At 40.3% G+C, this 70,929-nt stretch overlaps 8 protein-coding genes across 22 annotated transcripts; 1 reads left to right on the top strand and 7 right to left on the bottom strand.

Moving 5' to 3' along the window:
- Positions 1 to 1,196: 1,196 nt before the first annotated feature.
- LOC129470415 (keratin-associated protein 2-1) lies at positions 1,197 to 1,583 on the bottom strand. The gene has a single exon (XM_055258216.2). The coding sequence runs from the start codon at positions 1,581 to 1,583 to the stop codon at positions 1,197 to 1,199; it is 387 nt and encodes a 128-aa protein (XP_055114191.1).
- Positions 1,584 to 7,576: 5,993 nt separating this feature from the next.
- On the bottom strand, positions 7,577 to 7,963 carry LOC129470414 (keratin-associated protein 2-1-like). The gene has a single exon (XM_055258215.2). It carries the CDS (start codon positions 7,961 to 7,963, stop codon positions 7,577 to 7,579), a length of 387 nt encoding a protein of 128 aa, XP_055114190.2.
- Positions 7,964 to 12,002: 4,039 nt separating this feature from the next.
- On the bottom strand, positions 12,003 to 12,873 carry LOC129470382 (keratin-associated protein 2-1). The gene has a single exon (XM_055258157.2). It carries the CDS (start codon positions 12,807 to 12,809, stop codon positions 12,423 to 12,425), a length of 387 nt encoding a protein of 128 aa, XP_055114132.2. The 5' UTR covers positions 12,810 to 12,873; the 3' UTR covers positions 12,003 to 12,422.
- Positions 12,874 to 17,918: 5,045 nt separating this feature from the next.
- LOC129470329 (keratin-associated protein 2-1-like) lies at positions 17,919 to 18,682 on the bottom strand. The gene has a single exon (XM_055258039.2). The coding sequence runs from the start codon at positions 18,646 to 18,648 to the stop codon at positions 18,262 to 18,264; it is 387 nt and encodes a 128-aa protein (XP_055114014.1). The 5' UTR covers positions 18,649 to 18,682; the 3' UTR covers positions 17,919 to 18,261.
- Positions 18,683 to 35,907: 17,225 nt separating this feature from the next.
- LOC129469922 (keratin-associated protein 4-9) lies at positions 35,908 to 37,038 on the top strand. 4 transcript variants are annotated; one of them, XM_055257138.1, is made up of 2 exons: positions 35,908 to 36,260; positions 36,291 to 37,038. In XM_055257138.1, exons 1-2 carry the CDS (start codon positions 35,908 to 35,910, stop codon positions 36,568 to 36,570), a joined length of 633 nt encoding a protein of 210 aa, XP_055113113.1. In that variant the 3' UTR covers positions 36,571 to 37,038. The 4 variants fall into 4 exon arrangements, with proteins under 4 accessions (XP_055113113.1, XP_055113116.1, XP_055113114.1 ...); XM_055257141.1 differs by having other exon boundaries at positions 36,306 to 36,570; XM_055257139.1 differs by having other exon boundaries at positions 35,908 to 36,185; positions 36,231 to 36,570.
- Positions 37,039 to 43,020: 5,982 nt separating this feature from the next.
- On the bottom strand, positions 43,021 to 44,318 carry LOC129469707 (keratin-associated protein 4-11). Of its 10 annotated transcripts, none has more exons than XM_055256552.2 (2): positions 44,004 to 44,318; positions 43,021 to 43,898 (listed from the first exon to the last, which is right to left on the bottom strand). In XM_055256552.2, exons 1-2 carry the CDS (start codon positions 44,258 to 44,260, stop codon positions 43,568 to 43,570), a joined length of 588 nt encoding a protein of 195 aa, XP_055112527.1. In that variant the 5' UTR covers positions 44,261 to 44,318; the 3' UTR covers positions 43,021 to 43,567. The 10 variants fall into 10 exon arrangements, with proteins under 10 accessions (XP_055112527.1, XP_055112528.1, XP_055112525.1 ...); XM_055256553.2 differs by having other exon boundaries at positions 43,568 to 44,003; positions 44,124 to 44,260; XM_055256550.2 differs by having other exon boundaries at positions 43,568 to 43,967; positions 44,058 to 44,260.
- A 5,203-nt stretch (positions 44,319 to 49,521) lies between these two features.
- On the bottom strand, positions 49,522 to 49,992 carry LOC129469708 (keratin-associated protein 4-12-like). Its single transcript, XM_055256554.2, has one exon. It carries the CDS (start codon positions 49,990 to 49,992, stop codon positions 49,522 to 49,524), a length of 471 nt encoding a protein of 156 aa, XP_055112529.2.
- A 16,251-nt stretch (positions 49,993 to 66,243) lies between these two features.
- Positions 66,244 to 67,358, bottom strand: LOC129469711 (keratin-associated protein 4-6). Of its 3 annotated transcripts, XM_063629843.1 has the most exons (3): positions 67,115 to 67,301; positions 66,887 to 67,024; positions 66,681 to 66,811 (listed from the first exon to the last, which is right to left on the bottom strand). In XM_063629843.1, the coding sequence occupies exons 1-3, from the start codon at positions 67,299 to 67,301 to the stop codon at positions 66,681 to 66,683; spliced, it is 456 nt and encodes a 151-aa protein (XP_063485913.1). The 3 variants fall into 3 exon arrangements, with proteins under 3 accessions (XP_055112540.1, XP_063485913.1, XP_055112542.1); XM_055256567.1 differs by having other exon boundaries at positions 66,681 to 67,110; positions 67,156 to 67,301; XM_055256565.2 differs by having other exon boundaries at positions 66,244 to 67,358.
- Positions 67,359 to 70,929: the final 3,571 nt, after the last annotated feature.

Consider the following 70,929-nt stretch of genomic DNA (forward strand, 5'->3'; position numbering starts at 1 on the left):
ATCAAAACCGCAATGAGATACCATATCACCCCAATTAGAATGGCTATTATCAAAAATACAAAAAAAATAACAAATGCTGGTGTGGATGTGGAAAAAGGGAACTCATACAAGGTTGGAGGGAATGTAAAGTAGTATAGCCTTTATGGAAAACAGTATGGAGGGTCCCCTAAAAATTAAAAATAGAACTACCATATGATCCAGGAATCCCACTATGGAGTATATATCCAAAGGAAATGAAATCAGTATGTTGAGGAGATATCTGCACTTCCATGTTTATTGCAGCGCTATTCACAACAGCCAACATGTGAAAACAATCTAAGTGTCCATCAATGGATGAATGGATAAAGAAAATGTGACACACACTCACACACACACACACACACACACAATGAAATACTATCAGCCATGAAAAAGAATGAAATACTATCATGTGCAGCAACATGGATGAACCTGGAGGACGTTATGTTAAGTGAAATTAACCAGGCACGGAAAGACAAATAGCACATTCTCTCACTCCTATGTGAAATCTAAAGAAGTTGATCTCATAGAAGTAGAGAGTAGAATAGTGGCTAGCAGAGGCTGGGGAGGGTGAGAGGAGGGGAGGATAGGCAGAGATTGGTCTACAGGTACAAAGTTACAGGTAGATAGGAGGCATAAGATTTGGTATTCTAATGTACAGTAGGGTGACTATGGTTCGTAATTTCTTATCGTATATTTCAAAATAGCTATCAGAGAAGATTTTAAATGATCTTACCATGAAGAAATGATAAATGTATGAGGTGACAAATATGCTAAACACCCTGACTTGATTATTACAAAATGTATACATGTATGGAAACATCACACTGCACCCCATAAATATGTACAATTATGTGTCAGTTTTTTTAATTAAAAAATTAATTTAATACAAAATATTAGAATGAGTAAATAAAACCAAAGCTTTTTGCAAGGCCAAAGAACAGATATTTATTAGAAAATAAACATGCCACGAAATCTTAGATAGGAAGAAGGAAATTGCTTCTTTTACAAAGACTTCAGAATGGCCCAGGTCTTAATAGATGAGCCCGGTTCTCGGTTCCCAGCTTGGTTGATGTGGGGTCTTGTGGGCTCAGGGCAGGAGGTTTGTTAAGGTAGAGAAATGGGAGTGTGACTTTTTCAGAAGGTGAGTTACGTGTTCCGGGCAGTCAGTGCACTGCTCAGCAGGAGGAGGTCCTGCAGGTGGTGCTGCAGGGGGTCGGCTGGCCGCAGGGGGGCCGGCAGCAGGGGGACTGCACAGACACAGGCTGGCAGCAGGTGGTGGCCCAGCAGCAGGGCCTGCACACCACAGCCGTGCACGACGTGGGGCAGCAGGTGATGGGGCGGCAGCAGCCTTCCTGCAGGCAGCAGGGGTCGCAGCACACCGGGCGGCGGCAGGGCTCGCAGATGGGGCGCGTGCAGCGGGGCACGCATGTGACGGGGCGGCACACGGTGGTCTGGCAGGTCACGGGGCGGCAGCAGCAGGGGTCGCGGCAGCAGCAGGGCTGGCAGCAGCCTCCCCCATAGCTCAGGCAGGAGAAGGTGGAGCCGCAGCAGGAGCCGGTCATGGTAGTGTCTGAGGCTGGTGTGGGTTGGGCTGTTGAGAGGAGCTGGGTGTTCTCGGGTGTGAATGTCCTCGTTCCATTCTGGGCCCTTTATATACCTTGGCCGGGTGCAGGTGACCCTTTTCGTTTACCTTTTGGCCAATTAAGTAGAATTTTGTTTTGACTAATGGTTGCTTGTGACACACTCATTATCTCATTAAAGAGCTCTTGTTGCATCTCTAAGTATGGATGTACTCACACTGGGTGAAAATCTAAGAACTCATCGTCATTTGAGGTGATAGTAGCTCTTGATGCTTATTTTGAGTAGATAGCACTGGATCAAATCTGGACAAAACGGTCTAAAAAAACTTCAGTTTTTTAAAGAAATTAAAAACATAGAGAAGTACATAGAACACTGAGTAGAGCCTATCCTGACCCCAGTAGGGGACTCAAGTCCTTGGAAGCACCTACATGTGAAACGTGAATCACGTGAGTGTTAGACAAGCCCTCATGTGTAGTCTGCTTAGGAATGTGTTTGATTATCACTTGATATAGTGGGATACATAGGCCTTGAATAGGATAGCAGCTCATAGAGTTGTACAGGACACACAAAAATTTTTGCAAACCACTGAGTATTGGAATAAAACCTCCAAGACTGCCTTGCATGTTTTCTTTTCTCTAGTTCAGGTTGTGTGCAACTCTGGTCTTTCTGGTCATAAAATGATGATTTTTATCTCTGAAACATGTCATTTTTTAGCCTTGCCTTTCTTGTGCATGTAATGAAGAATTCTGTAATGGGAAATTTTTCTGAATATACCTTGTTGGCCAGGCGCAGTGGCTCACACCTGTAATCCCAACGCTTGGGGAGGCCAAGGCAGGTGGACCACCTGAGCTTGGGAGTTCAAGACCACCATGGGCAACATGGTGAAACCTCAACTCTAATAAAATACAAAAAATTAGCAGGGTGTGGTGGCAGGTGCCTGTAGTCCCAGCTATGCGGGAGGCTGGGGAATGAGAATCACTTGAGCCCCAGAGGCGGAGGTTGCAGTGAGCCGAGATCATGCCACTGCCCTCCAGCTTGGGCTACAGAGTGAGACTCCATCTCAAAAAAGAAATATGCATATATGCCTTGACATAGGTGCTCTGACTAGCAAGTGACAAGAAAGGGGTTTTCCACCAACATTGCACACATATCCAGAACACTGTTCAGGGGAGACACATTGGGAGGCTGCCCAGTGTTCTGCTGTGGCACTGCTAAAAGTGTGATGGACACGCTTCTTCAGGAAGTGTTGCCAGGGGCAGTTCAGGAACTGCATGGGGGAAACAGTCCCATTACTTTCCAGCTTTACTCCTCCTGTTAGTCACCAGACAGGGTTTTGAATCACTTCAGGATCATTTTCTTTATTTGAAAGAATGTGCCTTGGGCCCAGACATCTAAAGCTCCCCAAATGGAACTTCAAGCATAATTTCAAAACTTTAAAAGGAATGTAAATTGACTGAACCCATAGTCACAATTAGGGAAAAAGAAGAGGGAGACATCAGGCACAATCTCATTGCTAGAGACCTTTGAGTCTCCTGTTTTACATTCTTTTCTTTGTTTATGGACATGGGATTTTTGTTTTTCAAAGTGGTAACCAGAGGTAACTAGGTAAAAAGTTGTATATTCTGCTCTTTTCGAGACATATTATCTCATAATTTATTTTCATGCTGCTGTGGGGTCTTCATGATAATCACATTTTATGCAATGGGAGCCTCTTTGGAAGACTGAAATCATCACGTTAACAAGACTCATTTCTCTACTGCAGAAACTTTGAACCCAAGGTCATTCTAAAGAGATCTGTCTCTCCCCTTTATAAAGATTTGTCTCTCCCCTTTATAAGGATCTGTCTCTCCCCTTTATAAAGATCTGTCTCTCCCCTTTATAAAGATCCAAAAAGATAGTCTATGCATCACTCAGTAAACCTTTCTAGTGTTTATTCACTCTAAGGCACTTATCCACACCCCATAGCCAAACTTCATTTTCAGGCAGAGAAAATATGGGTGATGCTTCAGTTATTCATGCCCCAGAGTTGTGAGAGCACAGACAGCTCTGCAGTTTGACACTGGTGGCAAGTCACATCCTATTTTCTGACCCCACTTATTCTGAAACTGGACAATGCTCATTTAAAGCTCTGCCACTTACTGGCTGTGTGTCCTTGGGCCATAATAATAGTTCATATCAGCATTGTTGTAAGGATTACGTGAGCTAATATTTGTCAAGTGCTAAGAACAAACAGTGTCTGGCACTTAGTGTCTTGTATTTGTTAAATATATATATATTTAAATATATATAGTAAATATATATATATACGCACACATATATAGTAACATGACCTTTTACTATATATAGTAAAATATATGTAATATAGGTATATATACATATATTACATATATAGTAAAATATATGGTATATATACTATACATGTATACAGTATATATACTATACATGTATATACTATATATACTATACGTGTATATAGTATATATATTACATATATAGTAAAATACATAGTATATATATACTATACATGTATATAGTATATATATTACTATATATGGTAATATATATAGTATATATGTATATATACATATTTTATATAGTATATATGTATATATACATATATTATATAGTATATATGTATATATACTATATTATATATTATATATATTTTACTATATATAGTATATATATTTTCTATATGTATGTATATTTTCTATATATGTGACATATATATAGATATATATCTCTCTATATATAGAGAGAGATATGTATCTATATATAGAGAGATATATATCTATATATGTCATATATATAGAAAATATATATACTATATATATTTACTGTATGTATACTATATGTATATATAGTAAAAAGTCGTGTTACATTGGTACTTTCTAAATTCTAAACTTTAAGTTTAGAATGAAGACCAACGTATTTGTTATGGCAAATGGTCAGTTCTCCACTCAGTCACCAAATAACACACATGAGATAACATTGTTCAGTGGTAAGTTCCATTAATAGCATGAAATAAAAGCACCTGGAAGGAAGAAATAGAGCACCTTCTCACTGAGCACTTACTTCTGTTAAGGGAGTCAGGCTATTGTTGAACTGACAGAAGGCACATCTGTCAGGACTGTGTATAACAACAAGACCCCTACTGAGAACCCCACAGCCCATGCAATACAGAATGGGGTCTTAGAGAAGCATCCTTAAAAAAAAAAGCCTTCAATTTGATTTAGACGGATTTCTCGTGGTGATGGACAACAGATTTTGTGTAACATTATAAACAAATTTTTTTTCATTATTTCAACTTTTCCTTTAGATTCATGTGGTATGTTGTGTGATGTGCCAGTTTGTTATGTGGGTATATTGTGTGATGCTGAGGTTTGGGGTATGATTGATCCTGTCACCCAGGACTGAGTGTAGACCCAGTAGTTTTTCAGCCTGTGTCTCCCTCCCTCTCTCCCCGCTCTAGTAGTCCCCAGTGTCTACTGTTGCCATCATTATGTCAATGAGTACCTGATGTTTAACTCCCATTTGTCAGTGAGAACATGCGACATTTGGTTTTCTGTTCCTGGGTTAATTTGCTTAGGATAATGGCTCCCAGCTGCATCCACATTACTGTGAAGGACATGATTTCATTGTTTTTTTATGGCTGAGTAGTATTCCATGGTGTATGTGTACCATATTTTCTCTATCCAGTCCACCACTGACGGGAACCTAGGTCGATTCCATGTCTTTGCTATTGTGAATTGTACTGTGACAAACATGCAAGTGCATGTGTCTTTTTGGTAGAATGAGTTGTTTTCTTTTGGCTACAGACCAAGTAAAGGGATTGCTGGGTCAAATTATAGTTCTACTTTAAGTTGCTGAAAAATCTCCACACTGCTTTCCATGGTGGCTGAACTAATTTACATTCCCATCAACAGCATATAAGCATTCTCTCCTCTCGACAGCCTTGTCAGCATCTGTTGTTTTTTTACTATTTTTTTCTTTATTCTGAAAGTATGGGGCTTCAATTACTGAGCTTTTTAATAATAGCCATTCTGACTGGCGTAAGATGGTATCTCATTGTGGTTTTGATTTTGCATTTCTTTGATGAATAATGATGTTTGTTGGCTGCTTGTATGTCTTGTTTTGAGAAGTGATTGTTCAAGTCCTTTGCCCACTTTTTAATGGGGTTATTTGTTTTTGCTTTTTCAATTGTTTAAGTTCCTTATAGATTCTGGATTTTAGGCCTTTGTTGGATGCACAGTTTGTGAATATTTTCTCTCATTCTGTAGGTTGTCTGTTTACTGTGTTCATAGTTTCATTTACTGTGCAGAAGCTCTTTAGTTTAATTAGGTCCCACTTGTCAATTTTTGTGTTTGTTGCAATTGCTTTTGAGGACTTAGTCATAAATTCTTTCCCAAGGTTGATGTTCAGAATGATGTTTTCCAGATTTTCTCCTAGGGTTTTTATAGTTTGAGGTCTTACATTTAAATCTTTAATCCATCTTGAGTTAATTTTTCTATATGGTGAAAGGTCAGGGTCTAGTTTCAATCATCTACATAGAGCTAGCCAGCTATCCCAGCACCACTTATTGAATAGGGAATCCTATCCTCATTGCTTATTTTTGTTAATGTTATCAAAGATTAGATTGTTGTATGAGCATGGCTTTATTTCTGGGTTCTCTATTCTGTTCCTTTTGTCTATGCCACTTTATATTTTACAACTTTCTGTTTTTGTACCAGTACCATGCTGTTTTGTTTACTGTAGTCTTATAGCATAGTTTGAAGTCAGGTAATGTGATGCCTTCAGTTTTCTTTTTATTTAGGATTGCTTTGGCTATTTGGGCTCTTTTTGGTTCCATATGAATTTCAGAATAGTTTTTTTCTAGTTCTGTGAAAAATGATATTGGTAGCTTGATAGAAATAGCATTGAATCTGTAGATTGCTTTGGGCAGTGTGGTCATTTTAATGATACTGATTCTTCCAGTCCATTGGCATGGGATGTTTTTCCCTTCATTTGTGTCACTTATCATTTCTTTAAGTCATGTTCTGTAGTTTTCTCTGTAGAGATTTTTCACTTCCTTGGTTAGATGTATTCCTAGGGAGTGTGTGTGTGGCTATTGAAGTGTAAAATAAAGTTGTAAAATGTACAACCGTTTTGTGATTAACATGTCTCTCACCATACTAAGAAGTGTTTGACTTGAGGTCTAAATGCAGGAAACTTGTATTCTCCAGGGTCTTTTCTGAACTTTTGGGATTATAATTACATTAGTGAGTAACTTATTTACTCTTACATTACCCATGTTTCTTTAACTTCAAAAACAGAGGTAATTGGCCAGAGTTTGCCTAAGGCTTCTTCCACCTCTAACACCCTGGGCGTTCTATGATGTTCTAACAGGTGTCGGATCAGTAAACACGCTATTAGGCTGGGAATATAAGTTTCAACCCAGATGCAGCCTCCTAGCCTGTTTCTTGTTGCAGAACATTTCTCAGGTGTTCAATGCATGCCTGGAATTCTGGGCACAAGTGACTCTGTACATATGATAAAGACATAGTTGTACCCATCTTCCTGACTCAGCTGTGCTCCATAAATGTCATTTACAATGATTATAAGAAAACTACTCAGACTTAAGTTATGAGAACGATATAAGAGGATTATTCTGCATCTTGCTTTGAGTATCTCTAGATAAAATAGAGAGACAATCTCCCAGAAGGAAATATCACAAAGACCATGACTTCTATGCTAGGAGTATTGAGTTTATTAGAAAGCAGACAACATGATATAGGAGTTAGACTGGAGTCCTAGGAAAAGTATTTTTCATCTGTGTTTGGTCTGAAAAAGTGTCTTCAATGCATAGTGTGAGCTAGTATGAAGAGATCAGAAATGGGCTTCTCAAGGAAACGTGTATTGCTCTGTGGCGAAGCCCTGAGGGGCAGTGGGATGGACCTGGCCATCTTCTGAGGGGCCTTTCGTGATAACGGGCTGCTCAGCAGGAGGAGGTCCTGCAGGTGGTGCTGCAAGGGGTCGGCTGGCCGCAGGGGGGCCGGCAGCAGGGGGACTGCACAGACACAGGCTGGCAGCAGGTGGTGGCCCAGCAGCAGGGCCTGCACACCACAGCCGTGCACGACGTAGGGCAGCAGGTGATGGGGCGGCAGCAGCCTTCCTGCAGGCAGCAGGGGTCGCAGCACACCGGGCGGCGGCAGGGCTCGCAGATGGGGCGCGTGCAGCGGGGCACGCAGGTGACGGGGCGGCACACGGTGGTCTGGCAGGTCACGGGGCGGCAGCAGCAGGGGTCGCAGCAGCAGCAGGGCTGGCAGCAGCCTCTCCCGTAGCTCAGGGAGGAGAAGGTGGAGCCGCAGCAGGAGCCGGTCATGGTGGTGTCTGAGGCTGGTGTGGGTTGGGCTGTTGAGAGGAGCTGGGTGTTCTCAGGTGTGAATGTCCTCCTCCCTCTCTGGGCACTTTATATACGCTGGCTGGGAGCTGATGACCCCCAGGACACGAGGTCATTTCCTTGTTTTCACTTATCCTTCCTGAAATAACACAAGCAGATCAGTAAGTTTTCTAGGCATTGTTTAGATGCTCAGGTACACATAAAAGTCTATTTTCCTTATTTAGTGTAGACCCATTATATTTTGCTATTTATGGTTCAAATATGAATTTAATGACCCTAACTTCAAAGTCTCCAATTATCGTTATAATTCAATGATGCTTTTGCTAGTTGCTGTTTTGATAGCACAAAGTAGCTGTTGTGCTCTGCATGCTCTGAGGGTTATTACTTGCTAGCAGTTGAAGTGAAGTGATCACCTCAAGTTGTTAGCATTCTTTGCCTCTGCTAAGCTTCCTGGGCAAAACAAGTTGAGGATAATACTACAGGGATAGTTTAAAAGTCAGGATTTCTCAGTAAAAGAAGAATTTTCCCGTCCCCTTTTTGGAGGTACAAGAATGTGTTTTAGTAGGTTTCCATCATCCAGTGGTTTTTGTCTTAGAGATATGTTCATTGATTTCTATGGTTGTATCTTTCCAGACCAAGGTAAATTTCACTGTAATCTTCATGATAGCCAGTATCATTAAGTGCTAACTATGCTCCAGGCATCATATTAAAAAATACATGCATTAATCTAATCTTCATAACATTCTTAGGATGTGGATAGTGTTTATTTCTCATTTCACACATACGGAACCAGATAAGTGACTTGCCCAAGGTCATGTACCTAGTAAGTGTTGGAGCCAATACTCATTCCAGAAATATCTGTGGGAGCATTATTTATCAGCCCAAAAAGCTGAAGAACTCACTGTAGCTAAAGAATGGATTGTAGGTACCACATTCCTAGGTATTAAGGAATGTCTATTTTGTTTAGGAGCTTTTACAGTGTATTTACTTTGAAAACAGTTGTTATTTGTGATATGTCTAATTTTTAGAGTCGGTTGAAAGGACTCTATGTCTTACCAATAGCCTCAGGAATGGGAAGAATTACCTTGTATTCAGCCTTCTGAAAATGTCGAAACATACCCTAAGGAGATAGTGTCATAGTTGGGCATAACTGAATGATCATGGGGTATTGTGAACAAAGCCACCAATATGGTGAGGAAGTCAAACAAGTCTATGTAGATGAAGGTTGCAGTCTTGCGGTGTGACAAAACCCTTCAGTAGTGATCCCAGTTGAACGTGTTCTCGGGCATCATCTGGCCCATACCTCAGTGTCTTCAACATCTCCCCGTGTGCTATGCTGGGGCTCATTTCTGCTTATGGAACCAACTGTCATTTTTAATTGTTTCAAACTGTCATGACTTGTAGGCAAAATATGCCACTCAATCACTTTTGAGTCTTTGCCTCTTAATTTACTTTGTCTTGACCTTTTCCTTTACAACTAAGTCTGTTCTATTAGGTTGGTGCAAAAAGTAATTGCGGTTTTTGGCATTACTTTCAATGGCAAAAGCTGCAATTATTTTTGCACCAACCTAATAGATCTGAAGTTGAAGGTTCAAGTGTAAGCCTTCTTATTGATCACACCACTTGCATGGTTTCTTACAGGCTTACCCAGATCTGCACCAGCCACTCCAGCCAACCAGAGAATGGGGTGACTCTGGGAATAAGTGAGATCCAATAATAATGATAGGTTTGGGGGCAAACAAGGCATTGTCCATTTGAGAAAACACTTTTAAATAAGGAAGTCTCTAGAAGGCTAACAAGAAAAACTCTAAGGGGAGAAAAACAGATATACTTAACGAATTTTGAAAACAGTGATCAAGAATATGTAGAAAGAAATTAGGCTTGTGAGCCTATCTATTGGTTAATTATCAAACCGTTTACAAAGATAAGACTCCATTGTGCATGTACTGAAAATGTAAAGGTTTTGAATATAACAGTCTTCTTATTGAGAAACTTTTACCACATTTCCAGAAAAAAGATCTTTCTTCATGATTGGTTTATTGTTTTATTTTAAGAATATGCATATCCAGCATGAGTTGAGAGTTGGGATGGAATGATGATGTCTTTCTCTCTTCTAACCAATCCCCTTAGAACTTATTCATTTATCATTCAACACATCATTTCTGATTATACTCAATGTGCCAAATATTGTGCAGGTCAGTGGGAATCTAGTAGTGAACAAAGTTAGTTGAGGTCCTGGCCCTCAATGTAAATTAGCTCAGCCATTGTGGAAAGCAGTCTGGCAATTTCTGAAAGTATTTAAAATAGAATTACCATTTGATCCAGCAATCCTATTATTGGGTATGGACCCAGAGGGACAGAAATCATTCTACCATAAAGACATATACATGCATATGTTTATTGCAGCACTGTTCAAAGTAGCAAAGATATGGAATCAACCTAAATACCCATCAAGGGTGGACTGGATAAAGAAAATGTGGTACACATACACCATGGAATACTATACAGCCATAAAAAAGGAAATTATGTCCTTTGTAGCAATGTGAATGAAGCTGGAGGCCATTATCCTAAGCAAACTAACACAGATACAGAAAACCAAATACGGCATGTTCTCACTTATAAGTGGTAGCTAAACATTGAGTACATATAGACACAAATAAGGAAACAACAGATACTGAAGCCTACTTGAGGGGAGATGGTGGGAAGAGGGTGAGGATAAAAAAACCACCTATCTGTTACTATGCTTTTGTTTAATTAAATTAATTAATTAATTTTTTGAGACGGAGTCTCACTCTGTCATCCAGGCAGGAGTGCAATGGTGCAATCTTGTCTCACCAAAGCCTCTGTCTCCCAGGCTCAAGCGATTCTCCTGATTCAGCCTCCTGAGTAGCTTGGATTACAGGTGCATGCCACCATGCCCAGCTAATTTTTGTATTTTTAGTAGAGACAGGGTTTCGCCATGTTGGCCAGGCTGGTCTTGAATTCCTGGCCTCAAGTGACCTACCCATCTCAGCCTCCTAAAGTGCTGGGATTACAGGCATGAGCCACTGCACCTGGCCATCTGCTACTATGCTTATTACCTGGGTGATGAAATAATCTGTATACCAAAACCCTGTGACACACAATTTACCTGTATAACAAACCTGCACATGTACCCCTGAACTTGAAATAAATTTAAATTAAAAAGAATAAAGACCCCTGCCCTCACAAAGTTTCCCTTGCCTCATTTCTCTCAATGGGCAGGTAGATATGCCCAGGAATACATGCTGAACAATCAAAGAAACCTCTTTTCTATCACATGCTAGGAACTAAAAAGATATTTCTCAGGGAAACGATAGTGGTTAGCCTTCCTTACCAACCTACAAGTATTTAACAATATCAAAAATATATGCAGTATGGATTAATGTTATCGGCATTTCAACCGCATTGGAGTTGTTTAAATGGTAAGATGTATGCGGAGCTCAAAACTAGGATGATTACAACCAAGGCTTCATCTCTCCCTGTCTTCTCAGCAGCAGCCACTCCACTGGAAGTAGAACTGGCCGTGGTGGTGCTGACGGGAACCATGAAGAAGACGGGATAGGATGGGATAGTGGTTCGTCCAGCATAGGATGTTCAGTGGCTAGGGATTCCCGGGTCCTGTTTGACATCAATTACCGCACAGTTTTCTACATTGGTGAGCAAATAGGGCTATAACTTAACTTAGACTTCCTCCCCCTTATCATGTGTGTGAGTTATTCGTAAGTCAAGTTTATGTTTACAGAGACCTACTGTAGTCTCACCATTTCCTCAGCATCACCATAAAACCTGCGACTCGAAATATGAAGGTGAATCACATGAGATGATCAGATTTATTTGAAATGCTGTTAAAATTATAGACCTTCCACCTGAGTTATTCCTATTCTAAAGCTCAAAAATGGCCCTTAGAAAATCCCTCCTTTCGTTCTTCTGATTCTGCATGCTGTAATGTAAGCTAAATATGAGCTTTTGAAGAGTGATAAACAATAAATAAAAAGAAATGTTTGCTTCCCCAGAAATATAATTTTATTTTTTTACAGTGCAAAAATACAGCATACAAATATTATCCTGGAAGAAAAAATCTCATCTGAGAACCTTGAAATAGTAGAAAAAAGGGTGATGAGTCAGTGGGACAGAGTTCTATTCAAGAGGAGCTTTGATTTTTATTTACTCGGTTTTTTTTTTTCAAGCTGGGAATTCAAATGATGAAAGCTGGAATTTTTCTCAAGATTGTCAGAGAGGGCCAGGATTAGCTGCATAATTATGTGGGGAAATAGATAGGATGTTATTGTTGAATTCGTGCTTGAGGATCAGCTAGGCTGCAAAGGTGGAGTCTCTCATCTGATCCAGAAGGGGTAGAAGAGTCTGCACAAGCTTCTGTGCACCTGGGAATATTTCGTGCCTTGAGGGGAGAGGTGAGGTCTCAGCAGGAGGAGGTCCTGCAGGTGGTGCTGCAAGGGGTCGGCTGGCCGCAGGGGGGCCGGCAGCAGGGGGACTGCACAGACACAGGCTGGCAGCAGGTGGTGGCCCAGCAGCAGGGCCTGCACACCACAGCCATGCACGACGTAGGGCAGCAGGTGATGGGGCGGCAGCAGCCTTCCTGCAGGCAGCAGGGGTCGCAGCACACCGGGCGGCGGCAGGGCTCGCAGATGGGGCGCGTGCAGCGGGGCACGCAGGTGACGGGGCGGCACACGGTGGTCTGGCAGGTCACGGGGCGGCAGCAGCAGGGGTCGCGGCAGCAGCAGGGCTGGCAGCAGCCTCCCCCATAGCTCAGGCAGGAGAAGGTGGAGCCGCAGCAGGAGCCGGTCATGGTGGTGTCTGAGGCTGATGTGGGTTGGGCTGTTGAGAAAAGCTGGGTGTTCTCAGGTGTGAATGTTCTCGTTCCATTCTGGGCCCTTTATATACCCTGGCTGGGTGCTGATGACCCCCAGGACATGAGGTCATTTCCTGGAGTTGTAGCTGCCCGTTGAAATGAGAATTCTGGATTTAACTGCTGAGGCACCGATCCCTAAATAACTAAAGGATGCTTTGTTTTCTATCTGTCTGCCTTTTCCCTAGAACTGAATACCTGGTCATGTATATCATCAGAACAATTGCTCATGTATCAGCTAGTCCTTCCAGGCCATGCAATGTGAGAGTGTGCAAGTTTGAAGAATCCAGCCACCATCACACTATCGTGTTGTTCGCTGCCATCCATGACTTAAGCATGAGACTGGAATGTTCATGAGTCACAGGCCGGGTTTCTGATTGGCATTGAGATCAAGCAAGAATTTCTAAAAAACCAAAATGGCTCATAAGAGCAGATGTGTATTGATTCTGCTATGGAAAGAATGGCCCAGTGTTTAATGACACAGTGCCTAACCTTGTTTATAAGAAAATCATCACCAAAGCTGCTAGACTGATTTTATTTTAGTAATCTGAGTTGGTTTATAACTCATTAACACTTATGAGATGCTTATTATGTAGACGATACTGTACTATTTGGGGGTGGAGAGGGAAAGGAGGGAAAGGAAAGGAAAATAATTTTCAAATAGTTTCCTATCACATAGCAATCACAAATTTTAGTAAGGCAAGACAAAGATAAATCAAGCAATTAAAGGGAAAGAACTTTCCTGGGAACAATAAGGTCAAACTAAATGGGGATTTCATTCATTCTGTGCCTTTCTGAATGCCCTTCCTTGATTATTGTCCCAGAAATAAAATTGAAATTGGGCTATTTCTTACTTTCTTGCTTTGACATATGCACTTTGTATTACATACTTCAAAATCTATGGACAATATCTACAAAGGAATCAATTATCTTTCTGTCACAGCTGCTTTAGTTTGTTGGCTGAGGGTTTTGTTTGCTTATGAGGTGGGAAGGTGGCATTATGAAAAAGACAAGGGGAATTAGTTCAGCTGGTGACCAATAAAATAGCTTTGTCTTTTCCAGCCATAGCGAAGGCGAATAGGAATACAGAAAATAAATTTAGAGTTGGAAGGTAGATTAAAGATAACATTGTCCAAGGAATGCTGATGGTCTTCAGTGCGAATTTACCTCTGAGGTGTGTTTTGTTTTGTTTTCTCTTTTTAAAAATACATGCTTTGGTCTATCATATCCCTGATCTTTGAAGGCCTTTGAGCCTATGATCCATCATAGTCCATCACAGTTTTTGGAAGACCAGATTTACACAATGAGTTCCTCCAAAGTCGTACGGATCGAAGAGTGGCAAATATTTGACAACACCACTGGTCTTCTGTGGAGTAGAAACACTGGTGATGTCTCCTAGTCTTTTTCCAACTCAAGTCACTCAAAATACATAACATGTAGCAGTAGTTATTAAAAAGTTTTATTCTCTTTAGTGAAATAAAATAAGTACTCACTTGATACATGATTTAGCATACCGTTCTTTGTTTTGGAAATGTATACAGAGATGCCAAACTAAAAAGAGAATATGTCTTTAAACCCACTGCTTTTGTTAACAAAAGAACACAGTACTAAGAAATACTGTTTTCTAAAATTATAGGCTGTCAGAACAGAAACCTTGCTCTTCCAAGCCACATCAGTAAGAAGGAAACATTCCACTCTTGCCTAGACAGGACCTAAGTCATTTGGACAGAGAAGCAACCTCAGTACACAACCCAGGTACAGAATTTCAGACAAGTGACTTTCAGACACAACATTCCCCATTTGTCTTAACTATACAGTTTCCAGTGAAAGAGGACCATAAGTCTGTTTCACAGCTCAGGTCTGGTGTTAATTATTTTTTATACACAGCCCTGTTTTTCCTTAAGCCTATGAAAACACTATGTCATGTAATTTTACCCCACCATTCCTCAACATTTTATAATAACATTTCTCCTCCTTTGTTTGGGAGGATGCCCCATGGTCCTCAGCCATGTGGTCTCCCTTGCTGTAGCACATTAATAGTCCTAAGCTATTAGACAAGAGGTGTATCCCTGGTCTTTACCACATGGACTTTTTTAGTCATATTATTCAAGTTCCACACATTCTTCAAGTGCATAATCACCGGATGGAAATAAGTAAATCTGAAGCACAGTGAAAATAACTTGTGAGATTTTTGTAGTTGGATAGATAAAGAACGTAGTGTTGGTGACCCTTTGTGATGGTGGGCCATGCCCTCTTCTTAATAGTTTTATGAATTATATTTTGTTAGGAACTAGTCTGGAAGCCACTAGATGTTAGGAAATTTATTAAAATTCTGAAATTAGAATATACATTGCTTAAGGACTTCGTTCTCAGAAACAATCTTAAAAATATCCTCCAATCATAAGAGTCAGGGATGGGATGGGGAAGATTGACGGGCAAAGGGCAGGAGGAAAATGGAGAAGATAAAGAAGGATTCCAATCCTTTCTCCACCTCTTTGCAGTTGTCTAACTTAGAGTAAATGACTTACCCTTAGCCAGGTTTCCTCATCTGTAAAATGGGCGGAGTCTTCAGTGCCTGGTGTTCTTCAGAGGCTGGCTTATCATAAAATCCATACAAACATGGAAGACAGAGAAAAGTTTATAATTAATTAGATATAATTAGAAAAGAGAAAATAGTTTAGTTGGGAGAGACAGAAAAACTAAATGATCAGGGGACTGGTGGAATTTGTTGCTAGAATTTTTTTTTAAATTTCATCAGTTTTTTAGATATTCATTTGCCTAAAGTCAGGGACGGCAAAGAAATCTTTTGAGGTCTATTACAGCTTTGAGTTGTTTAATTCCCTTGGATGGTTCAATGTGAAAGAGCCTAACCATCAGATACTTACATTTTGCTCAATCCTTCTTTTACCTGATGCTGCACTCCCATTCATAAATCCTGTAATCTAGGACTCATTCCTGTGGACTTGTAGAATGAATTTTTAAAGATCATTTTCATTCTGAGACAGCCTTAATCTGATGCCAAGTTGTTGTGGGTTTTTTTTTTTTGCCTTCTTCATTATATTTATTAGAAAATCTATTCCTGCCAGTAGATGTGGACTATCCTGAAAAAAAAATTACAATTTTTTTGGTTAGTTTGGTTAGTAAAGCCCTCCCCTGAATTTGTTCCCATTCCCAATGAGTTAATATGTAGTAGATAGCACATCTTTGAGCCTCTTCTATAGAGTGATGTTCAAATGCACCACAAGGAGTATAAATGAATGGTACTGGGCATTTAACTATGTGCCAGGCATCTTGCATACATAAAAAGTTATAAAAGTTATTTAACTTCCCCAGCAATCTACATTGGTAAATGTTGCTTTTCCCATTTCGCAGATGAGAAAACTCAAGAGTCAGAGAGATTAAGTTACACTAATGCCAAAATTTTTGCTTTAAATAATACCTTCTAAAATTCTTGTGGTAAAGATAATTTCCTTGTATTTTGACAACTAAACAAACAGAAATTAAGTACCAGCTACGTATTAAACGTTGGGCTCAGCATTGGAAGCCAAAAATAAACTGTGGTCCCCTCCTTGGAGGCAAAAAAAAACATATAATCTCAATACAATGCCTTATGGGGAGGGAGGTAAGCTACTGGAACTTGTTGAGAGCTCCTAACCTTTGTGTATGTGTGTGTGTGTGTGTGTGTGTGTGCGCGCGCGTGCACATGCGCACACAGATGTATATGCATTTGCACATGTGTTTGTGTGATACAGGGGTTGGGACAGGACTACTGGAGAAGACTGAATTGAATCTTGGAAATGAATCAGAGTTAAGTAGGTGATGAAGGTGAAGAGAAAGAGTGTGTGAAAGAAGAGATAAGTGAAAGAACATGAGGAAAAGCAAAACATTTGGAACTGCAAATGTTTAACACCTACAAGGTCAGTGTTGCTTGAAGTGAATCTTAGTGGGGAGCGGTGAGACATGGATCTGTAGAGATGGGCAAAGGACAGGCAGCAGACCACCTGATGTGCACACACTTCCTAGCCAAGTGGGTAATCTGAGGACTAGTCTAGCTCTCCTGTAACATCTTCAAATACTTGTACCAGGAATCCTAGTGCCTGTCTCTTGTCCTCTTCTGTCTTCCTCATCATTTCCATCATCTTCCTCTTCACTCTTCTTCCTATTCATTGCCTTGCCTCCCCTCTTCACTTTTTATTCATCCCTTATCTCTTATTTTTTGTCTCTCTTTTTTGTTGTTGTTGTCATTTTATTCCACCTATGACAAACTCAAGATACTGTTTTTTTGCATGTTCATTTACATTCATTTCTCTGCCAAATTGATTCTTCTGATTACAGTTTAGCAGGTGCTGTTTCATACTTATTATTATATTACCCTTTTTTCTTAACTTCGGGTGTCTTCATTGTGGCTTGTCCTGGTGACTATTCTTGGAAGGCTTCCAGGCCATGCTTGTTAAGCCCTCAAGGAGCTCAAATCCTGGTCTTCCTCTGAAATAATGGTCCTGAAATTCTAATGAATTACATGGAAGTGATAGAAAATAAACAGTCTTAGGCCCCACTCCCAGAGATTTTGATTCATTAGGTTTGGTTTGGGGCCTAAGAATGTGCATTTTAATAGGTAATTGCAAGAGATTCTATTATGTATGATGCATGGGCCACACTTTGAAAAACGCTACTCTAGGAACTGTGGTAAGAAGATGAGATGTGCTGTGCTGGTCAGTGTACTGCTGGTGGTCATTCTGGGCTTAGCATATGCTATTCCCACTTCTACCCCTCTTCATGAACATTGTGGTTCCTTTTGACTATTCCATTAGCCCATAAGCTCCTTGGATACAAGGCATGTAGCTTGTTCATCACTAATCAGGCAGCACCTGTCAACTGGAGGTCCCTTGATAAACAATTCCTGAATGACTGAATGGATGAGATTTCTATGGATAAGGTTTTGCTTAGGTCGAGCTTTGGTTCCCTTGTGCAGTTTCCAAAATCTTGCTTATCTGTGTACACTAATAAACATGCACTAACAAACAAATCAGGGAGCAGGGCAGGTTGCTATGCCAGGAAAAATTAGTTTATTGTCAACAGTGAGCAACACATCGCAAAAGATGATGGTGACAGTTTGAGCAGTAAAAACCATCAGATTGTAGAATGTGTTTTCAAAGTCCATCCCAGGAATTCTTAAAGGTCAGTTTACTATCCATAATGACTAAGGCTGATGTAGACACCTGAAAATGTGGGTGAGGTTGGTAATGGGCGTCTGCTTACACCAGGCTGTATCCAGATGGTAAAAATCACTATTGTCACCTTGTGAAAAAATATCTATTTTTCTTTTAATTTTTTAAAAACACCAGATAGATGTTTAGGCTTCAGTGTATTGCTCTGTGGGGGCAGTGGGGTCTCAGCAGGAGGAGGTCCTGCAGGTGGTGCTGCAAGGGGTAGGTTGGCCGCAGGGTGGCCGGCAGCAGGGGGACTGCACAGACACAGGCTGGCAGCAGGTGGTGGCCCAGCAGCAGGGCCTGCACACCACAGCCATGCACGACGTGGGGCAGCAGGTGATGGGGCGGCAGCAGCCTTCCTGCAGGCAGCAGGGGTCGCAGCACACCGGGCGGCGGCAGGGCTCGCAGATGGGGCGCGTGCAGCGGGGCACGCAGGTGACGGGGCGGCACACGGTGGTCTGGCAGGTCACGGGGCGGCAGCAGCAGGGGTCGCGGCAGCAGCAGGGCTGGCAGCAGCCTCCCCCGTAGCTTAGGGAGGAGAAGGTGGAGCCGCAGCAGGAGCCGGTCATGGTGGTGTCTGAGGCTGGTGTGGGTTGGGCTGTTGAGAGGAGCTGGGTGTTCTCAGGTGTGAATGTCCTCCTCCTGCTCTGGGCCCTTTATATACCCTGGCTGGGAGCTGATGACCCCTCGACACATGATCATTTTCTTGTACATCTTCTGGCCAATTAAGTGAAGATTTAGCATTGACTAATGGTATTTTGGTCACTCTTCACCTCATACATATTCATGTACATACACCACAAATATTCGCTCATTTTCTTGTATTGTTTATCCTTACCAAATTTAGACATTGGATTCACTTCTGATTAATTTTCATTTGAAATATTCTTAACCCATAAGAGAGAAAAGAATGTGTTTTCTAAACTAGTTAGTGTCTAATCGCTCTGCCCTTTGGCGCTAAAATTAGCATGTTATTCCTTGTCTTCAAAGGCTCCCATCGCCAGCACCCAAGCAGTGACTTGCCTTATTAATGCACATGGGCATGATGGTAGCAGGTTAATTGCATCATCCTAGTGCAGACCAGTAGTCATCTGCTTCACAGATAGCTCCTTCCACGACTCACTTAAAGATAGGCTTGTGGTTTTTCATGTGAGCGGGGACCACACGCAATGCGGATCCCTGCCCACTGGTGTGGTCACTCTCCCCTGACTAGGACCTGGGCTTTCCTGCCTTGGTTTTGATGTGTCATCATTCACCTGGAATGCCCTCCTCATCCTTCCAATCCAAACTCAACTTCTACCTTGATTGTAAGACCCTCTTCAATGATCCATTGCAATTATTATATTTGTAATTTGCTTGGAATTAGTCATTGTATCTGTAGAGTCTGGGAAGGGACTGTGGAGAATATGCAGGCCTATGCCCTCACTCTACAGCTGAGGTCCTGAGAGTGTACCAAGGTCACACAATGAGGTCACCATATGAGGTCTGAGGTCCAGGTCTCCTCAATCTTCAGTAAGTAGCCTCTACTATGGGTTTTATGCTCATTGGAGTCAGTAAACCATGGTCTTTAGACAGGAAAGAAAACATATATTAAAGGAGAAGCCCAGACTTCATGCCACTATGCAATATATCCATGTAACAATGCTGCATTTGAAACTCTTACATTTATACATATTAAACACAGATTAAAAAAATAAGTAATGAACTTTCCTTTGAGCAGCAAGGTTAGAAGTGGTACTTGAAGAGAATTAGGGAAATGTTTTGCCCAGATGACACATTGTCATCCTGGACCCCCATTGACTCCAATAAGGATGACAATGTGTCCGAGAGGCTAGAGAAGGGACCCGGAGAAAGCTAACATGACACAGGGTTTATTAGGGGAACTTACATACAAGGGTGGTCCAGTGGCGGTATCTGGACAGGAGAACTGCTATTATTTGTAAAAAGCATGCAGTTCACATAGTATTTTCATTAGAACCCTCCACCTAACAACCTCCATTTAATCCAAAACAAAGGACCTCAATCCCCAGTATGACCTGTGTTCTAATGGATGAGGTGGGGATTCAAACGTCCTTCATAGATAAGGAGTGGATCTCCAGGTTGGCCACTCCCAGATCCTTAGCTCAGAACTCCAAGTGTATATTCTTCTTTGATTGTAGGATCATTCTCAGGGTATGCTTAAGTTAAGTTATTGCTGCCAGGTGTGTCTGCCATACCCTCCACCTCAGCATACCCTTGAATAGCCCTTACATTCTAATCACACCATTCTTCTGAGATTTCCCTGGGGCCAGGGTATGCAGAGGAGCATTGCAACCAGATGTTTCAGAAGCAATGCAAACTACTACAACAAAAAAGAATAATGAATGTAACAAAAATCGTACTGTATAGAAAGTTTTTCCAAGTGCTCAAGAGTTGATTAAACCATGTGGCTATAGGGTCGTAAGATAGAGATTCTATAGCAGAAATATGGGTATCAAGGGCCCGCATGGCCTGTGTTACATTGTGAGAGTAATCAGGGATATATACACAAATTTCAGTTTTAATTAATACACAGATTCTGCCCTGATAAGCGGTTAAGATGTCCTGGGCCATGCAATTTTGCAAAGTAACACACATAATTTGGGCAGTTTCTTCAGTGAGAAGAGTAATATCACGGCAGGTGTCATTAAAGACTGCAGCCCTATGTTAAGCCAGGGCCTCAACTTGCAGCTGTATGTCTATTGTCACCACTTGGGTGGTGAGTGGTGGCGGTGGGGGAAGGGGAGGCGTGTGGCAAAAGTGGCCAACGGGTAAAACCACCGGGATGCATGCCTCCAGCAGAGCCTGGCTTTTACAATTTCCCAGTTAGTAAGAATGGCGTCTAAACTGGGCACGATGTATCCCAGCAAATGAGGATGTCCCCAGGTGCATCTACCAGTACAATTATAGGGTAAGTAAGGCCAACTGTGGATGCCACATGCCCACAGCCATCCTAAGGGGTGTGGTAGCCCCCCACGTGGAGAGTCACTCTGTCATTGCAGTCACGTATCACTGGTTACCTGAAGAGATTGGTTTCATTGCTGTCACATTCCATGTCTATTACCTGAAGAAATAGATTACATTACACTGTGGGGGTAGCCATCCCATATTACCGGTTTTAGCTTGTGGCATGCTATTATCATGTCTTTTAATACATGTGGGTGCACAGCCCACAAGCTGTATCTATACTGCTGTTGTCCACCCCGGCCCATCATCTACAGAATACCCCACAGTGACTTTAACCTGCTCCTATACTAGGTGGAAAATATGTTGTCTCATCTCTGATGGTGGAAAACTTATCACATGGAGTGTGGTTATTGCTAAAGGGAAATGGGTGAGGGTCATTATACTAAGTATAGAAATGGCTCCAGATACTGAGGTTAGCTGCTTGGATGCACCACGGCAGGCTGATGCTGGAGGAGAAGGGCAGCTCCCTGCAGATGCAACAGTCTGTTTTGTTTTGGGGAAAAGTCGCCATTTGCAACCAGTTGGTGAAGAGGTACACCACCTATGGGCGACAGGTAAGATACCTAGTGGTAGAAGAAAGGGCAACTTGGCCAGGCACGGTGGCTCACGCCTATAATCCCAACACTTTTGGAGGCCAAGGCGGGTGGAATACCTGAGGTCTGGAGTTCGAGACCAGCTGACCAACATGGTGAAACCCCATCTCTACTAAAAATATAAAAAATCAGCCGGGTGTGGTGGTGCATGCCTGTAATCCCAGCTACTTGGGAGGCTGAGGTAGGAGAATCACTTGAACCCAGGAGGCAGAGTTAGCAGTGAGCTGAGATCATGCCACTGCACTCTAGCCTGGGCAACAAGAGTGAAACTCCGTCTCAAAAAAAAAAAAAAAAGAAAGAAAGAAAGAAAGGGCAAGTCAGGCCATCTAACAAGACAGGAAGTTGTGTTGTTCTGAGAGAGTACCACCCCAGCAGCAGCCTGTGCCTGGTTTGCAATACCACATGGATTGGCCACTTCTGCAACATGTTGCAGCCAGAGTAAGACAGTGGGGATATTGTAATGTCCCATAATGAGAGGACAGTCACCCCCTTGCACAAGTGGGGATCAGGATTGATTATTTAGAAGTACAAGGAGGAATAGGATGTAAAATAGGTGTGATCTGTATATCATGTTCTATGCCCTTGCCCCATGGAGTGAAAAAAATGTATCATCTGGGTCTAGTTTGTGATTTCCGGGCCCGCGTAATGATGTGCTCTCCAGTGGGTAGGTCCTGTGGCAAGGGCATAGCCCCAGGTTGAGTCCCAGGTTGAGGCAAAGGAGTATGGGACCATCCCTTACCCTGTCAACCTGTATCATGACTGTGGTATGAGGTCCTTGAGCCAGAAAAGTGTGTGCACTGGGGAGATGAGAACACACATGTTAATTCAGGGGTATCTTGGGCCTGCATGGCCTGAGTTACATTGTGAGAGTAATCAGGGATACATATACACAACATTCAGTTTTAATTAATGCAGAAGATCCACACTAAGCGTCCAGGGCATGTGATTTTGCAAAGTGACACATCTAATTTGGGTAGTTTCATTCAGGACGCAGATGGGTGCTGGTAAGCAGTGTGTCCACAGAGCCAGAGAGGGCGTCTCCTGCCAGAGTTGTTTCTTCATGGTTATTTCATCCATTCAATCAGCCCCGCTGCTATAGGGTTGTACAGCAGGTAGAAATGCCAATGGATATCCAGGGTCTCCACCGATTCTTGCACTTTGTATATGGTAAAGTGAGAGCCCTGGGCACTGTTGATATCAGTGGGGACGCCACAGGCCACACACAACTCTTCTTTTTATGGTGGTTTTCTGGGTGACGTACTTGCTGTGATATGCCTACAGTAGCCCCATGCAGGTGTCTGCACAAGTCAAGGCATAGCGGAAGCCATCAGATAGGGGCAAAGGTCCTTGGGATTCTGGGACCTTGGCCTTCATCCTAGTATAAAGGGGCTGGCACCTGCCATTCCTCTGTGGGAGGGCAGGGGGCTGAGCCTGAGGCTCCTTAGTGAAGCACTGTTCCAGCTTGAGCTTCTGCCATAGCCTGACCAAGAAGAGTCCAAGGCCATGACCTTCTCATCAACTCCTTGCTGAGTGCAATTCCATCCATAAGACTGTGGCCTAAATTCAAATACAACTGTGACTTTGTATTCTCAAGAACATGAATCAGGAGTAGGGCTCTGTGAAGTATGGCATAAAGAGCCAAGCTTTTTTACAAGGCGGGAAAGACCAAAGACTTAGTGACTTGAGAGGATATCAGTATTTCTGGTGGAGTTTATGTGGGTCAAAGACCATTCATCTTGTTGCTTGATGAGGGTGGCTATGTCCCTGAACCACATGGAGACACATTGTACGGGAAGAAGTGCCTCCTTCTGCTCATCATCTGCAATTCTCGTCTGATACCATGGTCAGCTTCTGTTGTGGCTCTGTCTGCTCTGAACAGAGCTGTGGCCAAGGCCTCTGCCAGACCTGCTGCTGCCCCAGCTGCTGCCAGACCACCTGCTGCAGAACCACCCACTATCATCCCAGCTGCTGTGTGTCCAGGTGCTGCAGGCCCCAGTGCTGCCAGTCCCTGTGCTGCCAGCCCACCTGCTGCTGCCCCAGCTGTGGCATTTCTAGCTGCTGCCGCCCCAGCTGCCGTGTGGCCAGCTGCTCCAGGCCCAGCTGTTATAAACCCCAGTGCTGCCAGCCTTCCTGCTGCCACCCTTCTGCTGCACTTCTAGCTGCTGCCACCCCGGCTGCTATGTTTCCAGCTGCTACCGTCCAGTCTGCTCCCAGACCACCTGCTGTGGCCCAGTCTCCTATGAATCCTCTTGCTATTGAACTTCATTCCTGACCACCAGCCCTGGTTCAACCACCATGTTGTCAGTGTACCAGTCATTCTCATTCCCCTTCTCCACTGGACCTGGCCTTGCTCTGATCCACCACTACATTTATATAGCTCATTGTTCATTCCATCAAGCAACTATTTTAAAAGCAACAATTTAAATGAATATCTTACAAAACCTCCAACTTCTATGCTTGGTGTGCAGTCAGATGACCAGATATCTCACACTATTTCATTGGAACAGGCTTCTAAGCTTACAATTGCTGAGTGTGGTCTGGACTTTGCAATGAATTACGTCTGGTAGAGTAACTATATCTCAATAAATACTCTCTTGGTATCAAAAACATTTGTGACCTTTCAGTTCTTCTTAGTGTTGATTATTTATTTGGAAAATGGTTTGGGTTCCTATTGTATGGGCAATAACAAAAAAATTGATGTTATATGTATCAGCCAAAGCCTGTATTAGAGAAAATGCCAAATAATTCATTTTTTTTAATCCAAAACAGATTGCTCACTTTACCTGCCATCAAGTTTATTGAGACAAAACAAGAAGTCAATTTTTACTGTAATTAAATTAAGACCCAATTAGCAAGCTGTTGGGCTCTGGGAATTGCATAAAATGAATGAGACCCACTTCTCATCCCTCAGGCAACTCACAATAAAATCGTGGATTTTTTGGGGGGTGGGGGGATGGGGTTTTTGAGATGGGGTTTCTCTCTTCTTTCCCAGGCTGGAGTGCAGTGGCATGATCTCAGCTCATGGCAACCTCTGCCTCCTAGGTTCAAGTGATTCTCTTGCCTCAGCCTCCCAAGTAGCTGGGATTACAGACATGAACCACCATGCCCGGGTAATTTTGTATTTTTAGTAGAGACGGGGTTTCTCCATGTTCATCAGGCTGGTCTCGAACTCCTGACCTGAGGTGATCTGCCTGTCTTGGCCTCCCAAAGTGCTGGTATTATAGGCATGAGCCACCACGCCTGGACTGAAAGTTATTTTTCTTTCCTTTCCCTCTCCACTCAATTAATTCAATTAATCATGGATTTAATTTAAATGCATATGTCAAGGAGAGTATGTTGGTAATATTAGTGAGAAAAAGGACTCTTTTCTATTGGAGAAAAGTAATACATACGGAAGGATTGATTCATAGAAATAAAATGTGTCAATTCTGAAAATTCAGGGTAACATGCACAGGTCTCAAACACATAAGATTATGTGAAAGAGAATCAAATCACAGCAGACTGTTTATATCTTTATGAAGGGTAGTATTATTAAAAAGACATTTAAAAAATTATAGTCCTTTTAAGGAGGAGGGATATGTCAAGATTAATTCATGGTGAGTTCTATGGAAAAATAAGAGGCATAATTTTAGGCTGAAGCCATAGAGTCAGTGGGAAAATCAGCGAGCATGAGTGATGAAACACGTCACTATGGGAAAGAAAGTGATGGAAACCAAATTGGAATTGCAGTTGAGTTCTATTTTTGAGATGCTTCATTGACCCATTAATGATATTCATCCACTCATGCTCCGTTAAAGCTCCAGTTGCAGAGTTTGCATGCAGGTCTAACTATGAGACGTGGAAAGTTTAGGGCTCACTACACATGACCTGGATCAAGTCACCCAGCTGCCTGTGTTTCCTTTATAACTTTGAGATTCCCTTTTGCATTGGGAGTTCAGCTCATATTGTATTTCCTGTGTCTTTTCAAGCCATTTCCTTCCATTTCAAAATGATATCAATCAAAATGATATCAGTAGGCTCAAGAGCTCTAGGCAAAACTTTTAGCTGAAGAGGAAAATAAAAAAGTAAAGCCAGCACAAAACTCAAAACAACATATTCAGAAATTGATATGGTAATGTGACATGAGAATCATATCTTTGGGCTCAGGCATCCTTTTCAATTTATTCCAGGACCATAAATGGTCTATACAAGCTGTTTCTCGTTTCAGTATTGCTTAAGTACCTAGGCCTGAGAAATCTATCAGAGCCTCAAAGTAGTAATGATGCCTATTCTGTCATATCTGTATATTGCAAAACTGTATTTGTTTTGTTCATTTCTATGATCTCTTCTCTGGCACATACACATTTATAAATATGTTATCTTCATTTTTGAATTTTTTAAAAGACAGGATCTGGCTCTGTCACCTAAGCTGGAGTGCAGTGGCACCATGTCAGCTCATTGCAAACTTCAACTCCACGGCTCAAGCCAACCTCCCCTAGCTACTTCAGCCTCCCAAGTAGCTAGGACCACAGGCATGCACCACCATGTCTAGCTAATTTTTGTATTTTTTATAGAGGCAGGGTCTCACTATGTTGCCCAGGTTGGTCTCGAACTCCTGAGCTCAAGCAATCCACCCACCTCGGTCTCCCAAAGTGCTGGGATTACAGGTGCAAGCCACCATGCCCACTTTATTACCAGAAAATATAGGTATTGTTACCCCATTTTTTATTTGCCTACCACTTGTGTATTCTTTGCTATTTTTTATCCCCTACTACTTTTAGAATATATTTGAATCTTTTTGAATTTTATCAGCTTCATCTCTCAGAACCGTTATTTTATGCATGACATCTATACTGTAATGGAATTCTTTATTTTGACTTATATTTCAGTCAATGGGAATATTTCTTAAAGGAATTTTAAAGGGAAGTTATATATCCCGAGTCCTTGAATCTATGAGGAAATCTTTCCATTGCCTTCACACATGACCAATAGCTTGTGTGGATCAAAATAAGAGGATCTGGTTCTGTCACCTAAGCTGGAGTGTGGTGGCACCATTTCAGTTCAACTGCAAGCTCCAACTCCTGGACTGAAGCCGTCCTCCTGCCTCAGCCTCCCAAGTAGCTGGGACCACAGGCATGCCACAGTTTTTTTTGCCCTTCAATGCAGTTTAGGCATGAATAAAATATTGAAAAATAAAATTAACCTTCAGGATTATTTAACATGCTTTGGAAACACAAAGAAAGAATCTCACCAACATCTGGAGCATGGGCACTAGTTTACTTCAGGAACACTTAAGGGGGAATGTATATATGAGATACTAAGTCTAATTTTAACAGTTTAGTAATAGCAGGTCCTTAAAATGTCAGAAAATAAACTTTTATGTCCTCTTATCCTCTTTGAATCCATTATGATGCACCAACTTTTAAAAGGTGTTAAAAAAACAGAAACCCTCATCTTATTTTCTTAGGACAGGAGACAACAGCAGATAAGAAAGTGCAGCAAATCTGGGGCAAGAGCAATGGTGGTCAACTAAAGATAACAAAAGGAGCTACAATGTGAATGCATACAGACAGAGTACCACAGAGTGTAAAGCTGGTTTTCCTTGAATCCTCAGAAAGGCTCAGAACCCGGAGGCACCAGGTAATACTGAAGGCAGGGTAGGCAGTGGGCTGCTTCGACCCCTGGATCCCTATCCCACCCTACAAAGTTGGTCATTAGGCCTCCCCCATTTCCAACCAGGAGAAACAAGGGTTATCTTCCAGAAAATGTAGTGAGAGAGACTCCAGATTTGGGAATACTAGAGTGAACAAAAGTCAAGAATAGAACAGAAAACAGACTCATGCAGTGAAAATCTGAGCACTGTGCTCAGCATCCAGGACTCTGATGGCCATAAGCCTTCCAAGCAGGATATTGGAAGATTCTCCTCTAAAGAAACTAAACATACAAATCTTGACTTCCTTTTGGTGGACGAAGGGGAGGGGAGGTGAAGAGATCAATTAACAAGCCCTGCTGTCCACCCAGAAATTTCAATTGGCTTTTTAGTGCCATGTTAACCAATATACTGCAGACACTTGGAAAATGTCTCCAGCCTGACAATTCACATTAATTTAAAAAGAAAAAAAGAAAAAGGGGGAAAAACAAATTTTACAGGAAGAGAAAATACGGGGAGCAGAATAGAACTAAAAAATTATAAAACAAGAACTACCATAAATAAAATACTCAAGAGAGCTAAGAGAAGAAATTCTCTTTGAAATAAAAACAAGATTCTAACAAACAGGAGCAGTCAGAGAAGTCTAGTGAAACCTTGAGAATTAAAATGTGATAGAAAAAATTAGAAAAAAGTTCAGTAAAATGTTTGGAAGGTAAAGTAGAACAAGAAGTCAAATAATTTGTTCTCCTGTCTTGAAGATATGTAAAAAAAAAAATATAAAAAGAAGTGAAAGAAATGGACATTAAAGAAAATATAATAACAAAGAGGATCAATTCAGGAGATCTACCACTCAATGAAGAAAAATTTTAGAAAGACAAATGAGAAAACATAAGGAGTCAGGTGTAATGGTGGCCTGTGCCTATAATCCCAGTTACTTGGGAGGCTGAGGTGAGAGGGTCCCTTGGGCCCAGGAATTTGAAGCCAGCCTGGGCAACATAGTGAAGTCTTGTCTCAAAAGGAAAAAAGATGGGAAGGGAAGGGAGAAAGAAAGAAAGCAAGAGAGAATGAGAAAGAGAAAGAAAGAGAGAAAGAGAGAAAAGAAAGAAAGGAAAGAAAGAAAGAAAGAAAGAAAGAAAGAAAGAAAGAAAGAAAGAAAAAGAAAGAAAGAAAGAGAAGGAAGGAAGATGGGAAGGAGGGAGGGAGGAAGGAAAGAAGGGAGGGAGGAAGGAAAGGAGAGAAAGAAAGAGAAAGAGGAAGGAAGGAAGGAAAAGAAAGAAAGAAGAGGAAGAAAGAAAGAAAGGAAGGAAGAGAGGAAGAAAAGGAAACAGAGAAAGACGAAGGGAGGGAGGGAGGGAAAAAGGAAGGAAGGAAGGAAGAAAGGAAATACAAGGGAGAAAACTATCAAAGAAATAGTATAAGAAAATTTATTTCAGAAGGGAGCTACAGATTAAAAGACCACCAGTGCTGAGAACAGTGAATGTAAGGCTCACATCAAGATACATCACTGTGAAATCTCAGAATATTAGGGATATGAAAATGGTACTAAAAGCATCCAATGAGGAAAATAATATGTGGTTCCCATACCAAGGTTCAGGAGGCAAAATGGCATCACACTGTTCAACATCAACACCGGAAGACAGAAGACAATGGGAAATGCCTTAAAATTTCTCAGTGGGATGTTTTTTAGCCTAGAATTCCATGCCTGGCCAAACTACCAAATAGAAACAAAGGAATAGTAACGTCTTCAGATATGAAAAGTCCAAAAAAATCCTTTTTGTCCCTGCACCCTTTCTAAAGTAACGTCTGGAGGGTGTGCACCACCAAAATGAAGAAGAAGTTGACAAAGAGGAGAACACAGATTCAGAAAACACGAATTTCAAGTCAGAAAATCAGAATTGCATTCAAGGTGAATCCAAAAATGACAACCGTACAGCAAGCCTAGAAAGCAATCAGTGAAGAGGAGAACAGTAAGATGAGGGTTTTGGAGGAAGAACTCTAGGAAAAAGATACTTCTAAATGGTGTGGTTACACTACTACACTACTACTTCCTGACTTTTAAAGTTTAGATATTATCTATTGGCCCACTGTTACGTGTGATGAGAATTCAGCTCTTACATCCCTCTCTATCCAACAGCCACCATTCTTCCTCTCCCTTTGTGTTCCAACTTCCCAATTGACCTGAGAATTCTAAAGTACTATCCAATGTAGTCTTTGAAAAGGTGCTCAACATCACTAATCATCAGGGAAGTGATAATGAAAACCACAATAAGATATTACCTCACGCCTGTTAGGATGGCTATTATCAAAAAGTCAAAAGATAAGTGTTGGCAAGGATGTGGTGTAAAGGGAACTCTTTCTTTTTTTTTTTTTTGAGGAGGAGTCTCGCTCTGTCACCCAGGCTGGAGTGCAGTGGCGCGATCTCGCCTCACTCTAAGCTCCGCCTCCCGGGTTCACGCCATTCTCCTCCCTCAGCCTCTCCGAGTAGCAGGGACAACAGGCGCCCGCCACCACACCCGGCTAATTTTTTTTTTTTTTTTGTATTTTTAATAGAGACAGGGTTTCACCGTGGTCTTGATCTCCTGACCTCGTGATCCGCCCGCCTCGGCCTCCCAAAGTGCTGGAATTACAAGCGTGAGCCACCGCGCCCGGCCATAAAGGGAACTCTTATACATTGTTGGTGGGAATGTAACTTGATGCAGCCATTATGGAAAACAGTATGGAGGGTCCTCAAAAAATTAAAAATAAAACTCACCTGTGAACCAGCAATTCCACTTCTGGATATATATCCAAAATAAATAAAATCACTATCTTGAAGATATCTGCACTCATATGTGCATTGCAGCGTTATTCACAACTGCTAAGATACAGAAACATCTACGTGCCCATCCACAGATGAGTGAGTGGATAAAGAAAATGTGTATAAATGTCATTATTCACAATGCAATTCAGCCTTTAAAAAGAAGGAAATCCTATCATTTATAACAACATGGATGAACCCAGAGGACATTAAGCTAAGTGAAATAAGCTAGGCACAGAAAGACCAATACTACATGATCTGACTTATATGGTGGTTGCCTGGGGTGGAATGAGGAAGAAATGGGTAGATGTTGGTCAAAGAGTATAAAGTTTCAGCTATCCAAAATGAGTAAGTTCTGGAAATTGAATGTATGGCAATGTGACTATAGTTAACAATACTGTATTGTACACTTGAAGTTTGCTAGAACACAAGTATTTTCACCACAAAAAGAATAACTATGTGAGGTGATTGATATGTTAATTAGTTTGATTGTGGTCATCTATTTCACAATGTATACATATATCAAAGCATTATTTTGTACACCTTGAATATATGCAATTTTTACTTGTCAATTATATCTCCAAAAAGCTTTCAAAAAGCTAAAAATAAATTCAACAATATGAAACACATGAGGAGCATGCTAGCAGGATCTTAGAAGAGGGTAACTTAAGGGAGAGGTGGCTTGGGCAGAGAGCATCAGGAAAGGTTTGCTGGAGGAGGTAATAGCACCTAAGTCTTAAAGAACAAGTAGTATGGAAGTTCCTGCATAGTCTGTAGAACAGAATGAGAGAGGTCTCAACCATTGTTGAATAGATAAGTGAATGATGATCTACAGCTTTATAGGACTCCTAATTTCCGATTATATCAAACCCAACAAAGGCCTTCCAAAAGAACATTTCTGACCAATGCAAAGCTCATCTGCACACATGGACCTGCTACTGTGATCCCAACTGTGAGTCACACAGGGCTCTTCAAGGCCCTAAGCCAATCCTACATAACCCTGTGAATATTCTGAACATTGAAGACTGTGGCATCAGTAATTCACTTTTGCTCTATTCTTCTATTCTATTCTATTCTATTCTATTCTATTCTATTCTATTCTATTCTATTCTATTCCATTGGCATTATGCATTCCTGGGAGTATTGTGTGTTGGGGCAATAATTCATTACTTGACTGACATATTACCTGAAATTCTGATGATCAGGTTACATCATAGAAAAGAATTAGGATAATGTCCTGAATATCTCCTACACTTCTTAAATTTCTTGCTATAATTTATCATCATACAACAAAATCTTATTAATTTGGGACATGTGCAGGCTAATTTTCCCTGGCCTGTACCTAGTGAAAATTGGCATCTTCCAAAAAATTCATGGGCAAATTGGGAAGGTAAATGTAATTATGGAAGATATATTTAACCTAGCATGAATGTACTTTGTGCTAATTGCAAGTGAATCATATTATTCTGTACTTGAGCCTTGAACCTCATCACTTAGAAGCATTCTTTAGCTATGATGCTTAATTATGTTTAAATGTATTGGGAGCAAGCTAAATGACATTATTATTTTATTTTATTTTTTAAGTTTTGAGGTACAAGTGTGACTTTGTTACATGCATAGATTGCATAATTAGCAAGTCAGGGCTTTTAGGCCATCATCACATGAGTAACATAAACTGTACCCATTAAGTAATTTCTCATTGTCAACCCCACTCTCACTCTCTAAGCTTTCTGAGTGTCCGTGGTCTATCATTCTACTCTCTATGTCCATGCGCACACATTATGTAGCCCCCGTGTGTGAGAATATGCGATATTTGTCTTTCTGTGTCTGACTTGTTTCATTTAAGATAATGATCTCCAGTTCCATCCATGTTGCTACAAAATATATGATTTTATTATGATTTTATGGCAGAATAGCATTAAGTGACATTATTTTCTAAAGTCCAAGTCAACCAAATTAGTGTGGCCTGCACTTTGGGGCCATTATTAAGTAAAATGAGGGTTATTTGAAAGCAAGCACTGCATATCCTACAATACTGCAACAGTGAGTCTGGTAACTGAGGTAATTACTGGGGGATTAAAGGGTGGTCATGTATACAGTATGGACACAGGGAGGACATTTGTCCCAGGCAAGACAGAGCAGGATTGGTGATATTTCGTCATACAACTCAGAATGGCATGCAATTTAAAACTTACAAATTGTTTATTTCTGGAATCTTCCATTCACTATATTAGAACCATGGTTGACCATAAGTAACTGAAACTGTGGAAATTAGATCCACAGATAGGGAAGGACTACTGTAATGCTATGAAGAGAGCATTAAGGGTGATTCTGGTCAGGGCTCAGAAGAAAATAATAGCTGTAGGGAAAGTCTGAATCTTCTTATAGATTAGTTAGGTGGTTATGGCCAGAATGCTGAGAGAAATATGGACAATAGAGGCTATTCTGATGAGATCTCAGATGGAAATGAGGAACAAAAATTGGAAACTGGAGTAAAGGCCATCCTTGTTACAAAGTGGCAAAGGACTTGGTTGAATTATGTTCATGTCCAAGGGCTTTACGGAAGGCAGAGTTAAAGAAAGATGAACCAGTATATCGGGGGAAGAAATTTCCAAGAAAAATGTTGAAGGAGCTGCTTGGAGTCTTTGAACTGCGTATAGTAAAATGCAAGAGGAAAGAAATGATTTAAAGGTGGAATTCACAATTAAAACGGAAACAGAAAATATAGATGTAGAAAATGTGCAGCCTGACCATATAAAGAATGAAAAAGCATGCAAGGGTGTGGCCAAGTAATCCTTTGATACAAGGATTGATATGAATAGAAGGAAGCTAGGTGCTGTTCATCAAATCAATGGGAGAATGACTCTGAAGGCATTTCAGAGATTGTTGAAGCTATTCCTCCCATCACAGGCTCCAAATGAGAGAATCTTGAGGTCAGAAAGGGCTTGGTACTCTCCACATTCTAGCACAGTGCCCCTTTGCTGCTCCAGTTGTGGCTCAAGCAGGCTTGGATGAGACTTGTGCTGCTGCTGCAGAGGGGACAAACTATAAGCCTTGGTGGCGTTCATGTAGTACTGACTGTAGATACCCAGACTGCAGGAGTTGTGGGGCCATGGTGGTCCACCTAGGTTTGAAAGGATGTTCCTGACAGCCTGCCATAGGGGTGTAGCCACAGCAGAGAGGTCCTCTTAGAGCCATGCTCAGGAAAACAGGGGGTCAGAGCAGCCACTGAGACCCTAGAACTGTAGAACTATCAGCCTGCAATACTAGCCTGAGAGAGCTGCAGGCAGAGACTCCAATCAGACAGCTGCTGCATGGGCTGAGCCCAGTAAAGCCATGGGGCAGGGCTATCTGAAGGCATTTGGGGCCTAACACTATGTGCCCGTGGCGGGCACATCCAGGAGGCAGCACATGGAGTCAAAGGTTATTCTCCAGTCTTAAGATTTAATGCTGTCTCCCCTGTTGGACTAATCTGGGGCCAGTTACCCTTTTTTTCTTTCCTGTTGCTCCCTTTTGGAATGGGCCTGTCTATCCTATGCCTCTTCCACCATTGGATTTTGGAACTAGATAACTTCTTTAATAGGTTCACATATGGAGGAGAATTTGCCTCAGGATAAGCCCTGTGTTTAGTCTCATTCATATCAGATTTACATGACACTCTTAGATTTACATTTTGACTTTTAATTTGGTGCTGGAACATGACTTTGGGACTATTGGGATAAAATGAATATATTTTGCCTATGAGAAGGACATGGATTTGGGGGGCCTAGGGTGGAATGCAATGGTTTGAATGTGTCCCTCAAAGTTCATGTGTTGGAAACTTGATCCTCAATGCAGCAGTGTTGGGAGGTGGGACCTAACAGGAGATGTTTGAGTCATGGTTACACCACCCTCATGAGTGGATTAGTGCTGTTATCACAAGAGTGGGTTCCTTATGAAAGGATGACTTTGACTCCTTCTTTCTCTGTCTCACCCTCTCTTTTCCCTTCCACAATGGGATGACACGGTATTCCTGGTTATTTATAACCAAGTCTCATTCTATAAATGGAACCCTAACTTCCACAACTTTCCACATATGTTATTTATCAGGAGACATGTTACTTACCACATAAATAAGTGTAGTTTTCCTGAAATGAAACTCTGATCTCCTTGTTTGGAATGTTTTCCTCTCTTTTATCCAGAAGTCAAAAGATATATACATTTTTAAAAGACCTTACATGCTTCTATGTCATCAAAAAGCCTTCATTCACTCAACAAACATTTATTACCAGTCTTCTCTGTGCTGAGTATCATGGTAACAAAAAGAAACATCATAGCCCATGCCTTCAGGATATTTGCATTGCATATGGGGGAATGAAAGAAGTAAATGTCTATGATACAGTAGAATGTATCAAATTATGAGCACAAGGCAGGAAATAATGATAAATGAATGGGGTAGCTTATCAGGAAAGATATTATTGAGTAGGAAATATTTAACTGGGTTTTGACACATGAGTAGGAGCTTGCAGAGTGGACAAAAAAAGATGAAACATTCCAAGAAGATGAATAAGTTTCAGCAAGCTTAGCAAATTGCATTCTTTATCGCTTTCTTGGCTACACTAAGACATATTAGGCTTACTTTCTCTTTAATCTTGGACAAGTATTTTGTCTGTTTGTTTTAGCTTTTTAATGCTTCTTTTGAGTATTCTGCTAAAAGAGTAATAAGAATGTACACTACTTTATAAGGTTGTAATAAAGAGTGAAAATGAAATAAATATAAGATATTTAGCACAATGTCTGGTACATAGTCAATACTTCACGAGTAACATACACACACTGAGGGTGTATGGAGCTTATCCACATACTATACATTTTTATTTTAGTTGTTTAATGAACAGAATTGTAATTCTTTTCATTTTTCCAAATTCTGTTTCTTATGCATGTGTCTTATACAAGTACCTGCAGGAAAAAGAGGAGGGTTTATCTGTTCTATACCCAGAGTACCCAATAGAATGTCTTGGATGAATATTATTGAAGGCTCAATAATTCTAAATATTGTTTACATATAACAAATGATTTTGTCAATGAAAAATCCATCATGCAATTTTGATGATCAAAGATAAATCAAAACTTCCTACTCTTAATGCCTATACTGTAAGACATACAGAAAAATGTGTTTTTACTCCTTAAAGGCAATGAGTCATGGCTAAGTACTTTCACTTGGAGTGGTGGAACGAGATCTGACACAGAGTTTATAACTTCCTTGAGATCTCACCATCTCCCCAACCATTCAAGAAGCATACATGGAATCAGAGTCATCTTCATTATAGACGGGACATCCTTCTCCCAAATGAGTCCTTCCTTCTAATTTCTCTCCAACATTTCATCTGACCAGGACATTCTTTGACAACAAAAGACACATTCACATTATAAAAATTGTCCCCCATGATTTGCTGAGAGTAATCTACAGGTAGGAGGGAGAATCACATTTAGAAATAAAGTGTCAGAGTCATGTGACCAGTGCTTTGTAAAAGACACTGCATAGACCAGGGACAAAGGTGACCCCCACTAAGGAAGAAATATGACAAGTGTTTCCAATAGAAACACAGGAGCACAGCAGGAAAAGGAAATGGGTTATTTTCTCTCATTTGGAGTATTTAACTAGAAACACACAATTATGTAATTACATGATTAAGTTTTCCACGAGGTAAATAATAAGGAAATAATGACGTGGTGGCAATGGGCCTTCAGCAGGGTATAAAGGAGGCTATGGACCCAGAAGACTTCCAAACCCAAGAACTTCACTCTCCTGGAAACCCACCCAGATCCTCCCCGTTCTGACACCATGGTCAACTCCTGTTGTGGCTCCGTGTGCTCTGACCAGGGCTGCGGCCAAGACCTCTGTCAGGAGACTTGCTGCCACCCTAACTGCTGTGAGACCACCTGCTGCAGGACCACCTGCTGCCGCCCCAGCTGCTGTGTATCCAGCTGCTGCAGGCCCCAGTGCTGCCAATCGGTATGCTGCCAACCCACCTGCTGTCGCCCCAGCTGCTGTCAGACCACCTGTTGCAGGACCACCTGCTACCGCCCCAGCTGTTGTGTGTCCAGCTGCTGCAGGCCCCAGTACTGCCAGTCTGTGTGCTGCCAACCCACCTGCTGTCGCCCCAGCTGCTGTCAGACGACCTGCTGCCGTCCCAGGTGCTGCATCTCCAGCTGCTGCCGCCCCAGGTGCTGCATCTCCAGCTGCTGCCGCCCCTGCTGCTGTGTGTCCAGCTGCTGCAAGCCTCAGTGCTGCCAGTCTGTGTGCTGCCAGCCCATCTGCTGCCGCCCCAGCTGCTGCATCTCCAGCTGCTGCCGCCCCTCTTGCTGTGAATCCTGCTGCTGCCGCCCCTGCTGCTGCCTGCGTCCAGTCTGTGGCCGAGTCTCCTGCCACACCACTTGCTATCGCCCAACCTGTGTCATCTCCACCTGCCCCCGCCCCTTGTGCTGTGCCTCCTCTTGCTGCTGAGCCCACTGCCCTGACTCATCTCCCCCTTCACTACTGGCCCACAGATGTAGACCCTTCTACTTTGCTGACTATTAGGACACATGGAGTGGGGTTGATGTCATTCAATAGGATGGACCTCATGTTTCCAATGAGCCCATCACCATTTCACTGACTCTTTGAGAACATTCTGGTTCATTTTAAACTCCCTCTTGCTTTCTTTTTCTTCCAGTGGTGGCACCAAATGTGAATTAATTTGTAATCCACTAGCTAATAAATTATTCCAATCCTCTAACTTCCTCATTTTCTTTATCACTTTGAGGTTCCGATTCTTCTTCTCAGCGAGGTAGACATTATCTGCAGGACCAGTTTTGTCACTGAGGTTGCACCCTCAGATCCAGCCACCCAGTTATATTCTGTGTTTCTCCTAGTGTGAATTTCTTATGCTTTGTTGCATCTCTACTTTCTAATAAACTTTTCTGCACATAAGAATTCATTGGTATCATTCTCTATTGCTTTCATAATTATTTTACTGATTCCTTGGCAATTATATTTTACAGAAAGACACAGGAAGAGCAACCCATGTTGAAATCACTTTGAAGATACATGCTATATTGAATATAGATAATTTAAGGTATTGGAATAGAAGTGCTGTGTGTATATGTGTGTGCGTGTGTGTGTGTGTGCACATGTGTCTTAATATCCTAAATTAAGACAGATTTAATTCATACCTTAGCTCTTGAAACACATTTTATCTTTAACACATTATATCTCATAATACTATCGTCCCTATTTTGAAAAAAAAGATAAAACCAAATTTCTGAAAATTAGACACCAATGAAAGAAGGGAAATCTTCTATAAAGAATTTCATGTACTGAATTCATTTCATCCAATAAACAACATTTTAGAATTTATAATCAAAAAGTGGGCTTTATTTCCCAGTGAGTTCTGCTGAGACAAGCATATTGAGCTGTATTTCATCTGGATAGCGTGGTATATTGCTGACTGTGGTCTCTGCAGGTTTACATTATAATTTAAACAACTCCACACTTAACATTTTAATATATATAAACCCAGAAAGGCTGAAAATTTCAAGGCTCACTTTTCTTTTCAAGAATTATTTTATTGGAATTAGTTCACAGCCTTGAGTAGGTCGCAGCTGGGGTGCATATCCTAATTAGAATGTCCAACAGAGGTGCCTTCATTTGAATCTGAAAGAATATGGCAAATGATTACAACTTGGCATTCTAGTAGGAGCACCTGCTCTTGATGTTTTTACTTTTATTTGACTATTACCAGCTCTGAAGTGGCCCTAAGCTATTGAGCCAATCAAGTTTAAGATGATTTCTTCAGATATCATTGATAAGCTTCACATTTTTTCAGATGCTTTAAGAAAAATGTTGCTCAGATCTTAATCATAGAGTTATGATGCCTTCTTAAACATGAGGCAGGATAAATAAGGTTAGAAGGCTGTGAAAGGAAAATAAATATTGGGGACCCCAAATCACTAAGCTATAGGGAAAAGGCAAACTGGGAACTGCTTAGGACAAGCCTGCCTCTCATTCTATTCAAAGTCACCCCTCTGCTCACTGAGATAAATGCATATCTGATTGCCTCCTTGGGAAAGGCTAATCAGAAACTCAAAAGAAAGCAACTATTTGTCTCTTATATACCTATGATCTGGAAGCCGCCTCCCAGCTTTGAGTTGTCCCGCCTTTCCTTCGAGTTGTCTTGCCTTTTCTGGTCCAAATCCGTGTTCATCTTACATATGTTGATTGATGTCTCATGTCTCCCTAAAATGTATAAAACAAAAGTGTGATCTGACCTCCTTACACACATGTCGTCAGGACTTCCTGAGGCTGTGTTGCTGGAGTATCCTCAACCTTGGCAAAATAAACTTTCTCAATTAACTGAGATCTGTCTCAGATTTTCAAGGTTAACATTTTGGTAATTGTGAAGGGATTCCGAGTGGAGATGCCCCTGACCTTTGACAAATATCCTGTTGGTGCCTGGTAATAACATGAGCTAACTTTATGGCTCAAACCAATAGGACAATTTGCTGAGGTCTGGGAGCACCCTCCCCAAAGAATCCCTGATCTCCCAAAATTTGGTGAAGATCTAAAGTTTATTTTGCTGTACAACTGTCCCACCTATTTTTGTTTTTGGAGTTCTACTTGCTTACTTGCCTTCCTTATGAGGAAGGCAAGATTTACTTTTACTTCCTTTACAAGAAAGGCAATATTTCCTGCTTCCATGATGATGAAAGGCATGTAGAGTTTGAGCTCACCCCCAGCAGGGAAGACTAGTTTGAGTTTTTTTCCTGCTTCTAGGATGGTAGAAGGCAGCCTTCAGCCTGAGAGCCATCCCTAGGTAAGTAGCTGAGCTGGGGCTTTGTCTGGGCTAAAGTTTAACAGCCAGATGGTCTTAATCTCTCCTTATCATTAGAGAGCTTGGTGAGCCTATTGTTGGAATTTTTTGTTGTTTGTTTTGGTCTTTCTCCCAATCAGACTTGACCAACTCTACCTGACTTGGTCAAATCCAAGTGAGAATTCAAAATTAAGTGTAACAAAGCCTGTCTAATTTGGCTAAAATTCCTTGCAGCTGCAAAAGAAGAAAACAAACAAACAAAAAGAACCAAGAAACCATGCACTTTGTTTCTGTGTTTGCTTCCTGTCCCACAAAGGGGTCAGGAAAACATCCTGCTTCCGTTCCATCAAAGCCAATTTAAAAGCTTATGCAAAAAAATTATTACTATGGCTGCGCTGTATACAAATAATCAGGTCAAGTATAATAAAGAAAATCAGCCCTGCCATGATTTGTCTTTAGTAAAAATGGGAAACGGGAGAGAGAAGAATTGTTTCAAAAAATGATAGTACACCTGTTGTTAGATTCTAGTCCTGCCTAATGTTTTTCCATTTTTATTATTTTCTACAGTTTGGACTGAACTCTAATTTTTCTTGGCTACAAGCCTTCAAAAGATTGTTTTCAGTTTTTTTTTCTTCTTCTTTCCCCCATTTTTCCTAATTTGGAGTCACTGAAAACTCATCTGTGCTTTTGTAAAGCCCTGCGAACTGAAGCTAGAGAATTTAAACTTCAGAAGAAAATATCAGGAACCTATTTACATACATAAGCCACTTTCTTACCTGCCTACTGATGTATGCACTTCAGAGTAATGTGGCCCATATTGATTTTCCAGGATTGTTCTTTTGTTTAGTTTTGTTTTTCTCCCTTCCTCCCCCTATTTTCTCTTCATAGGACATGAAACTTCACAGCCTGCTAAAAATGAACTTTCCTAATAACTCAGGAATTATCTGTCTAGGAATAAACAATCCCAACCGTGAGATAACAGATGAAACTTGAGACCAAAGACTGACTTTCTTCTGAAATGCTTTCTCAAAAAGATTTTTAAGAAGAAAAGGGGGGAAATGTAAAAGGAAAATAAACCCTGGGGCCCTGAAATCACTAAGGTAAAGGGGAAAGTCAAGCTGGGAACTGCTTAGGGCAAACCTGCCTCCCATTCTGTTCAAAGTCACTCCTCTGCTCACTAAGTTAAATGCATATCTGATTGCCTCCTTTGGAAAGGCCAATCAGAAACTCTAAAGAAAGCAGCCATTTGTCTCTTACCTACCTATGACCTGGAAGCGCCTCCCTGCTTAGAGTTGTCTCGCCTTTTCTGGACCGAACCAATGTTCATCTTACATATGTTGATTGATGTCTCATGTCTTCCTAAAATGTATAAGACCAAGCTGTGCTCTGACCACTTTGGGCACATGTCTTCAGAACCTCCTGAGGCTGTGTCACAGGTGTACATCCCCAACCTTGGCAAAATAAACTTTCTAAATTAACTGAGACCTGTCTCAGATTTTGGGGGTTCACAAGGCCACACTGACTTGTCCCCTGTGTGAAGCCCAGCAGGAGCCTTTCACAGCAGGCTTGTTTCACTTGCACCTTTGTGCATCAGCACCTAACTCTTTCGCAAGATAAGGGGTCCTACAGAATACCAGCAGACCACCAGAGGGTTACAAGTTCCTGATACCTAGTACAACCTGGGAAAGAGAGCAAAAGCCCTTTATTCCTGATGTAGCTTTCCCAATCTCTAGCCAGTTTGCACTAAAAGCCCAAGAAACTATTAACTACAAATTCCTTCCTGGGGTGGGTGGGTGGGAGGGTGGGCAGGGACTTCGCTGGGGTCCTGCATGCACAGCTAGGCTCAAGGTTCAGCTTATAGTAAACTTTTCCTCATTTTAATAGTAAAAACAACCACAACAAGAAAAGCACCCCTAGGTGGAGATTTCATATGCTGATGATACATGCGATGGGTGTTAGACCCATGTGGATCCTGAGCACATGTGCCAACCGCAGGTCTGCCTTTGCATACTTGACCTCACCAGTATTTTATGATTATGTATGTATAGCTCCCATAAAAGGAATCCCTCTTGCAGCACTAGCTGCTGTCTCTCCCACTGAGCAGCCCACTCTGCCTCTCAATGGGTACTTTTGCTTTGCAACAAACTTCTTCGCTTACTCCTACTTTGGATTGGCCCTCAAATTCTTTTGCACAGCAAATTCAAGAACCTGAACTGGTCCACCAACAACAAAATAACAAAATTCCCGTATATAACATTTGGAGTCTGCCTTAACTGATTTGAATCAAGATGGAATGCAATAGGATGAGATGTGCCTTTTGAATGACACAGAAGAGTGAAGAGTATTATCATTGAGAGGTGACAGCGTGCTGGCAGTCCTCACAGCCCTCGCTGGCTCTCCTCACAGCCCTCCCTGGCTCTCAGCGCCTCCTCTGCCTGGGCTCCCACTTTGGCGGCACTTGAGGAGCACTTCCGCCCACCGCTGCACTGTGGGAGCCCCTTTCTGGGCTGGCCAAGGCAGGAGCCGGCTCCCTCAGCTTGCAGGGAGGTGTAGAGGGAGAGGCGCGAGCGGGAACCGGGGCTGCACGTGGCGCTTGTGGGCCAGCTGGAGTTCTGGGTGGGCGTGGGCTTGGCGGGCCCCGCACTTGGAGCAGCCAGCCGGCCCTGCAGACCCCGGGCAATGAACGACTTAGCACCAGGGCCAGCGGCTGCGGAGGGTGTACTGGGCCCCCCAGCAGTGCCAGCCCACCAGTGCTGTGCTCGATTTCTCACCGGACCTTAGCTGCCTTCCCGCGGGGCAGGGCTCGGGACCTGCAGCCTGCCGTGCCTGAGCCTCCCACCCCCTCCATGGGCTCCTGTGTGGCCCGAGCCTCCCCGACGAGCGCCACCCCCTGCTCCATGGCACCCAGACCCATCGACCACCCAAGGGCTGAGGAGTGCGAGCACACGGCATGGGACTGGCAGGCAGCTCCACCTGCAGCCCCGGTGCAGGATCCACTGGGTGAAGCCAGCTGGGCTCCTGAGTCTGGTGGAGATTTGGAGAACCTTTATGTCTAGCTCAGGGATTGTAAATACACCAATCAGCACCCTATTTCTAGCTCAGGGTCTGTGAATGCCACCAACGGACACTCTGTATCTAGCTGCTCTGGTGGGGCCTTGGAGAACCTTTATGTCTAGCTCAGGGATTGTAAATACACCAATTGGTATTCTGTATCTAGCTCAAGGTTTGTAAACACACCAATCAGCACCCTGTGTCTAGCTCAGGGTTTGTGAATGCACCAATCGACACTCTGTATCTAGCTGCTCTGGCAGGGCCTTGGAGAACCTTTGTGTTGATACTCTGTATCCAACTAATCTGATGGGGACGTGGAGAACCTTTGTGTCTAGCTCAGAGATTGTAAATGCACCGATCAGTACCCTGTCAAAACAGACTACTGGGCTCTACCAATCAGCAGGACTTGGGTGGGGCCAGATAAGAGAATAAAAGCAGGCTGCCCCAGCCAGCAGTGGCAACCCGCTTGGGTCCCCTTCCACACTGTGGAAGCTTTGTTCTTTCGCTCTTTGCAATAAATCTTGCTACTGCTCACTCTTTGGGTCCACACTGCCTTAAGAGCTGTAACACTCACCGAGAAGGTCTGCAGCTTCACTCCTGAGCCAGCGAGACCACGAACCCACCAGAAGGAAGAAACTCTGAACACATGCGAACATCAGAAGGAACAAACTCCAGACGCACCACCTTAAGAGCTGTAACACTCACCGCGAGGGTCTGCAGCTTCATTCTTGAAGTCAGTGAGACCAAGAACCCACCAATTCCGGACACACCATGATATCATAAGTTCTAAAATCATGGATGAACTTATAAACAACAATACTGGGGGCTTTACCTATCCCAAGCCATTCCATATATCACATTGAAACAATCAACAGCTTTTATTTTATTTTAGTTTATGTGTGACATGGGAGCAGTTTGGCACTATTAGTTCATACCTGAAGTCTTACTTTGGAATCATGCTTTGAGAATCCCCTTCTACTGCATTCCCACCCCACCCCCATGAATCAGTAAACTCAGTGAAAATTATCACAAAAAATGCAAAAAACAATAAAAGATTTCTAAATGAAAAGTTTAATACAATATATTTTGTGAACACAATAAAGATAAAGAACTAATAAAATAGAAAAATTCTGACAAATTCGAACAAACAGAGACAGAAAGAGAGAACAGGGAGAAAGCAGGAGAGCTTGGAAGGGGCAGCCTCCTCACTTTACAAGAGAAAAGAATGACTGAAAGGCTGACAGACAAATAATGTTTGAAAGGGAGATAATGTCTACCTCATTGGGAAGGATATTCTGTAGGCTCAAAATGATTTTAAAAATGAGGAATTTAGAGGATTGGAATAATTTCTTAGCTAGTGGATTACAAATTAATTCGTATTTGGTGCCATGACTGGAAGAAAAAGAAAGCAAGGGAGGGAGTTTAAAATGAACCAGAATGTTCCCACAGAGTCAGCGGGATGGTGATGGGCTCATTGGAAACATGAGGTCCACCCTGCTGAATGACATCAATCCCACTCTATGTGTCCTAATAGTCAGCACAGAAGAATCGTCTACATCTGTGGGCTTGCAGTGAAGGGAGAGATGAGCCAGGGTACTCGGCTCAGCAGCAAGAGGAGACACAGCACAAGGGGCGGGGGCAGGTGGAGATGACACAGGTTGGGCGATAGCAAGTGGTGTGGCAGGAGACTCGGCCACAGACTGGACGCAGGCAACAGCAGGGGCGGCAGCAGCTGGATTCACAGCAAGAGGGGCAGCAGCTGCTGGAGATGCAGCAGCTGGGGCGGCAGCAGGTGGGCTGGCAGCACACAGACTGGCAGCACTGGGACCTGCAGCAGCTGGACACACAGCAGCTGGGGCGACAGCAGCTGGAGATGCAGCAGCTGGGGCGGCAGCAGGTGGGCTGGCAGCACACAGACTGGCAGCACTGGGGCCTGCAGCAGCTGGAAACACAGCAGCTGGGGCGACAGCAGCTGGAGATGCAGCAGCTGGGGCGGCAGCAGGTGGGCTGGCAGCACACAGACTGGCAGCACTGGGGCCTGCAGCAGCTGGACACACAGCAGCTGGGGCGACAGCAGCTGGAGATGCAGCATCTGGGGCGGCAGCAGGTGGGCTGGCAGCACACAGACTGGCAGCACTGGGGCCTGCAGCAGCTGGACACACAGCAGCTGGGGCGACAGCAGGTGGTCCTGCAGCAGGTGGTCTCACAGCAGCTGGGGTGGCAGCAGGTCTCCTGGCAGAGGTCTTGGCCACAGCCTTGGTCAGAGCACACGGAGCCACAACAGGAGTTGACCATGGTGTCAGACGGTGAAGGATCTAGTTGGGTTTCTAGGAGAGTGAAGTTCTTGTGTTTGGAAGTCTCCTGGGTCCGTAGCCCCTTTATACCCTCCTGAAGGCCTGTTGCCACCACGTCATTATTTCCTTGTTATTATTTACCTACTGGGAAAATTAATCATGTAATTACATCATTGTGTATTTCTAGCTAAATATTCCAAAACAGAGAAAATAACCTATTTCCTTTTCCTGCTGTGCTCCTGTGTTTCCATTGGAAATGCTTGTCATATTTCTTCATTAGTGGGGGGTCACCTTTGTCCCTGGTCTATGCAGTGTCTTTTACAAAGCACTGGTCACAGGACTCTCTGACATTTTGTTTTTAATTGTGACTCTCCCTCCTACCTGTAGATTGCTGTCTGCAAATCATGGGGGACAAAATTTATAATGTGAATCTATCTTCTGTTGTCAAAGAATGTCCTGGTCAGGTGAAATGTTGTGAAGGAATTAGAAGGAAGCACTCATTTGGGGAAGGATGTCCCATCTGTAATGAGGATGACTCTGATCCCGTGTGTGCATCTCAGATGGTCAGGCAGATGGTCAGATCCCAACAAGTTCTAAACTCTGTCAGATCTTATTCCACAGCCTCCAGCAAAAATACTTACCCATGACTCACTGCCTTTAAAGGGTAAAAACACATTTTGCTGTATGTCTTACAGTATATGCATTATGAGTAGGAAGTTTTGATTTACTTTTTTTTTTTTTTGACAGATTCTCAATCTGTCACCAGGCTGGAGTACAGTGGCATGATCTCGGCTCACTACAACCTTTACCTCCTGGGTTCATGCAATTCTGCCTCAGCCTCTCGAGTAGCTGGGACTACAGATGTGCACCACCACACCCAGCTTACTTTTGTATTTTTAGTAGAGACAGGGTTTCACCACGTTGGCCAAGTTTGTCTCGATTTCTTGATCCCGTGATTCACCTGCCTTGGCTTCCCAAAGTGTTGGGATTGCAGGCATGAGCCACTGCACCCAGCCTGATTAATCTTTGATCATCAAAATTGCATGATTGATTTTTCATTTACAAAAGCATTTGTTATATATGAAGAATATTTAGAATTATTAAGCCTTCAATAACATGCATCCAAGACGTTCTATTGGGTATTCTGGGTACAGAACAGATAAACCCTCATCTTTTTCTTGCAAGTACTGTCATATGACACATGGATAGCAAACAGAGTTCAGCAGAAATGAAAAGAATTACAATTATTTTCATTAAACAACTAAAATAAAAAATGTATAGTATGTGGATAAGTTCCATACACCCTCAGGGTATGTATATTACTTGTGAAGTATTGACTATGTAGCAGGCATTGTACCAAATGTCTTATATTTGTTTCATTTTTGCACTTTAATATAACCTTATGAACTAGTTTATATTCTTATTAGTCTTTTAAGGGAATACTCAAAAGAAACATTAAAAAGTTAAAACAAACAAACAAAAAACTTGTCCAAGGTTAAAGAGAAAGTAAGCCTAATATGTCTTAGTGTAGCCAAGAAAGCGGTAAAGAATAAAATTTGCTAAGCTTGCTGAAACTGCTTCATCTTCTTGGAATGTTTCATCTTTTTTGTCCACTCTGCAAACTCCTACTCATGTGTCAAGACTCAGTTAAAATATTTCCTCCTCAATAATATCTTTCCTGATAAGCTACCCAATTCATGTATCATGATTTCCTGCCTTGTGCTCATAATTTGATACATTCTACTGTATCATAGTCATTTACTTCTGTCATTCCACCATGTGCAATGCAAATACCCTGAAGGCATAGGCTATGGCATTTATTCTTGTTACCATGATACTCAGCACAGAGAACACTGGTGGTAAATGTTTGTTGAGTGAATGAAGGCTTTTTTGATGACATAGGGGCATGTAAGGTCCTTTAAAAAATGTATATATCTTTTGACTTCTGGATAAAAGAGAGGAAAACATTCCAAACAAAGAGATCATAATTTCATTTCAGGAAGCCTAAACTCATTATGTGGTAGGTAACATGTCACCTGATAAATAACATATTTGTTATTTATTGTGGAAATTAAGATTCAATTTATAGAATGAGACCTGTTTATAGATAACCAGGAATACAGTGTTTTACATGCATGCCTATATTCACACAGTAAAAAGACAGGAAGGAAGTAAATGCTAAATGGTAGTACTGGTTCTCCTTCACCTCCTGACTTCCTCATTTTACTCTTGTTTATTGAAATAACTATTATTTCCAGTTTGATATCAGTCAGCCAAAAATGTTTGCTGATCATCTGTTGTCTTAGCTTAAATTCTACCCAATGCAAACCTTGAGAAAAAGACCGGGGTGCACATAATTTATTTGGGGGATGATCCCAGGAAGCACAAGTGAGGAAATGGTGAAAGTAAGACAGGAGAGGTAGAAAATCCCAAGAGTGTGTGTGTTAATGGTAGGGCCCCCACTGTGGGCAGCTGGGGACGAACCCTGGGGAAAAGCCTGAGACTGGAGGCACTTGGCTACCATGATTGCACACCTGTAAAATCCTGGAGAGTCAGCTGGGTATTAGTATGAATCATGAGATCAGATAAAATATGAACTTATACTAATCTATAGACTTTTTATACACTAGCAATAATTCTCTCTAAAATTTAATGGAGAAAAATCACACACTGGATCCTGTCATGGGGTGCAGGGAGGGAGAAGGGATAGCATTAGGAGAAATACCTAATGCAAATGACGAGTTAATGGGTGCAACACACCAACATGGCACATGTATACATATGTAACAAACCTGCACGTTGTGCACAGGTACCCTAGAACTTAAAGTATAATAAAAAAAAAAAGAAGCATGTACTCCCAATTCTCAAGAGTAAATAGAAAAATACATAAATAAATCTGCCAAGCCTATGTGAAAGAAGTGTTAACATTTCCTGAAGGACAAAAAATAATGTTTGAATAAATGTCAGATCAAGAGATGTGCAACGAAAGCCAAGTTTTCGAATAAATACATACATGTGTTACGCATGCATTTAATGAGGATGTATCTCAATTTGTAACATTAGGTATTGAATGGGATTGGCAAAGACCATGATGGGAAACTTACTTTTGGTCACATTGTCACATTCTTCTGTATTGTCTAAATGTTTAAAGAGCATATATTTGTGTATAAATGATCTAAACATCCTTAGAAAATAATAAATGTGATTTATATAAAATTCATAATTTTTTCTACAGATTCTGTTAAATGTATTTTCTGCTATTATGTTTACATTCTTATTTCTTTCAGGAACTAAAATATCAAAAGTACATTTCAGTCAGTCATTTGAGCTCTCAAATTAGCTATCATGAATTTCAAATTGTTTTGGGGGACAGGCTGGGTTCCCCAGGAAGCAGACACTGAGATGGACAGCAACATACAGGAGGTTTATTGAAGCATGCTCTTGGGTTTAACACTGGGGAGGGAAGGGAAGGGGAGGGGAGGGGAGGGGAGGGGAGGGAAAGGGAAAGGGAAGGGGAAGGGGAGGGGAAGGGGAGGGAAAGGGAAGGGGGAGGGGAGGGGAGAGCAGGGAAGGGGAGGGCAGGGCAGGGCAGGGCAGTCAGGGAAGGGAAGGGAAGGGAAGGGAAGGGAAGGGAAGGGAAGGGAAGGGAAGGATCAGGTTTGACACTGGGATAAATCAAACTGCAGGGCAATCTCAGTGGAAGTCTCAGATGAACCTATAGGGAGTTCTGGAGATGAGATGAGCCTTTAGAAGCAACCCTAGTTGGGGAGAAATGTGGGTCTTTATAGTTTCATCCTAAAAAGAGGGGATGACTTTGGACAAAAAGAAAAAAAATCAGTCTCCAGCATACCTATGAGTTTTCACCAGGCCTGCTTCCTTCATTTCCATCACCTGCCTGGCCGTGAACGTGGCCCTCTCTACATGGCAGCATGAACTCCCCATTGAAACTCTGCCAGTCAGAATGAAGCAGATCCAGTGTGTTTGTGCTGAGGATTCATTGCACATGACTCAGTAGAAAATGCATGGACTTTGCTAAACCACCTATTAGCTGCTTTTACTGGCCAAAAAAAAAAATTGAAAGACAGTGTTTTAAAAGATCACGGCTCTGTGCACGATAGTAAAGACATGGAATCAGTCTAGGTGCCCATCAACAGTACATTGGATAAAGAACACGTGACATTTTCACACCGTGGAATACTACACAGCCATAAAAAACAATGAAATTATGTCCTTTGCAGCAACATGGATGTGACTGGAGGACATTATCTTAAGCAAATTATTCCAGGAACAGAAAACCAAATATTGCATGTTTTCACTTACAAATGGGAGCTAAACATTGAGTACACATGGACACAAAGATGAGAATAATTAGGGACTCCAAAAAGGGGGAGAGAGGGAGAGAGGAAGGGCTAAAAATGACCCATTGCTCACTACCTGGTGACGGAATCATTTGTACCCCAAACCTCAGCATCACACAACATGTAGCAAATATGAATATGTACTCTTTGATTATAAAATAAAAGTTGAAATTATTTTTTAAAAGATACTTAGTTGTGTTCAATCTTTCAAAACATTTCCCCTGTTGTTACATTCATGGATATTTCATGACTTCAGCTTCACTCTTTTTGTCTAAAGACTACAAAATGACCAATTGATTTGCCTAAGCCTGAAAAGACTTTTCTAGAAAAAAACTAGGCAGAGATCGATGTCAGTTGACCTCTGTTAGAAGGTCGACTAATCTGTGCTGTCTGCCCTACAGGACAGGTGTAGTTAAATGTAATCACCCAGAACCCAAATATAAAACCCTTTTTAAAAAGAGAATAAGAATCATATTCAATTTTCAGTGCCAATAGAATAGAGGTTTATTTTGGTACATGGAAATAACAAGGTACAAAAATGTTTGCAAAAGACTTAAAGAGACAGACTTCACTGGGCTTCAAGGTCGGAGGCATTAAGATCTGTGGCCCTACAAATGATGGAGGCAATCTTCAAATTCCTTAGGCAGATGAATAAATGTCCTGAGGTCAAAGAGGTGGGGGGATGTTGGAGGGCAATTTGTCAATTTATTAGGAGATTGTCAATGAATTCATTTGGAAGGCAGGGAGTTTGGACAAAAGGTAGAATGCAAACACAGAATTTCTAAAGATGAGGTTTGCTTATGGGACCCAGATCAATTCTCTTGAACAGTCCACATGTTTGAAAAGAAAGCCTTCATCTGTAGGAAAGGAGGTAATAAGGAAGTGATGTGTTCATAGCAGAGATTTAGCAGCAAGAGGAGGCACAGCACAAGGGGCGGGGGCAGGTGGAGATGACACAGGTTGGGCGATAGCAAGTGGTGTGGCAGGAGACTCGGCCACAGACTGGACGCAGGCAGCAGCAGGGGCGGCAGCAGCTGGATTCACAGCAAGAGGGGCGGCAGCTGCTGGAGATGCAGCAGCTGGGGCAGCAGCAGGTGGGCTGGCAGCACACAGACTGGCAGCACTGGGGCCTGCAGCAGCTGGACACACAGCAGCTGGGCCGACAGCAGCTGGAGATGCAGCAGCTGGGGCGGCAGCAGGTGGGCTGGCAGCACACAGACTGGCAGCACTGGGGCCTGCAGCAGCTGGACACACAGCAGCTGGGGCGGCAGCAGGTGGTCCTGCAGCAGGTGGTCTGGCAGCAGCTGGGGCAGCAGCAGTTCTCCAGGCCACAGCCCTGGTCAGAGCACACAGAGCCACAACAGGAGTTGACCATGGTGTCAGAGGGTTGTGGTTCTCAGTGGGTTTCCAGGAGAATGAGTGCTCTGAGTTTGATCTCTCCTTGCTCTCTCTTTTGCTTTTTATACCGTGCTGAGAGCTACTATGGCCGTATGAATAATCTTGTGGTTTGCACATTACTAATAGAGAATCAGTTGTTTTTTAGTAAATTAGATAGTTGTGCTTATCTGGTAAATATTTCTATAAATAGAAAAGGCACCATTTCCTTTTCCTGTCATATTCTGAGCTATCCAATTTGGTTAAGCCAAGTGAATCAGCTCTCATTCTCCTTCCTTCATCTGATGTGTCTTCTGATGTGTAGACCCATTACATGACATTGTTTGATTGGATTTCATAAGTGTTAGCTATTTATTTATTTGACTCCTGGATAATAAGTTGAGAATAGATTTTATGATGACTAACTCTGCTCTCAAAGAGGTTAAAAATAAATTACATAGAATGCTGGTAGGAAAATGGGATGAAAGATTCATCTTTGGGGGGTGATGGGAGGCAACTTGTGTATAATGAGGAACACTGTGATTCCTTTGAATTTTGTGGCTGGTCAGTGACATATAAAAGATCCCACTGAAATTGCTGTTTCATGTTATTGAATCTATTCAGCTTGAAACAGATATAATGCAATGATTCATTGCTTTTAAAAGTAAAAACATATTGGCATGATGGGTCCCTTTGTAAATTATTATTGGCATGTTCTTCAGAGATGTGGATCATATAGAACATTTTTATTCTATTTTGTTGGTAAGTCAAGATACCCAGTGAATGTGTTTAACTAAAGTGTTATTGAAAGTATATTTTCTCATAGTCAAAAGCTGTTTTCTCTCACAATGTATGTTGGAGATATTTTGCTTGATACATGGAGAAAGGAAATAAAGGATCAAGCTTTAATTTCTGTCCTACAGACACTTAAACAAGACAAATAAGAAACATGTATAGGAAAGAGTTTAGCAACTATTTAGAGAATCCTGTGATTAGTGAACAAAATAACAATTATGTATTTAATCTGTACACTTCCAATGAAAGATGAAACAATACTAATAGTTATAATTTGTTGAGTGCTTGCTATGTGTCAGGAATTTTCTGAGTCCTCTGTAATTGTTATCTTGTTTATACTTCACAGGCATTCTATGATGTAGACACAATTTTTCTGAATTCTTTACATCCAAGGTACTTGAGGCCCAGATAGATTGAAGTCACACAGTCTGTAATAGGGAAAGGGCGTCTCTCCTAGAGTGTTCAAGGAACATTTTGCACATTAACATTTTGCAATTAAATCCCTCCTGATATTTAAAAACAATTATTTATAATTAAAAAGATGCAAAGTATGTTCTCATTCCTAAGTGGGAGTTGAACAATGAGATCACATGGACACAGGGAGGGGAACATCACACACCGGAGCCCGTCGGGGGTGAGGGACAAGGGGATGGAGAGTGTTAGGACAAATACCTGATGCATGTCGGGCTTAAAACCCAGATGACGGACTGATAGGTGCAGCAAACCATCATGGCATATGTATAACTGTGTAACAAACCTGCATGTTCTGCACATGTATCCCAAAACTTAAAGTAAAATTTAAAAAAAAGATGCATGGTAAGAAACCATCATAAACAAAGTAAAAACACAAATGACTAAATAATAAAAAAAGACTAGCAATTTATATCACAGACAAAGGGTTAATAGTATATAAAAGACTTCTGAGACTGGACACGGTGGCTCACACCTGTAATCCCAGCACTTTGGGATGCCAAGGTAGGCGGACTGTTTGAGCTTAGGAATTTGAGACCAACTTGGTTAACTTGGCAAAACCCCATCTCTACCAAAAAAAAAACACAAAAAAGCAAAAAAAAAAAAAAATGGCGAGGTGGCATGCATCTGTGGTCCCAGCTACTCAGGAAGCTAAGGTGAGAGGATTGCTTGAGCCCAGGAGGCAGAGGTTGCAGTGAGCCAAGATTGCACCACTGCACTCCAGCCTGGGTGACAGAAGAAGAAGAAAAAAAGACTTCTGGAAATAGATAGAAAACAGACCAACAGCCTAATGGGAAAATAAAATGCAAATATTTTACCACCATATAAATATACTCAACCTCATGCATAATAAGAGAAATGAAATAATACGATATGACACTTCTCACCTGTTAGATTATCAAAAATTCAAAATCTGACAACATTCTCTGGAAGTGAGATGATGTGAAAATAGGCATGCTCGTATTTTTCTTGTGAAGGTTTGGCAGTAACTAGCAGCATTATTTTTTGACTCAGCTATCCCAATTCCATAAAATAGCTCAAAGATACTTGGGTAAATATATGAAAGATATTGCACAAGACGATTCATAACAGTTCTATTTGGGAAAAAAGACTAAAAACTACAACACTGGATACAACCCAGGTGTCCTTCAATAGGGTACTGGTGAATAAACTGTGGTGCCTTCCCATGATGGAGTACTATGCAGCTGTCAAAAGGAATAAGGAATGTCTCTATAGGCTGCTATAAATTAATCTCCAGTAGATATTGTTAGGAGATGATAAAGCAGTGGAGAAAAATGTGTACAATTGTTCTACAACAATGCTTTAAAAATCCAGGATATAAATATCAAAAGTATATTTGCTTACACTTTAAAAAATGACAGAAGAATAGAGAGATTGGAGATGAGAAAACAGGAAAGAGGGACTTCTGTCAAAACATCAAATTGTGCATTTTAAGTATATGCAGTTTATTTATTATATGTCAATTGTAACAATGTAGCTGAAAAACAAAGAAAAAAATAATGGAAGAATCAACCATATTTGGTTTTGTTGTTGTTGTTGTTGTTGTTGTTGTTGTTTGAGATGGAGTCTCACTTTGTCACCCAGGCTGGAGTGCAGTGGCACGATCTTGGCTCACTGCAACCTCCACCTCCTGTGTTCAAGCAATTCTCTGCCTCAGCCTCCTGAGTAACTGGGATTACAGGCGCCCACCACCACACCCGGTAAATTTTTGTATTTTTAATAGATATGGGGTTTCGCTTTCTTGGCCAGGCTGGTCTTGAACACCTGACCTCATGATCCACCTGCCTCAGCCTCGCAAAGTGCTGAGATTACAGGCATGAGCCACCGCACCCAGCCCATGTTTGTTTTTTAAAAATTGACCCATAGAGGATGGAGGGAATAGAATAGAGAAGATAGAAGCAGATACTAGATTATTTTTGAATGTATCTTTTTCTGTAGCTTTGACTTTGCACCCATGTAAATATTTTACATACTTCTAAAAATATTAAATTTTAAAAATCACTAAAACCACCACCACAACAATGGAATCTAACTGTATATCCAGGCATAACTTCAGAGAAAGTAACTATCCCAAGGCCAAAATGTTTTTTTCAAAAACCTGTTAAGTTTGTTTGCAATAACTATACTGTTGTTATTAGTATTGGCAATATTATTCCAAGATTGTTGTGCAAGCATTATGTAACAAAGAAAATGAGTGATTACATCGAGGAACTGTTATTTTTGGCAAGGAAGAAAAGAGATTTAGGAAAAAGATATGAGGTTAAGTAAAAATCCTGTAATTATCAGTAGAAACGCTGATGTACTTTATCTTTTAAGTAAATATTTTCTAGTTGTGGACACTGAAAAAGTCAAGAGAAAATAATCAATTTAGTAGTACGCATCATTTTTACATTTCAATCTTTCGTCCCAAATGCCATATTCACTACAAGGAACAGGGGTTCCTTGGAGAAATGGCTGAATATAAGTGTGGGTAAGGAAATATACAAATGAACCTGGAATATCTTATTATATAAAAAAACAAACAAATCTACTAGATTCACATCAGAAGTAGCCAGAGACCAACTTGAAGTTTGTTATTTGAGCACCAATGGGGATATGAACTGGAGCCCTCATACTGACAGGAGTTAAAAAAATAATTTGGTCAGCTTTGAATGGTGTTCCATTAGCAAGATTAACCAAGAAAATAAGAGAAAAAATCTAAATAACCTCACTAAGAAATGAAATGGGAGCTATTACAACTGACACCACACTAATACAAAAGATGATTCAAGGCCACTATAAACACCTTTATGCACATAAACTAGAAAACCTAGAAGAGATGGATAAATTTCTGGAAAAATACAACCCTCCTAACTTAGATCAGGAAGAATTAGATACCCTGAACAGACCAATAACAACCAGTGAGATTGAATGGTAATTAAAAAATTACCAACAAAAAAAAAAGTCCAGGACTAGACAGATTCACAGCAGAATTCTACTAGACATTCAAAGAAGAATTGATACCAATCCTTTTGACACTATTCCACAAGATGGAGAATTAAGGAATCCTCCCTAACTCATTCTATGAAGCCAGCATCACCCTAATACCAAAACCAGAAAATGACATAACCAAAAAAGAAAACTACAGACCAATATCCTTGATGAATATAGATGCTAAAATCCTTAACAAAATACTAGCTAACTGAATCCAACAACATATCAAAAAGATAATCCACCATAATCAAGTGGGTTTCTTACCAGGGATGCAGGGATGGTTTAACATATGCAAGTCAATAAATGTGATACACCACATAAACAAAATTAAAAACAACAATCACATGATGATCCCAATAGAAGCAGAAAAAGCATTTGACAAAATCCAGCATCCTTTTATTATTAAAACTCTCAGCAAAATCAGCATACAGGGGACATATCTTAATGTAATAAAAGCCACCTATGACAAACCCACTGCCAACATAATACTGAATGGGGAAATGTTGAAAGCATTCCCTCAGAACAGGAACGAGATAAGGATGCCCACTCTCACCACTCTTCTTCAACATAGTACTGGAAGCCCTAGTCAGAGCAATCAGACAAGAGAAAGAAATAAAGGGCATCCAAATCAATAAAGAGGAAGTCAAACTGTCCCTGTTTGCTGACAGTATGGTTGTGTACCTTGAAAACTCGAAGGATTCCTCCAGAAAGCTCCTAGAACTGATGAAAGAATTCAGCAAAATTTCCAGATACAAGATTAATGTACACAAATCACCAGCTCTTCTATACACCAACAGCGACCAAGCAGAGAATCAAATCAAGAACTCAACCCCTTTAACAATAGCTGCAAAAAAAAAAAAAAAAATACTTAGGAATATACTTAACAAAGGAGTCAAAAGACTTTTACAAGGAAAACTACAAAACACTGTTGAAAGAAATCATAGACGACAGAAACAAATGGGAACACATCCAATGCTCATGGATGAGTAGAATCAATATTGTGAAAATGATCATACTGCCAAAAGCAGTCAACAAATTCAATGCCATCCCCATCAAAATACCACCATCATTCTTCACAGAGTTGGAAAAAACAACTCTAAAATTCATATGGAACCAAAAAAGAGCCCACATAACTAAAGCAAGACTAAGCAAAAAGAACAAATCTGGAGGCATCACACTATCTGATTTCAAACTACATTCTAAGGCCGTAGTCACCAAAACAGTGTGGTACTGGTATAAAAATAGGCACATGGATCAATGGAACAGAATAGAGAATCCAGAAATAAACTCAAATACTTACAGCCAACTTATCTTCAAAAAAGCAAACAAAAACATAAAATAATATTCTTATTAATTTTCTCCACAGTTTCTCTCATTAATTCCATAGTGGATTAGAGTATTTGATTATTGGCTTGTCTTATTTTTATTCTTATATTAACTGTAGCTTCTGTATATGAAGTTTTATCTCTATATTTATACGTTGATTATAGCCTTTAGCATAATTCCTTTTCCTACTTTGTCTTCTGCAATGCTTTTTGTGTAAGTCTAACTTGTGGGATATAAGAATTGTGGCCCCTGCTTTCTTCCATTTGCATTTTTGTTATATGTATCTCTGTCTTTACCTTTTCACTTTTAACCTTCTGATGCTTGTAGATTCACTTGTGTCTCTTTATAGACAGCATAATGCTGACTTTTCCTTTTCATAAGCCAATCTGAAAATCTTTTTTTAAAGTGAGTTGAGCCTATTATATATATGGATATAATCAATATGCTTAACTTTAATTATGTCATTTTTATTATACTTATATATAATAGTGATATATAATAAGTTATCTTTATATATTTGTTAAATATTTCTCTCTCGCCTCTCTGTCTCTTTATCTTTCTATCTCTCTGTATTTCACTTTTAAAATTCTAATCTTTCACCTTTTAAATTCTCTCTCTTTCTCAGTATTCCTTTTGGTATTTAGGAATGTTTGTATTTTGTACTAATGGTTACCTTTATATACCTCATGAGCTCTATTTTTTAGCTACAGTCAGTTGATTCTCTGCTTACAGAAATATTGAAATTATCTAGTTACTTCTTTATTCCTCACTCCCTGAGCATGAGATTTGAATTCCTGTTTAATATCTGTAAAGCCATCAGCAAACTTATACTTTATATATTTGCTCTCCTTTTCCTTCCTGCTTTGGTAGTTGTGCTGTATCGACATTGTCAGTACATAGCTGTTATGTATCACACTTCCTCTCTTAGGCTTATCGTTCATTCTTGTTCTTAGTTCCAAAGGATATATATCGATCCAGACCTCATGTAGATGTCCTTCCAGTATCTTTAGTCATTTGATTTTATGAAGTTCACTTGTTAATAAATTCTTCAGGATACACCCATGGGGGAGAATATTCACTGGGTGTTTTCATGCTTATAATAGTTTGTGGCCTTTATACCTGAAGTTCAGTTTGGCTGAATTTAAAATCTTTGCCTCACATTTTCTTTCCTTGAGTGTTACTCTATTATCTTCTGACATTTTCATCAAAATGTGTGAAAACAAGCTAGTTTTATTTCCTTCTAGTTGACATGGACATTTTTTACTGGATGTTCAAATGATTATTTTTCTTTAAATCATTATTATGTTTTTCTTTAAAATTCAAGGCTTTTACAATGTTACGTCTCAATTTTGACCATTATGAGCTTATTTTTCCAGCAAGAGTAGCTATACTTAGAGCAGATAAAACAAACTTAAAATCAACAACAGTAAAAACAGAGAAAGGAGGTCATTATATAATAACAAAGGGATCAATTCAGCAAGGTATAACAATTCTAATATGTATATTAGTAAGAGAGTGAGCTTAGTAAATTTGAAAGTCCCTTTGCTGCCTGTTCTTTTTTGTACTCTGCTGAAGCTGCTGTGACCATGTCCTGGATCATTTCCTACTTTATTTTCTTATGGAGATGTTGTGGCTCAGAAAACAAAACCCCAAAATATGATTCTTTGGTATGTTGATTGGGGAATTGTGGGGAACAGCAGCTATAAGCAAAGGTTTTCTCTAAGCTTCCCATCTCTGCCTGAAGACATCCAGGAAAGATATATAACAGGAAAAAAGGCTAAATGTTGACATCATCCCAGAGAGGCTTTGCATTCTTCTGAGGGGTGCTACCTGAAAGACTTTACCTACATAGCAAGACAGCCTTTGTTCACCATACATTTCTTCCCCTCACCTTCCCATAGCTTGTGGACACCTCCCCTAAGAATCCCCAAGACCCTATTCTGATGCTATAGAAACTTCAATCATTGGCCCTTCTTCAAGTCTTATAGTTTGTGAGGCTCTGCATATGCATGTAATAAATTTGTATGCCTTTTCTCCTGTTGATCTGTCTGCTGTCACTTTTTTTCAGAGATTCATATTCTCAGATCTAGAGAGTAGAGGGAAAGTTTAAAACTCACCTATAGAAATTTAAAACTCATCTGTTCATGAAATTAGATCATTACTTTTTTCTGGTTAAATATTTTAAGATGAAGGAAAATATAATTTCCCTTTCCTAGTGTGTTAAGATTTTCCAATCTGGACTTTCTCACAGAATTATCTTGCCTATTTCTGTGTCTACTGTGTCTTCTCAAGACGGCCCATCACATGGATTCAGTCACTGGTATGTACCTGTGATCTGTGTATCATGCCATGATCCTGTTTGGGCAAATTGTTCTCATGATGCCAAGATCTCTTTTGATGTCAAAGAGAAGCAGAATTAGAGTAGGGAAATAAAAAGAAACAAGCTCATCTTTCTGAGTTAGTTACCTGTGTGCAATGAGGAAGACATATCCTATTTGTGAGTCATAAATGCTCATTAGATAGTGGATTCTCTAGACTTCTTCAAAGTATGCACCAGGTATCATTTCCTTTATTCAATTTGAAACTGTCACCAATGACTTATTGTTTTAAAATATGAATAGGCATTTGGAGCTACTCTGAATAAACTCTCACTGGTTTAATATGGGACTTGAGCACCAAAATGAATATTGGCAGTAATAGATTACAACCCATCAAATAAAATTAAGTCTTGATGAGTCCATATTTGTATGAATTAAATGGAGAAGTTAAAAAAAGGAAGATGAGAAAGTTATCCATGACACTAGAAAGTCAATGAGCAAATGCAGAAGGAATAAAGGAGTTTCAAATCACCATTTACAACCATTATAATAAAACTTGATCAAGTAAATATCATCAATGAATGCTATAACTATTGGGTGGAAGTTTGATGGGGAGCAGGATATTTGCACACTTCAAAATATTTTCCCAATAACTATTTATTATTTTCAAAGGGAAAATGTTAACTTTACTGTGGAGAAACTTGAGAACATACGCTTAATCACGGGATCAAAGTTAGCCGCATTAATAATGGACAAACTAGCATGTGTCTCATGAAGTCACACACTGAAAGGACACATTACTTATGCAATATTTCTGTTAAAATGCAAAACCTGAAAATAAGCATGAGGAAACATCAGATAAACTCAGACTAAGAAATACTTCACATAATGACTGGCCTGCTATCTTCAAAAATATTAGCGCCATCTAATATAAAGACAGTCTGAGCAAGTATTTCAGGTCTAAATAAAGTAAGGAGATATGATAGCTAAATGCAATGTATGAACATGGATAAAAATTGCTCTATAGGGTATTATTGGAAAGATGGCAACACTTGAATATAGCATGTATATTAGGTAATAATATTGCATCAACATTTAGTTTAATTGATATCTTTACTGTGGTTATACATGAAAACGTCCTTAGTCTTAGGACATAAGTCTATCTCTATCCATGTCATCTCTCTAGAGAGAGAGAGAAATCAAATGTGGCCAAATGTTGAATCTAGGTGAAGACTATATGGCATAAGGAATTCTTTACTCTTATAACTATTCTGTAAGTTTGAAATATTTTAAAAAATGAAAAAGTTTAAAAATAAAATGAATTAGGATTGAAAAAGTGTTTTTTCTTTAGCTTGTTAAAAGAAAAATTTAGACAAATTAAATTTAACAGATTTTAATTCATCAAAGAATAATTCATGAATTGGGCAGCTCCCAGACCAGCACAGGTTCAGAGCAACTCCTTGGCTGCCATTTGGTTAAATAACCTTTATGGATAGAAAAAGGAAAGTGATTTGAGTAGTTGCAACTGAGACCATATGACGTTCTATTAAATATCTGAAGATTAAGATGAAGAATTGACTTATGATCACACACCTCAATTATTAAAAGTAGCCCTAATCTAAAAAAAAAAGAAAAAAAAAGGAAAAGGAAAGTGACATACAGAAAACCAAAGTGAGGGACAGAAATAGCTGGGTTGTTTAGAGATCAATGTTTGCTTTAGTTGAGCATGGTTTAAACAGTTGGCCCCTGTGATTGACCAGAACTGGGCTGCTGTGGAGTTGGATACTTGTTGGAAAGGTAGGTTACAGTTTGTTTACGTATCCAGTTAGGTTACATTTTACTATGCATGGAGAAACCTTTATGCCAAATCTAAAATATGTAAAGAGGCAGCTTTAGGCTAAACTTAACAATTGTTAGTATAATAAGAGTGAGGAGTTTGGGTCTTTTGGAGGAAATGCTGAAGTATATAATAAAATTTACTTCATAGGAGCATCTACTATAAAAACCCTTTAAAAATATTTCTAACACAGTAAATCTTTCATCTCCTTGGGTCTCTGAAAATAAAGAACTTCTGGCAATGTAGCTGACTGAGTTGATACTGACAGACCCACTTCCTGTACAAGTCAATATAAATGCTTCAAAAATTTTAAAAAAATTCAATCATGTAGTTAAACTTGAGAAAAGTAGAGAAAAATTCTCATTTGTCAGAAACTAAGAGGAAACTCAAATGGCAAACACTAGCTGATGTCCTGTGGCCTGTGGGAAGGTTTGGCGTCCAGTTAGATGCCCTCAGAATTGGAGGCTCGTGGTTAAAACTCAGGCAGGTACAAGAAATGAGACCTGAACTTATCACCAGGCAGGATCTAGGAAGTAAGACCCTTATATAAAGTTTACATTCTTAAGAATGCTGTTTGGGCAGATTGTTCTCATGATGCCAAGATCCCTTTTGATGTCAAAAGAGAAGAATGTAAACTTAAAGTTTACATTCTGAAAGCATTCTTGTGCGTAAGATGGAGACAAGAAAACCTTAGTCTGCCTACAGGAATTTTATGTGGTAATAAAGTCATGAACAGCTAAACCATGCAATATCACCAAGCTTCCTAATTCACACAATATGCATAGTGGAAGAACCTCAAGGTGAGAAACTGCTGATACTAAATAGTGCGTGTCCTTGAAATAATCAGAAACAAAAGCAAAAGGAATAGCACACAGAAAGAACCCCCCAAAAAGAAAAAAGTATAAAAATAAGAAAGCATTAAGCACAAGGAAAAATAAACCTCTAAGAAACCACACACAGATTGCATGGGATGCCCCACAGGGGTCAATTTCTGCATAAGATAAACGCACAGGCAAATATTACAAAATATGTAAGAAAATAATTTATCATGAGTAGTATAGTAGACATAGGAAAAGGGAATGTAACCCCTGGGAATTGAGATAACTGAAAATTCTGAAGGAGACTGTATATAAACGGGTTTAAAAGGTAAACAAAAAATGGAAATCGGTGGGTGGCGGGCAAGCGGAGGGAGAGCATTAGGACAAATACCTAATGAATGTGGGGCTTAAAACCTAGATGATGGGCCGGGCGCGGTGGCTCATGCCTGTAATCCCAGCACTTTGGGAGGCAGAGACAGGTGGATCATGAGGTCAGGAGATCGAGACCATCCTGGCAAACATGGTGAAACCCCGTCTGTACTAAAAATACAAAAATTATCTGGGTGTGGTGGTGCGCGCCTGTAGTCCCAGCTACTTGGGAGGCTGAAGCGGGAGAATTGCTTGAACCCAGGAAGTGGAGGTTGCAGTGAGCTGAGATCGGGCCTCTGCAGCCTGGTGATGGAGCAATGGAACAAGACTCTGTCTCAAAAAAACAAAACAGAACAAAACAAAACAAAACAAAACACCTAGATGATGGGTCGATGAGTGCAGTAAACCACCATGGCACGTGTATACCTATGTAACAAACCTGCATGTTCTGCACATGTATCTCAGAACTGAAAGTATAATAAATAAAAATTTAAAAATGAAAATCATAATGAAGAAATGGAATATAGAAAATGACTGATTTGGAAAAGAACAATGTAGAATTACCCTTTGTTGGGACCGTCCTTCCTATCGCTTTCCTTTTACTTGAAGCCTTTCTTTTGTTTTTTGTTTTTGTTTTTATTTTTATTTTTTGAAACAGAATCTCGCTCTGTCGCCCAGCCTGGAGTGCAGTAGTGCAATCTCAGCTCACTGTAACCTGTGCCTCCTGGGTTCAAGCAATCCTCCCACCTCAGTCTCCTGAGTAGCTGGGATTACAGGCACCCACCACCATGCCCAGCTAATTTTTGTATTTTTAGTAGAGATGGGGTTTCACCATGTTGGTCAGGCTGGTCTCAAACTCCTGGCCTCAAAGAGATCCACCCACCTCGGCCTCCCAAAGTGCTGGGATTACAGGCGTTAGCCACAGCTCCTGGCCTAGTCTTTTTCTTTTAGCAAAGTTTACTGTTAACCTATTCTCTCATTTTTGTTTTCCTGAAAATAACTTAATTTCATTACCTTTTTTGTTTCTCTGGGCATGTAATTCTCTATCAGCAGTGTTTCCCTTCACAAGATGTCTCTTCATCGTCTTCTTACTTCCATTATTTCAGTTGGGTTTTAGGCTTCCTGTTCTTTTTGGAAAAGCATGTGTTGTTTTTTCCCCTGTTCCTTTTACTTATTTTATTATTTTATTATAAAATTATATATATATAATTTAAGGTGTACAATATAATGTTTTGATATACATTGTAAAACGATTACTAAAATCAAGCTAATCAACATATTCATCGCCTCACATAGTTGCCTTTGTGTGTGTGTGTGTGTGTGTGTGTGTGTGTGTGTGTGTGTGAAAACACTTAATATCTACTCTCCTAGCAAGTTTCAAGCATACAGTACAGTATTATTAACTGTGGTCACCATGCTATACATTAAATTTTTAAAATTTATTCATTCTACATAATTGCAACCTTGTACCCTTTGACAGACATCTTCTAATTTCCTTCACCTTCCTGCCCCTAATAACCACCATTCTACTCTCTGCTTTTGTGAGTTTCACTTTTTCTAAAGTTCCACATATAAGTGACATCATGCAGTACTTTTCCTTCCGTGTTTGCCTTATTTCACTTAGCATAATATCCTCCAGGCTCATCCATGTTGTCACAAATGGCAGAATTTCCTTTTTTAAAGCTGAATAATATTTCTTTATATGTATGCTTTAACGTATATTAATATTATATATTATATATTTTATATATAGTATATAATATATATTATATATTATATATTTTATATATATTATATAGTATATAATATATATTTTATATTTTATATATTATATAGTATATAATATATATTTTATATTTTATATATATTATATAGTATATAATATATATTTTACATTTTATATATATTATATAGTATATAATATATATTTTATATTTTATATATATTATATAGTATATACTATATACTATCTATTATATATTATATAGTATATACTATATAATATATAGTATATACTATATAGTATATATTATATAGTATATATTATATATTATATAGTATATACTATATATTATATAGTATATAGCATATACTATATATTATATAGTATATACTATATAATATATAGTATATATTATATAGCATATACTATATATTATATACTATATATTATATAGTATATATAATATATTTTATATATATTATATAGTATATATAATATATTTTATATATATTATATACTTATTATACAATATATAATATATAATGTATATTTTAATATATATTATATATGATATATATTAATATATATTATATATGATATATATTAATATATATTATATATGATATATATTAATATATATCATATATATTTTAATATTTTATTTTATTCTTAATTTATTATTAATATATAATAATATATTATTAATTTTATTATTTATATATAATAATTTATATATAAGTATTATATTTATAATATATTATATATAATATATTATAAATATAATACTTATAATATATATTTATAATATATAATATATAATATATAATAAATATATAGTATATATTATATAATAAATATATAATATATAATATTAATATATAATATTATATATATTTTATAAATTAAATATATATTGTATATATTTTATATACAAAATATATATTTTATATACAAAATATATAATATATATTTTATATATAAAATTTTATATATAAAATATATAATATTATTTATATTTGTATATATATATATCCATTGATCCTTCAATGGACACATGCTGAATCCATATCCTGGCTATCGAGAATAATGTTGCAGTAAACATGAGAGTGCAGATAACTCGAGGATACTGATTTTTTACCTTCAGATATATACCTAGAAGTGGAATTGCTAGATTTTATATGTAGATCTATTGTAATTTTCAAAGAAATTTCCATACTGCTTTCTATAACAGCTGTACCCATTTCTTGTTATGTTTATGATTTTCTTTTTATCTTTGGTTTTCAACAACTTTCCTTGATGTGCCTACATGTTGTTTTTGTTTTTATTCACTCTGCTTGGGTTCAGAGATGTTCTAGAATCTGTGACTTAGGTCTGTCATCAATTATTTCAAATTGCCCTCCAGTATCTCTTTGTTTATAACTTCTCCATTCTCTCTTCTCTCTTTCTGGGACTCCAATTTACATGTATGTTAGACTTTTCACTATGCTCCAAGTGTGCCTTATGCTATTTTCTCCATTTTAAAACTTTTCTTCTCTCTGCATTCCAATGTGAATATTTTCTACTTCCATTTTGCTGTTCCTATCTTCTGTCTAATCTTCTGTTAAACTTATTTATTGAATTCTTAATTTCAGTTTTTGAGTTTTTTGGTTCTAGAATTTTCACTGAACTTTTTAAAAATAGATTCTACTTCTTTAATAAAATTTACATTTTTAATCTACTATTTCAAACATATTAATTGTAAGTATTCTAAAGTACCTGTATATAGATCATCCTTGGCTCTGTTTCTATTTCCTTTTCTTCTTCTTGATTTTCTCATTTAGTCATTTTTTTCTGGCATGCATGGTAATTTTTTTAATTGAATGCCAGAAATTCAGAAATTACATATGAAAAACTGTAGAGGCTGGAGGTGATCTTGTCTTTCAGCTGAAGGAGTTTAATTTTTTTCTGAGACCATGGTCCCTCAAATATAAGTCAACTCCCAATGCTCATCAACAACTGTTTTCTTAGTTTTGTCTAATTATCAGAGTCATTCCTACTGAGAGGTTGAATCTTCTATCAGATACTTTGTCACAACTGGAAGTAGAATTCTGTCCTTTAATTTTTTTAAATTATACTTTATGTTCTAGGATACATGTGCACAATGTGCAGGCTTGTTACATAGGTATACATGTGCCATGTTGGTTTGCTGCACCCATCAACTCATCATTTACATTAGGTATTTCTCCTAATGCTAGCCCTCCCCCAGCCCCACACCCCCCTACAGGCCCCAGTGTGTGATGTTCCTTGCCCTGTGTCCAAGTGTTCTCAAAGTTCAGTTCTCACCTATGAGTGTCCTTTAATTTGTCAAGTGACCACTCTTTCCTTCATCGGGATTTTGGACCTTGCACTCTGCTAGTTGTTGTCTTACTTCCCTGGTGATGCCTTTCCAGTCTCCTGTGGTTTCTGTTGCTTTGTTTTCAACTTACAAGTGATGGAGTATCCCACAGATCAGGGCATAGATGTCTTATTCTCAGACCCTTATTACCTATGACCAGGAAGCCACATTCAGTCCCATGGCATTCAAAGTCCCATTTCATATACTGAGACCAACTGAAGGTTCATTTAATTTTCACCTACTTTCTCTGACCCATTAGGAGTTGTGTGCTGTAAGTGATGTGGAGGAATAATGCCCCTACACGGTCTAAATTATTGTTTGTTCATGTAGTAGAACCTATGGAAGTTAAAGATTCATGATTCAATACCACTACATTATTACTGGACCTTTAACTCCTAGAATATGTATTTAGTACAGAACTTTCTAAATGTTTCTCCTGCTTTTACTAGCTTGAATTGACGTAAAATTTATTTTCACCATTTTCCCCCTAGGATGGAGTTTATAGGCCATATTCTGGGTTTAGCTAAGAACCAAACTAGTCCGTTAGTTGGTTTCTTCTAAGTCCCCATATTTCTCTATGAAAATTCATTTTTGTAGAATTTATTGACCAAGACCATGTGCCCCAAGACCATGTTGTTAAATACACATCACAGAAAAGTCATTAAGGTAGGAAAAATACTAAAATTTGAGTATTTTACATTTTATGCAATTCCCCAACTTCTCAGAAGATTGATTTTCCCTAAAGGTAATTATTTCGTTGTTAATGGATGGAGATGAAATTAAAGCAACTGAGAGTGTGATAAATTGAATTACATGAGAGATGGATAAACCTTAAAGAGTACCCTCTGGTTTTACAAGAATGGGATAAAAGAGATAAGGGCAGAACAAGATAACAGGATTGGGGAGCATGAGTGGAGGAGGGAAATGGAAGAATAAAGCAAATAAGAGAGGAGTGAGATTGTAGGGAAAGATACACTTTCAAAAATATTTAAGAAAATTTAGCTGTGGGATATAACCCTTCTCCATATTCATAAAAAAATTAACTAAAAATCTTTATTTTTTTCAATACTTTTGGAAACATCCATGTATTGCCATTTTTTTTAAGTCATTACATGTTGGGATTTTCTTGAAGGTGAGAGCAAGAATAGGATTTGTTCAGTTGTGTTTTGGGTGTAATTTCTCAGGAACTAAGGACAATCATTACAAAGCAACACAAAAAGAACATTGTATTTCTATGCGACGAAAGTGGAGTTTTATTCAGAAGCAGCAAAAATAAGATACAGAAACATTGCTGTCAAAGGAAATACAGGGTGAAACAATCAGACTTTCAAATCTGAGAGTGAGACATTCTTGCCCCGAGTTACCCTCCAAGAATTTCCATGTTTTGGACAGAAGAACTTGGTATCCATAAATACAAATATAAGGTATAAAATTTGGTAAATTCTATTAATTTCTTTCTGTAAATAACATCTAATTTCACACTTGGGTCAACATGGGGAACACATATTCTAGACGTATAGCCAGGACATATATTCTAGATATATGTCCAGGATATGGACACACAGTTGGTGGGAATGGCCTCTCCTGAGTTGTCTGTGAGATGTACAAGGTCTGCTTCTGTGATGAGTGAGCTGAAGGGGAGGAGATAGGTTCAGGAAAGGAGCTTAGCAGCAAGAGGAGACACAGCACAAGGGACGTGGGCAGGTGGAAATGACACAGGTTGGGCGATAGCAAGTGGTGTGGCAGGAGACTCGGCCACAGACTGGACGCAGGCAGCAGCAGGGATGGCAGCAGCAGGGATGGCAGCAGCAGGGGCGGCAGCAGCTGGATTCACAGCAAGAGGGGCAGCAGCAGCTAGAGATGCAGCAGCTGGGACGGCAGCAGGTGGGCTGGCAGCACACAGACTGGCAGCACTGGGGCCTGCAGCACCTGGACACACAGCAGCTGGGGCGACAGCAGCTGGAGATGCAGCAGCTGGGGCGGCAGCAGGTGGTCCTGCAGCAGGTGGTCTGGCAGCACTGGGGTCTGCAACAGCTGGATACACAGCAGCTAGGGCGGCAGCAGGTGGTCCTGCAGCAGGTGGTCTGACAGCAGCTGGGACGGCAGCAGGTGGGCTGGCAGCACACAGACTGGCAGCACTGGGGTCTGCAGCAGCTGGACACACAGCAGCTGGGGCGGCAGCAGGTGGTCCTGCAGCAGGTGGTCTGGCAGCAGCTGGGGCGGCAGCAGGTCTCCAGGCCACAGCCCCGGTCAGAGCAGACAGAACCACAATAGGAGCTGACCATGGTGTCAGAGGGTAAACGTTCTGGGTGGGTTTCCAGGAGAGTGAGTTTCGTGAGTTTGGGAGTCTCCTTGTTACATGTCCCCTTTTATACCCAGCTGAAGAGCCTTTGTGATTATGAGAAGATTGTTTCCTTGTTTTTGTTTATATGATGCAAATGCAATTACTAAATTATATTATTGTGTTTTTCTAGTAAAAAATCCCAATATATAGAAAATGATTATTTCCCTTTTCTCACCCTGGTGTTCCCACATGAGTCACCTCTTGTTTTCCTTTCCTTGGTTTCAGTGTCACATGACTTCAGTCTCTGGGTATCATGTGACATGGGAGGGCCACTGTCGCTTGTCTGTTTCTCATCTTGACATTTTGGGAGAGCTTCTGATTGGGCTAAGATCTCTAGTGGAGAAATGCATGTGTCAATCAGCTGGAATGCTGACAGGAAAAAAGAAAGTATGCTCCTGTTTTTGAGTGTTAGAAATGAGGAAGCTTATGATTCATTGTATGTATTCTGGGTGGCCATTGAGCTAACTAAATTCCTAGGTCATTGCAAGCTGTGTTAATTCTCATCACTCTGGTACACCTTGAAACAGTTAGTAATGACTCACTGTTTCTAAGGAACAAAGCATCATCTGGGCTTGAGCTGTGCCTGTCTTCAAAAGTGTCCTACAGGCTGAGGTAGAGTAATGTGGATCATAGTTTTTGATCTGCCTTTTGAAATATCAAATGTGTAATGGTTATGCTTTATTGATATTTTGTTAAAATCTTTTTCATACATTTAGAGCTAAAACATCTAGCAGGGTTTTTTTAGTATCACTTATTTCTAAGGTATTTTTTAGAAGCATTGAGAGGAATATAAAAGGTATATTCTTTAACTTATAGGTACTTATGTAACTGTGGACCTCAATTTTAAAAATTACCCACTTTCTCTTTCTTTCCTCCCCTCTCACCTCTTCATTCCTTCCCTCTCTGCACACTCCCTTCTGGCAATAATATCTAATATCTTATCTAATTATATTCTTGCTTAAGAAATTCCAGAGGCCAATGTTGAAACAAACCAGGCACAGAGCCCTGGGGAATCCTCTCACATAGGGGGAATCTTGAACAATTAGTCCACCACCATTGGGCTGAAGTCAAAATAATGCCTCCCAAACCTCTGGACACCCAAGATAGCCATTGGAACAAAACATGCAGACTCAGCACCCTGCACCACCCCTGCAAGTCTCCTATTGCCAAGTTTCCCTTTCAAAACCCTATGGCAAATTTTAAAATTTAAGATGGCACTTAGGATGCTAGTTCACTAGCTAAAGGATGTCAATGAGATATATCCTGGGGCTAAATGTTTTTATTTCCTTCACTTAGCATTCTTCTAATTATTCGTTACCGGTTAGTTCAAATGCCATTTTTCTCCAATATCTTTCTTGGCCTCACACAAAGCAAGGTTATCTTCTTGGTTTACTGGCTCTCCAACTAGAACTAACTTTCCTTTCACCAGCCCTTGCCTCGTATGTGTTGGCTTTCCAGCAGCAAGCAGCTGAACCTGGGTCCAGTTACATTTACACAGAAATTGCATTCATAACAAGTTTTTATTTGATTTATTTATGTATTTATTTTTTGAGATGGAGTTTCACTCTTGTTGCCCAGGCTGGAGTGCAATGGCACGATCTCAGCTCACTACAACCTCCACTTTCCAAGTTCAAGTAATTCTTCTGCCTCAGCCTCCCAAGTAGCTGGGATTACAGCCATGCGTCACCACGCCTGGCTAATTTTGTATTTTTAGTAGAGATGGGGTTTCACCATGTTGGCCAGGCTGATTTCAAACTCCTGACCTCAGGTGATCCACCCACCTTGGCCTCCCAAAGTGCTGGGATTACAGGAGACAGCCACCATGCCCGGCCCATAAAGAGTTTTTAAACAAAATCCTCACATGATTATGGTTCTAAATAAAGGGTCTTCTTTAGTGCTGTGGACATTCAAGGAAAAGCAATTATTCAAGGAAAGAACAAATTACCTTCATGATATTTTCTCTTCCTGGGAATGAAGGGATGTCTCTTGTGAGCTTATGTGGGGCCTGAGGAACCTGGAGATCTCTGCCCTAGTTTGTGTTCTAGAAGGAGCCGATAGACACATGAATTTCCAATGGAGAATGAGATGATAGAACCCATGTGTAAATAAGGCACCACAGAAGTGCAATGGAGGAATGATTTTCCTCACTGAAAAATCACTGACTTGAGGCAGATTGATTAGTAGGAGAAAAGGCATACACATTTATCTAACAAGTATACCCAAGAGCCTTCAGAATGAAAACTCAACCCCTCAATGAGGTACAGAAGCTTATACATCATCTTGAGGTCACAGAAAGAATGAGGGCTCAGAGCACGGCCAAAAACAGGAAACAGGTTTTAGTGGCAAGGCAGGTAGGTGTATTGGTCCATTCTCATGCTACTATGAAGAAATACCCAAGACTGGGTAATTTACAAAGGAAAGAGGTTTAATTGACTCACAGTTCACCATGGCTGGGGGAGCCTCAGGAAACTTATAATCATGGCAGAAGGGGAGGCAATCACGTCCTTCTTCACACCATAGAAGCAAGGAGAAGTGCAGAGGAGAAGGAAGATAAGCCCCTTATAAAACCATTAAATCTCATGAGAACTCACTATCACATGAAGGTAACCGACCCCATGATTAAATTCCCTCCCCCTTTGTCCTTCCCATGACACGTGGGGATTATGAGAACTACAATTCAAGATGAGATTTGGGTGGGGACACAAAGCCTAACCACATCAACAGGTTATGGGAGGGAGAAAGAAAGAGGCTTGGCTAGCAAAGGGGGTCTTGTTATGTGGATGAAATCTCAGAGGTAGCAACTCTCAGAGAAAACAGATGGTAAATAATTTTTTTCAGAACTCTAAGTGTGTCAGACAGTCAGTTATTCTCTTCTAGATCCAGGAAAGGCCTATAATGAGAAGGCCTGGCTGCATTAATGGAGATTCTCTACAGATGAAAATTTCCTTCACAAAAGACAGCTTTGCAGGGCCACTTTAGTCTGCTGGCCATGTGGCAGCCATCTTAAAATATGTCAAAAAAATATATTTGGGGGTAAAATATTTTTTATTTTCTTAATTTAGCATTCTTCTAGTTGTTTTATACTGTCCAGATGCCATTTTTCTCCAATGTCTTTCTTGTTCTCACATAAAGCAAGGTCCTTCCTCCATTGCACATCTGTTGTGCCTTATATATGCACAGCCTCTACCATCTGATTCTCTATCAGAAATTCATTTGTCTATTGGCTCCTTCTAAAATACAAACTCCATTAGGGCATAGACTATGATCTATTCATCTTTATATAACAGAACCTGAAATAGAATGAGGAAATATATGTTTAATGGATGAAGATTTTGTCAAGGCTTTCAAGGGTCACACTGACCTTTGAGAATACAAACCATTCAAATAGGTGAAGAGAAAGGGGATATAAAAGGAGCACATAATTGAGATCGGGCATGACCCTGGCTTGTGATGGTGAAAGTGATATGCTGAAAGGTGTGTTTTGAGAAGTAATGAGAGAAGTTGGGATTGATAGCATGTGGGAGAAATTGTGGGTACCCTCAAATCCTGGAAGAAATGGTGGGGAGCTA

Source organism: Symphalangus syndactylus, chromosome 20, assembly GCF_028878055.3.
Source record: "Symphalangus syndactylus isolate Jambi chromosome 20, NHGRI_mSymSyn1-v2.1_pri, whole genome shotgun sequence".
NCBI lineage: Eukaryota > Metazoa > Chordata > Mammalia > Primates > Hylobatidae > Symphalangus > Symphalangus syndactylus.

Coding starts and splice junctions, on each gene's coding strand:
- LOC129470415 (XM_055258216.2), bottom strand. CDS start 1,583: ATGACCGGCTCCTGCTGCGGCTCCACCTTCTCCTGCCTGAGCTATGGG.
- LOC129470414 (XM_055258215.2), bottom strand. CDS start 7,963: ATGACCGGCTCCTGCTGCGGCTCCACCTTCTCCTCCCTGAGCTACGGG.
- LOC129470382 (XM_055258157.2), bottom strand. CDS start 12,809: ATGACCGGCTCCTGCTGCGGCTCCACCTTCTCCTGCCTGAGCTATGGG.
- LOC129470329 (XM_055258039.2), bottom strand. CDS start 18,648: ATGACCGGCTCCTGCTGCGGCTCCACCTTCTCCTCCCTAAGCTACGGG.
- LOC129469922 (XM_055257138.1), top strand. CDS start 35,908: ATGGTCAACTCCTGTTGTGGCTCCGTGTGCTCTGACCAGGGCTGCGGC. Junction 36,261..36,290: donor ACGACCTGCTGCCGTCCCAG/GTGCTGCATCTC, acceptor CTGCCGCCCCAG/GTGCTGCATCTCCAGCTGCT.
- LOC129469707 (XM_055256546.2), bottom strand. CDS start 44,260: ATGGTCAACTCCTGTTGTGGCTCCGTGTGCTCTGACCAAGGCTGTGGC.
- LOC129469708 (XM_055256554.2), bottom strand. CDS start 49,992: ATGGTCAACTCCTGTTGTGGCTCTGTGTGCTCTGACCAGGGCTGTGGC.
- LOC129469711 (XM_055256565.2), bottom strand. CDS start 67,301: ATGGTCAGCTCCTATTGTGGTTCTGTCTGCTCTGACCGGGGCTGTGGC.